The following is a 72,089-nucleotide window of genomic DNA, read 5'->3' on the forward strand; positions in this document are numbered from 1 at the left end:
ATAGTATATGTATATAATGTGTATATATGTGGCATGTGTGGGTATAGATGGTATATGTATATGTAATGTGTGGTATGTGTGTGATATATGTATATGTACTGTGTGTTTGTGGGTGTATAGTGTGTGTGTGTGTGTGTGTGTGATGTGTCTGTGGTGTGATATGATGAAGGGACCAGATTAGGGTTCTTCTTCTATATGTTGTCTTATAGCCTTAAAATAGGCCCCTCACTGACCCCAGCCATATTCCTGTCTCTACTGCACACAATGTTGGGACAACAGGTCTGCACACAGCTTCCCACCCTCAGCCTGGCTTCTTTTGTTTTGTTTGTTTTTTTTGAGACAAGGTTTCTCTCTGTACTTCTGGCTGTCCTAAAGCAGGCTGACCTTGTACTCAGAGATCTGCCTGTCTGTGCCTCCCTCTGGGGTTAAAAGCTACGTGCCCTCACCCCTAGCTATCAGACTGGCTTCTTCATGTGGTTTCTGGAAATTGAACTCATGTGCTATGGAATAACCTCTGTACACTATGAATATGTATTACTCTTATTGGTTAATAAAAAGCTGATAGATTGGAAGCCAGGTAGGAAGTTAGGTGGGAAAGCTCAATGGAGAATGATGGGAAGAAAAAGGGTGGAGTCAAAGAGATGCCAGTCAACCACAGAGGGAGCAGGGCATGCTGGAGAACAGGTAAAGCCATGAGCCATGTGGCAAAATGTAGATTAACAGAAATGGGTTAATTTAAGTTGCAAGAGCTAGTTAGTTGTCGGGATCTGGGACCAGCCAGGACCTAAATTATTTCATGTACCAGAGTGGAGGCATTGGAATGAAAACAGAACTCACATGACTTTATCGGGAGGGAGTTTTCAGGGATCCCTCATAAAGTCCTGAATTCCCATTCTGAAAATCACCACGTTTATTCTCCAAACAGCTTTTATATCAAAATGTAAATGGAGGGGGAAGCTCGTTAGCATTCTGTTTCCTAGGTAGTGGGGAGAATGACTTAGGTCACGCCCACAACTATCTATGCCCATTTTGTCACATCTTCCTATCTATGCCTGCTCTGTCATATTGAGTGAAAAACACCTCTTCCCCACGCGACCTCCTAAAGTACAATAGAAGAAGCAGAATAACATTAGCATATCCTGACCACTTGCTTTGGAAGGCTCAGGTTGTCTCACTATCACTATCAAAGGCTATGTGACCACCTCCTATGTGGAAGGTGCAAGTTGTACCTTGCCAGGTTGCTCAGAATTTTGACTGCCATACAATGTAGGAATATAGCCTGTATAATCTGGCCTCTGCAGTTAGCAATAAGCCTGAGCTATTGACCAAGCATTTATAAGTAATAAATGCCTCATTTTTTACTATTGGTAAATGGTAATTTGGAAGCAGCTGCAGAGACGGGAAAATTCTACCCGCACTCATATCTTCAAACTTGCTCCACAAACACTTTAGAGACTGATCTTTCTCTACAGCCCTCATTTCCCTGGGCTGCCATTACTCCTCAAATAATGGCCTGTAATTCCTGGATTTGTTAGTTCTCTCCAGCCCAATATTTTTGTTGCAGTGTTTTAGTTCCTATTTCTCAACAGGTGGGTTGCTCCAAATTACTATTACTATTGGGGTTTAGAAAATTATATTTGATATAAGCAGTTGATTTCAAGACTCACACAGCAAACACCTACAGTGGTGGCACACACCTTTAATCCCAGCACTTCTCAGGCAGACGCAAATGGATCTCTGAGTTGGGGGCCAGTCTGGTCTACAGAACAAGTTTCAGAAGAGCCAGCAATACACAGTGAAATCCTGTCTTGAAAAATCAATCAATCAATCAATAAGGTAGTAGTAGTAGTACGTGGAAGTGGAAGCTGGGCATGGGGTACACACCTGTAATCCTAGTACTTTGGAGGTGGAGGCAGGAGGATCAAGAGTTCAAGGCCATTCTTGGCTACTAGAGAGTTCAGCTATACAAGAGCATGACAAACATAAAGACAGGAAACGAAAAAAAGTACACTAACTTTTTAAAGTGGCATGCCAGTATTTCAGAATTCTGTATTCCAGTCTTGACATCATATACTTTGAGGAGTAAATGCTTTTATAAAAATATTATTGCTTACTATTTCTGAACCATAAGTTGCTCTAAGAAATTAGACCATAATTATGAAAAAGTCACAGTAATGGTCCTTATTACTAAAAGTGATAAAGTCTACATCTTTTATCAAAAAACCTTATAATCATTTATTCTTGATTATGATGACTTCATGTAGTAATATGTTGATAAACACACCTTAGACATAAATACCTATATTTTTGTTTTTCCTTCTCTTCAGCCTAAATGTGAGGGTACATTTATTATTCCCTTAAAATATTGTGAGAGTGTGAATGACTGCACCTGTACTACTTGCACATCTTGTGCCCTTGGAGATCAGAAGAGGACATGGGCTTTCTTAGAACTGGAGTTACAGATGGTAATGAGCCAGCATGTAGGTGCTGGGAACTGAAACCAGGTCCTCTTCAAGATCAGCGAGTGCTCTTAGCCAGTAAGTCATCTCTCTTCATTTTATTTTATTGTTTCTTCCTTCCTTCCTTCCTTCCTTCCTTCCTTCCTTTTTTCTTTTTCTTTCTTTTTGAGATAGGATCTTTCTGCACAGCCATTGTCTGGCCTGGACCTCACTATGTAAACTAGGCTGGTCTTAAATTCATCGAATAGAGATTTGCCTGCCTCTGGTCCCAAGTACTGGGACTACAGGTATGCCCCACCATGCTTGGTGCCCCTATTAATTTTGAGACATGGTTGAACTCTGTAGTATAGGCTAGCATGGAACTTGTTATGTAGACAAGCTGGCCTGGACCATGGAGCAATCCTCCCAGCTCTGCCCGAGTGCTTGGATTGTAAGTGCTTGCCACCATGCTTGCCTATTCTTAGACAATATATTTTCTAATGTGTTTATTTTCCAGTAAAGCCTATTACTTCTTTGTTTTTGTTTTTTAAGATAGGGTTTCTCTGTGTAGCTTTGGTGCCTGTCCTGGACCTAGCTCTTGTAGACCAGGCTGGCCTCAAACTCACAGAGATCCACCTGCCTCTGCCTCCCAAGTGCTGGGATTAAAGGCATTTGCCACCACTGCCCAGTTATGGGTAAGCTTCTTTAAAGTTGTTGTGTAGCAGTTCCTCCAAGACAAAACATTTCATTTTGGAGGGAAACTCATTAAGATGAAGGATGTTTTAAAGGAAATTGAAACATGCCATCCTGGGAGGGAGGATGAGGATGCAGATGGGGGCGGAGTTAAGGGTGGGGATGGGCCTTGTTAAGGCAGGGAAGAAGACAACCAAAGGCTTCAGGAAGTCCATGAAACTGATCAGATGAACTAGGCTCCTCCCAGTCCAAGCATTTATAAACAGCAAGGACTTCTGGGAGGCATTATCAGACCAAACAAGGGGCTTAGAACTGGCTTAGACCAGATTACTTGCCTGGAAGTAGCAGAGACCCACTGAACTGCCTAGAAAGGGCTATCTCCAACCCATTGAGCTGCCTGCAGGGTGTGCATGCTCCCCCCATTTCCAGCTTTCATGGGTTGTGAGCTGGGGTGGGCTTTTGGTGATGTTGTTCTTTGAGTCACTTCTGTTCCTGCAAGTAGCTTCCCCCATACCCACATTCCTGTAAGTAACCCCGATATAACATGCTGCTTCAACAAGTTGCACTTTGATGGTCTGTATTTGTCCCCTATCTGGGTGATAGATATTTGTTCCTATCTCCCCAGGCATAGGATCACAGAACAGAAGTATTGTAGACGACCCACTGCCATGGTGACTTCTGGACCAGAGCTGCAGTTGGGGGCTGTGTCAGGGTCACTGGTCCTACTGCAGCTGGGGTCTGTGTTGATGTTCAAAGTCCTACCATGGCTGGTGTTTATGCTGAAGTCTTGTATTGCCACCAAAGGTCTCACTGATACCCAGGGTTGGGGCTGACACCTGAGACCTTATTAGTGTCAGGGGCCATGCTGCCACCAAAACCATTCCAATCGGAGTGATCAATGCTTCCAGGATATTGTCCAGGTCCAAGTTGCTGCCGAGGGCCATTTCTGGGTCCAGCTGCAACCGGGGTCTGTGTTAATGTCTGTGGCCCATTCACCTCAGGGGGCCATAGGACCGTATGTAATGAAATCAGAGGGTCATCCTGAGCTGGCCCTGCCCTTCACTGGCCCAGGGAAAGCTGGCCCTGCCTCTTGTTGGACACTGCAGCAAAAGAGCTGACCTTTTAGCACAGGCAAGGGAGAATATGATGGCTGGGCATAAGGGAGCTGCCTCCAACCCTGTACCAGTTGGGCCACCAACCAGTTTCCAAATCAAGACATGGAGACTTATTAGTTATGGATGTTAGCCCTATCTTAGCCCTTATTCTGTTTCTCTTTATTTACGTTTTACTTCAGGGTCTTTTTACCTTTCTGTATGTCTTACTCTGTGTCTGCGCTGGGTCTCCTTGGCTGCTCCAGGTGTCTCCCTCTTTTCCTCCCTCCTTCTTTCTTCTCTTTTTCCTCTCATTCTTCTTTTGCCTGGATTTCTCCTGTTTATCCTGCCTGCCAGCCCTCCCTATCCCTTTTCTGCCTAGCTATTAACAGCTCAGCTTTTTATCAGACCAATTAGGTGCCTTAGGCAGGCAAGGTAAACAGCAACACATCTTTACACAATTAAACATATGGAGCAGAAACAAATGGAACACACTTTTACACAGTTAAAAGTAATACAAATGAACAAATGCAACACACATCTCTACATAGTTAAGTGTTCCACAACACATTCCCTCATCGGAGGTGGGTGGACCCAACGGCCCAGCCTTCCTAGCTCAGCTACCACGCAGGCCCACAGCCAAGCCTTGGGTGGCCCATACTAACATCTACCCTGAGACCTGCTGGAGCTGTCCTGGTCCTATGCAACAATACCCACATGATCTCCATGGCTCAGGGTGGCAGTGGGGATGGTCCAGAGGAGTTCTGGTAAGGATCCAGTGATGATGGTGTACCAGAAACCAGAGGCCTTGCCCCAGTCCAGTGGCTCGGTGCAGTGAACGTTTGCTAGTAAAACTGATTGGATAAAAGGGTGTACTATGTGATAACACCACTCTCAATACCACCAGGACGAATGGAAGAGGTGTTGGAGGGGCAGGAGAGAAGATGTTTTGTTTGCTTTGTTCTTGTTTATGTTTTCTTGCTTTATTTTGGGTTGATTTTTTTAAAATTTTCTTTTCTGGGGGCACTGCAGTGGCATGGGGATGACATGGGGTACTGGGAGGTGAGCAGAATTAGGTACATTTATGAAATTCCCAAAGAACCAATAAAAAATTATGTTTAAAAAATGCACAGAAAAAAAGAGAAGTATTCTGGAGAAAGAATAAAGCTCCACAAAAAATCTTGAAGCCCAGGGCTCTTTATTCATAAAGAGTTAAGTTAAAAGAGTTTCAGGCTGCTTATTCGGGTAAACTCAAGGGGAAAGCTGATCCCTCTGGATCATCATTACCTTTAATCAGAGCTTTTCCTTGGTGGATGTTCAAAGTCCTCTAAATACGCCTCTCCATACCCAAGGCTCCCCGGACTTTGAGCTGAATGTAACAGATTGTAACAGTCTTGAGATTTACAGGCTGGGGCTGTATAAATGTGCCAGCCTCCCAGGGTGGTATCGGTCACTGCCCAGGACCAGCAGAGAGGGTTTCATGGGTGATGACACAGAAGATTCATTACTTGATCTTGGACAAGGTATCTACATTTTGTGGGTTTATTTTATGGTAGACTGGTTGCTGAGGTGATTTTTCTCTGAAATTCTATGATTAAGGAAGTGTTTAGCTATTTGACCTTAAAATAGGCACAGCAATGAAAGAAAAGGAGAACTAAAATTCATCCTACGTATCAAATACCACATTAGTCCATATCTGTCAGGAACAGATAACCACAATGGAGGTACTGAAGCTGTAGCTTTGTTTTGTTTTGTTTTTGAGAGAGTTTCTTTATGGCTGCCCTGGACCTCATTCTGTAGACCAGGCTGGCCTCGAACTCACTGAGATCCACCTGCCCCTGCCTCCCAAGTGCTGGGATCAAAGGTGTGTGCCACCGCCTTCCCTTCCTTCTTCCCTGTTCATTCTTTCTTCTACATCTTCTTGCAGAAACTTCTTTCAGTTTGTTTCTCGTCATTCACTCATCTGTGTGAAATGAGTATCAGTAGTATAATTTTTAAAGAAGTGGATATAGAAATTGAAAGATTTAATTTCCAGGTTCACAATAACAACAGTAAACTGAAGTCATAGTTTTGCTTCTTCTTATGAAGGCATATATTCGATTTTTTTAAAAAACCTTAGTTCTGTGTGTAGATGGCATTAAACATTCTACTCTCCCATGTGCACCTTCCAGATTCGGGGATTACAGTTGGGAGGTACGATACCCAGTTTTCTCTTTGAGGCCCAGGCTGACCTCGAAATCACGGCAATCCTCCTGCCTCATCCTACTCAGTACTAGGATATAAAAGTACACCACCACACGCCGTTTGATAGGCTACTTTTCTAGGCTTCGGTTTCCTTTTCTGTCATTGGAATTCCTTAAAAGTATAGAGTTGGCAGATTCGCCAAAACCCCAAAACTACCAGGAATGATATTCCAAAGGGAATGTCCTTAATAGTAAAAATTATTCTACTTTTGTCTGAAATTCAGATCTAACTGAGCACTCCAGTTTTGTCTAACAGCACTGTACCCGTAAAGGCAATACATATAAAGTTCTCGTTACTATCCAAAGCAATTAGTGAGGACTCTAAATGTTGTTTTGCTTTTTGTTTATTTGCGACAGTCCCATAATAAATGTTACTTTAGTAAAAATTTTGATCTGATTACGAAGTCCACATCTCCACCCCCCCCCCCAAAACAAACAAACAAAAAAACCGCGCTACAAGAGTTTCCACTGAGTTTCAGTCAGAGAGGAGCTTAACGCTATCTCCAATACAGCTTTCTGATCTCTCCAACACTTTGAAAGCCTGACCAAAAGTGACAAGTCTTAGGGGAAATGGAACGAGCCCAGGGCTGTGCCGGCCGTCGCAGCAGCCCGGCACACTCGTCGCAGGAGGACACCCTCGCTCGTCCCGCGCCAGCCCGTCCACTCAGCATCCGCGCCGCGCCTCCGTCGCCCTCCCGTAGGTCCTTCCGGGAACAGGCGAGGGCTTTTCATTTTCCCGCCCGCTCGGCCCCGCTCCGGCCCCCAGCGTCTCCACCCGGCCTTCCGAGCCCTCCCCGCCCTTCCGGACGCCACCTTCCCCCACCCGACTTGAGGGCAGCCCGGAGGGGGCGGCCGCCGCCCAGCTAGCAGGCGGGAGGCGAGCCTGGGCGGGCCGCGGGAGGCGGGACGGAAGGAGGGGCGGGGCTAAGCGCCTTGGCGCCGCGTTGCCATGGCAGCGGGGCGGGGAGGAGGGGAGGAAACAGGGAGGGGGGGTGGGATGTGGTGCTGCGGCGGCCGCCACCGCAGCTGCTGCTGCCTGCTCGCGGCTGGGTGTCCCGGAGGCGGCTGCTGGGAGCCGCGGGAGCAGCTGCGGTGCTCTGCCATATTGTGTCTGGCCCGGCCCGACCCCCGCCTCCCTTTACGCGGCGGCTTGAGCTGACGGTGAGTTCGCGGAGCCGAGTGGCGCGGGCGCGGAGGCAGCGCGTGCGGCCGGCGGCGCAGGGCGTGGGGCGCGGAGGCGGCTGTCCCGTGACGCGCCGGGACATTTTTTTTTTTTGTCCCGTGAAGAATTGGCGCCCGGCGCGGGGGTGTTCCCGGCGCGCGGCTCGGGCGGAGCGTGGGTTCCCGGGGGGTGTGGAACTGAGGCGAGCACGGCCCCGTGAGGAGTTAAGAGTTTCTCCCGAGGTAATGACCGTCCGGAGGGGGCGTCGCGCGGCCCAAGCCACAGTGGGCAAGCCCAGAGGACAGCTGGGGCGCGCCCGGCTGAAGCCTGCTACCGGGGAGTTGCTCCAAGCACCCGGGGAAGCCGCGCCACGTCGCCGATCGGAGCGGGACGCGCGCGGCGTGGAGTCCGGGTCCGGCCCCGGACGGGATGGCTGGGCCCGGCGGAGGAGTGCCCAGGAGGAGCGGGACACGACCCGCGTGAACTTCTGGCGCGGGGGCCCGGATGTGGGGTGGTCGACCCCGGCTCTGCTCCTCGCCGCCCCTCGGGCTGGCGCCCCCGGGGGTAGCTGGCCGGGTGGGTTGGGACTTGGACTGTTGGAGCGTTGCAATATGGACACTTCCTGTTCGCCATCTCCTCTGGGGCCGAGGCTACTTCTGCCCTTGGGTTCTCGGCCCCGACGGGAGAGGTCCGCGGTGCTCGACAGCCTTGAGCTTGGGAGCTGGCCGGTGAGCAGCAGCCAGTGGCCTGGAGCCCCGCACCCGGAGGGAGTAGGGGGGAGGTAGTCCATGTGCGTGGTGCTCGCCCTTCACTCCAAACTCCGCCCCCGGCTATCCTCTTGCATTTTTTTTTTTTTTTAAAAAAGCCTCTTCCCACCGCACCTCAGGCGAATTGGGGTGCTGTTTCGTAGGGAAACCGCACTCTTGCACTTCGTTTCTGCTTGAAAATCTTCCTTTTCATCTTATAGGTGATGCAGGGTGGGGTGGGGGAGTCCTAAGTACAGGTTAATGACAAGACCTTTTTTTTTTTCCTACTCGCAGCAACTCCAATGTGAGCGGTTAATTATTTCCAGGTTAGTTGGTGCTCTTTCTCCTGTCTTCTGCTTGTGACAGCCACGTGGCCGGCTGAGTGCTGTAGTGTGCTCTATCGGCCAGAGGGGCTTCTCCGGTAGCAGGGGCTTTGTAATGGTTTAGTCTTGGGGGGTCTCCGCTTCAGATTTCCCTTGGTGCGCTGATACCAAAGCCAAACCGACCGAGTCTAGGTGTTGCACCTGAATCGTCCAGTGGTTTTACTTTGCGTTTCTGGTAAAGTGTCTATGAGCAGTTCTGCCGTTCTCTGCAGCTTTGATGAGTCATAAATTTCAGCAGTGTTAGTTATCGTCTCAGTGATAGGAGTAGAACGGCATCTTGACTCTCGAGTTTGAATTTCAAAACCATTAACGAGAGATTCTAGTGAATGTAAAATGATCACATTCTGGTGTTGTTTTGAGTTTATAAAAAATAATTTATTTTCTTTTAAAATAGATTAGCAATGAAAATACCTTTTCAGGGATAAATACCAGTCTGATTTGTATGCAGTCAAATTTGGGATGTTAGTTAATATGAAAAGAATTCATCTTAAGTGGAAAATTACTTTTTAGACTATATAAAGGTGAAAGGGAAAATAAAGTTATAAAAATAAACTTTTGGAGAGTAAATTTTTAGAATGTCTGTACATTCCTAGATACCAATACATCATATTTTGATTGCTTTGACAATTTTTTTTTGTTTCTGTAACATGTTTCTATTATACTTAGTTTTACTTGATTGCTGAGCCATAGGAAGGAAACACCTTAGATTTGTTAAGAATTGTGGAGGGAAATCATTCCAACTCTGTATACTAGAATTTTGGTTATTCTGTAATGATTGTGCAGAGTGAAGTTAATGAAGGTATTGAAGAGGTGCTGTAGGGCTTGCTGCTGTAGAGAAGAAAACGGAATTGAAGATGAGTGTGTGCTGACCCCTGAGGGCAGTGCTTGTTGAGAAAGTAGAGTAAATGAACTGAAAAGGTAGATACTTCTGTAAAGCCAAAGACCAAAACCATGTGCTGCAAGTTAGAACTTAGGTCATTTGTGATGAGATCTAATAGTACTCAAACTGGAAGTCCTCCCTCCTCCCTCCCTCTCTCTCAGTGTGTGTGTGTTTTGGAAAGGCTCCCCCCAATGTGGTCCTGACTGATTTTGAAATTGGAGGGACCCTCCTGCCTCACTGTCTTTTGTTGTTTTGAACCAAGGTCTCTATGTAGCTCTGGCTGGCCTGGAACTTGCTGTGTAGATCAGGCTGGCCTGCCTCTGCCAGAGATCCACCTGCCTCTGAATCTTGAATGCTGGGATTAATAGTGTGCACCACCATGGATGGCCACATGTGGATTTGTTGTGACTGTTTGAGCCAGGGTGTGTACATAAGGACAGCTTTAAACACCTGACCTGCCTCCCAGGAGCTGATGTTACCGTGTACACACCAACCACACTTGGCTTATGTGGGTTTTGTTGCTGTGTATTTCAGTAATTCAAAAGAATGAGTATATTGAAAATAATATTTTTATTCTTTAAGAATTTCATACAGTGAAACTCGCTAGAACCAATCCCACCTCTATACCCACGCAAATTCATATACTCTTTTTTTTTTTTTTTTTTTTTTTTTTTTACCCAAGAATGGTTTTGGGGTTTGTTTGGTTTGGTTTTTTTTGGGTCAGGACTTCGAACAGCTTTGAGAGTTCAGGGCTTTACTGATTTAGAGAAGAAAGATACCTAGATCTGATCTTTTTCTTGAGTTGCGAGGAAAGTTCACAGCTGAGACAGTCTGGAGCTAACTGTATGAGGGTAGGAGCTGCGAGAGGCCATGGAGGGAGACTGTCAGCAGCTTGGATGGGGAGGCCTCCTGGAGAAGGAAGGCTATCACCTTCTAAGGGGGAACTGCCTTGCTGCCTCCATAACCCTCCCACAGATAATGTCACCCAAATGGCCACACCCTCTTATTAAAACTCAACCGTGAATATGAGTTTTTTTTCTTAACTTTCACACTTTGGTTCCAGTCTTCTTCCATCTTAATGTTCCACTGTTGTGTAGAAACTTAGTTATTTACACCTCAGTTTGGTACTATAGCTTACTTTATATCTATGTTGACAATACCTGATTATTGGTTGGAAATATACCTGGACATTCAAACTAATTAGGCCTGACTAAAATGCTGATTGCTCTGTGAGCCTTGGAATCATAGACTTCTAGACCCATCTTTACTTTCTTTTTTTTTTCCATCTTTTCTTTCAACTGTAATTTCTTTTCCTTCTGAAAGAGCATATAGCTGTAGCATTCTCTACTGCCTCTTGATTTAACAAAATAAAAAAATAAATATTGAGTAACCATGTGTCAGCCTGTATTATAGGAGGAGTGAATAATATTGACCAAGAGGAATTCCTTCATGTTTTACTATCATTTAGCTTTTGTCACCCTAGATTATAGGCTTGACCACTCATTAGAGCCTTATACTCTCTAGCTAGTCTGAATAAAGAAAAAGTAGGATTTGTGTACGAGGTGTGAAGATAAATAGATCTGTCTTTAAAGGTGTGAAAGGAACCACTTCTGAACTTACATATGGTCTGTCAATAACCATCCTCTTTAACTTCAGTTACTTTTTCCTTTAGTAATGCTCTTCCCAGTTCCTCCCATATGGTCTCATTTCCTCTAGAAAGAGGGTGCGGGTGCAGGCTGAGTCTGTGGCGGCAGTGGTGGTGTGAATTTTCATAAAGGCAGTAGCTGAAGTGCTGAGGACTAAGAAGCTGCTTGGGAAGCTAGAGCCATGGCTTTGCTTTGGTCACATGGGGTCTGTAATGAACACAGTGTCCAGTGCTGACGGCTCTACTACAGCAGAATACTGTCACTTCCTTGTCTCCAAACAGACCAGAAGAACATTTATGCTCATTTAATTTTTATTTAAACACACTGTAAGAATAGTTTTGCATGTACAGGAAACATGCAAAAACCTCACCCAGTTGTTGGTGTCTTTCTTACTCTGGTACAGTGTCACAATTAAGGAAACTAGTTTCCTCTACATTACTATTAAATGTGTTATTCAGAGTTCTCTAATTTTTCTCTAGTGTCCCTTTTTATACCATAACTACAGTTTTTTCAGACTTTGATGACATGACAGCTTTAAGACCTAATCAGAAATTTATAGATGTCCCTCAGTTGAGATTTACCTGATGTCCTTCTCATGATGAGACCTGGCTTACAGGTTTAGGGAGGAAGGTAAAAGGTGAAGTGTCTTAGAGTATATTAAGAGTACCTTAGAACAGATAACCTTCATCACTGATTATGATCTGTTTGTCAGATTTTATTATGTGTGTGTGTACACGATCTTATCCACTTCTCCATACCATAGCAGATCTACTTTGGAAGTAAATATTAAGTATAGTTCATGCTCACAGGCCTTGACCCAGTTTTGATTGATTTTTCAAAAATTTCCTTCAACCTAATTTTCCTTTACATTAAAATAAAATTAAACCTGGACCAGTGCTTTTGAGCCTCTACTGAATTTAGGTGGTAAGACTGGGGTTTCAAGCAAGAAAGACATCGTTTTACCCCAGGAGTATGTCAGATTCAATCATAAAGTAGGATTTACTGTCTTACTCTGTGTTCTTGTTTCATTAAGATTTATAAATACAAAGTTACTGAAACCATGACAGTCTAAATAAAGCTCTTTAAATGGCTGTCTGTAAGCTGTCATACAAGTTCAGTGTGTGCGCCATAAAAACAACTGTCCTTTTGCTGTCAGCAGTCCCATTCTTCTAAATTACACTGAGGAGTTACCAGAATAGTTTGAACTGTTGTTAGCTATCGTTAAAGCTTTGTTCTGGTGTGTGTGTTTGTTTTGAAAAGGCTCTCACTATGTGATCCTAGCTGGCTTTGAAATTGGAGTGACCCTCTTGCCTCGGCACTTTTGAGACAAAGTCTCGTATGTAGCTTTGGTTGGCCTAGAACTTGCTATGTAGATCAGGCTGGCCTGCAACTCCTAGAGATCCTATTGTGTACTGACGCTGGCCTTGAACTCCTGATCCGTCCGCTTCAACTTGCGGCTGAGTGCTGGGTGTATGCTACCATAACAGATTATAGAGTTTTCAGGTGTTAAAGAAGGTAAGAATTTTCTTGCCTTTTTAAATGTTTTTATTTTGTGTGTGTGTGTGTGTGTGCACACATTCCTGAGGCGGCCAGGAGAGGGTGTCAGATCACCTGGACTTGGAATTACAAGTAGTTGTGAGCTGCCCAGTGTGGTTGCTGAGAATTGAACCCTCTTCCTCTGCAAGAGTAGCAGGCGCTTTTAGCCACTGAACCATCTCTCCAGCACATCTTGCCTTCCTGATAGTTTGTTCCTGATCCTGTGCATTTGGTTCTTTTGGCCCCCAGAAGCCTGTTTGGTTTGTTTGAGAAATGATTCTAAATTGATGTGTGAAAATACGTGTCTGGGAAGATGCATGGGAAAGAAAGGGCACATGCACAGAGGCCAGAGGACAGTTTGGGGGAATTGGTTTTCATGAGTCAAACTCAAGTCCTCGGGACGTGGCAGGCCCTCTTGCTGCCATCTTGCTGGCCCTCTTTTTCTTGAGGCAAGATCTAGTTGTAGATCCAGACTGGCCCAAATTCACTGCTTAACCCTGCTCTCTTAACTGTTGAGTCTCCTGCTTCAGTCTTCTGAATGTTCGGACCACGGGTATGGAGCCTAATACCCAGCTTTGAAATTCTTCCTAAATTGTATAAATACTCTTTAATTTGTGGATTCGCTGAATAGAGTGTTAATACTAGGTTTTTGCAGTGGTATGGTGCTGCTAATAGAGGTCTCCCCACACACACACCCTGAGATAGGGTTTCACTGTGTAGCTCCAACTGGCCTGGAACTCATAGAGATCCATCTGCCTCTGTCTCCTAAATAGTGGGATTGAAGGTGTATGTTACCATGGGTGGCTAATATAGTTATTTTGAACTTTGTATATGACCTTAGAAGTAAGGAACTTAGGAAACTAATAAAAACATATCGTTGTGGTTTATCTAAAAAGAAGGAATATAAATAAAAGTGGGAAGACATTTCTTTTAAATTAGGATTTTACTGCACTGTGGCTTTGTTTCATCCTTAAATGTTCACTTGAATGAACTCCCAACCCCAACCTGCACACACCTAAATCAGCATGTGGGATCTGATGTACAGGTGGCTATGAGGCACCTGACATGGGAACTGAGCCCATGTCTCCTGGAAGAGCAATATGAGCTTTTAACTGCTGAGTCGTCTCTCTCCAATCTAAATGCTCCTTTTTTTATGCTTACTGAACATTTATTAATAATTGTAGCAATAATTTCTACCCCTTATTAATTGTCTGCTGTGTCTTGGCAATAATATTTTGGTGCTAGACACATACATGAGTATATAATTTCCAGCAACAGCTCTGCAGAGTTGTATTCTTGCATATATAAGAAATAAATAATGAGAAATTATGTAAATGTAGTGCTGGGTATCTAGATAGAACACAGATCTATCATAGTAAAAGTCCATGTTTTCTTTTTATTATAGTCTGAAGTCTTTTAAGAAAATGGGTTATTTGTCAGAATGAAATGCTCGCATATTGATCTGTTCCAAGCAGGAGCCGTAAAGAATGCTTGATAGAGAGACTTATTTACATGCCTCGGCTGGCAGGAATACTGCTGCTTTCTTGTTCCTATGAGCTAAATAGTGTATGCTGCTCCCTGGGACTGGGGAGGTTCAGCTCTCTGTCAGGCTATATAGGTGAGTTGGTGGCTGGTGGGCTTGCTTGACTCCACATCTCCCTGTTCAGTTACCTAGCATGACATTCTGTTATAATTATTTTTTAAAATATTTGCTCACTAAATGTTACAGTTTTGCTAGAGCATAAAAATGAATACATTGTATCCTGCCAACACTGATTTATAGCCTGTCTTCCTTCTTCCCTTCCCAGTTCTGTATTTTTTGAGGTGTAGTGCCACAAAGCTCAGGCTGGCCTTGAACCTTAACTGCAGGGAAAGGCTGACCTTAAAACTTCTCTTTTTTCAGTGTACACCTTTAATCCCAGCACTTGGTAGGCAGAGACTGGTTGCTCTCTGTGACTTTGAGGCCAGCCTAGTCTGCAGAGGCAGTTACCAGGACAGCCAAGACTGTTACCCTGTCTCAAAACAAAAAAATGTACAACACCAACAAAAAACTCGTTTTTCAGGTGTTGGTATTATAGGTATTCATGGTTTCCCCTATGCTACATGCTAGAATCAATGTAAAGAATTGTATCCAGCTTTTTGCAACAGTGTTGCTTTCAGTGTAACAACTGAGGAAAAGTAGTTGCCTTTATTTTAGACAGTCAGGCCCCATGGTCCTGTATGTCTTACACAGCAGCCCATCTGTACTCATTTATTGCCTATTTGGCCACGGGAGTCTCTTCAGCTACCTTCCTAACGCTGTTCTTTGTGAAGTGTTTTGAAAGTGGGCTTTGGGTCTTTCAAAGATGGTTTCTGTTGGTACTGAGGAGCATGGATTGGAGGAATGTCAGCCAAGCCTGGTCAGAATGCTAGTGCCATAGAGCAGGTGAGCTCTCCTTTCTTCTGAGGCTGTTGTTAGTGTTTTGCCTTTCTCGGGGCACTAATTAAAATGTTCTGTTATGGTGATCTCTGTGTCCCTTCAACTAAATCAAAGTACCTTGTTGTGATACTCACTTGGTAATACTTGTTGAATTTTTATTGGCTTTTGAGTCTCTCCTGATTATGTCTCAAAAATAAATGTTCTTGGCTGTCTTAACCAAAAAGATATGTTTTACATATCTTAAAAGTTTGCACTTTGGTCTACAAATAAAGGCCAGATACTTCTAAAATGTGTTATATTTGAGGAGCAACAGGTAGCTACTGTAGACTTAAGTCCATCACACTGCCAAACATGATTAAATATTATGGGACAGTCAGTCTCTTGGTTTGCCTTCTCATTTTATTAAACTATTTTAGAGATTATTCCAAAAAAAAATGTTATCTGTTTTGTAGAGTGAAAAGTAGATATAGAAACCTTTTGAAGCAAATACATAACTTATGAGTTACTGTGAGTCCAGCTCCACATCCCCTTCTTAGTAGGGACTTGAGTTTGCCAGCAGGAAGCCCCTCAAGACTTTTAATCACAGTGTCCTTACTTTTTCAGGTGGCTGGGGGTAGCTTGCCTTGTATGCACAAGGAGACCCTAGATCCCATCTCTAGCACACTCACTTTGGGGTTTTGCTTGAGACAGAATCTGGCAATGTTACATAGTCTCAAATTAGACTTGGACTCCTCCTGCTTTGGCTTCCCTAGTTGCTGGGATTACATGTCTGTCTTTAAAAGAAAAAAAAATCAGGTTTGTGTTTAGCATTTAACTTGTCTTCCTCATTTCCCACCCCCATCTTGTTCATTAACTCTTTCATATTATGTGTCTCCTAAGGTTGCATGTAACATATTCATTTCTTTTCTTGTAATTTCTTAACATGAGCTTTTATTTTTGGATCGTTTCTCCTCTTCCCTTTTATTTAGTATTCTTGAACTCTTGTCCCTTCATTTTTAAGCTCTTTCATTTCTACTTATGCTATTTTTTTTATGGCTTGTATGGTTTTTTGTTTTTAAACTCATTTTGAAATCTTTGGTTTATTTTATGAGTATTGCCTAAAAAAGCCAGAAGAGGGTATTGGATCCCCTGGGACTAGAGTTACAGATGGTTGTGAACCACTTGTGGGTACTGGAACTTGAACCCTGTCTTCTTCAAGAGCAGCTCTTGCCCATAAACACTGAGCCCCCTCTCCAGGCCTTTGTGTTTTGAGACAGGGTTTCACTCTTGCCCTCCCTGGCCCAGAACTTGAGCCGACCTTCTACCTGCCTTCCTAGTGCTGGACTTAAAGAGGTGCTGTAGCAAGCAAGTCAGCTTTCTGAGTATTTTATTTTCAAATATGCTTTATTATCTAAAAGGTTGTAATTTTACTTGTTTTCAATTATAACTTTATTTAGGATTATATCAGTATTTTAGCCATATGAACTTTCTCTACATTTCCAGGAGATGACTTTGATAGGTTGGACATGAAGTTTTTCCTGCTGTATTTATTTATCTATCACTAAAGTTTATGAGGATAGGCTTCTAAAAGTTCCAAGCACTCTACAAAATTTGTTTGGAGGCAGGGTCTCACTGTATAGCCCTGGCTGTCCTGAAACTCCCTATGTAGACAAGCTGGATTCAAATTCACAGAGATTGCCTGCCTCTGCCTCCCATGTGCTGGAAATCCAGCTTTCTCCTTCTCCCCCCTTTAAAAAATACAGTATCAATTTTCCTGCCTCAGGCTTAGTGCTGATATTGCAGGTGTGCTACCATGTGTCCTTACTCTCTGGACTATTTCTTTGCTTGACCCTCTTCTCTCCAGTTTTATTTCCATTCCATACTATATACTAAGTGTGGGCTCTGTCCTGGAAGAGAGCGCCAAGGCTCCATTTTAAGAGTTTAGACAGATAGAGCAACCCTGGGCATGTGTCACTTGACCTCTTCTTATGGGAGCCTGCTTAGCACTGACAAATTGTTCCCCTGGGACTTCCCAGGGAATGCCTATTGGTTGGTGTGTTTCTGTTTGCAGCTCACTAGGTTGTTTCTCTTGCCCTCTCTTATTTAGACACCTTTAAATAAAGGCTATGGCCATTCTTTCAGTCCTTTGTCTTTCGGGTTTTGTTGTCTTCGGTGAGTTAATGAGTTTGGGGATCTGCGGTCTAGTTGCTTGTTTTGGCGGTGGTGCTTGGGTTGAAACTAGGGCCTTGCACATGGTGGGCAAACATTCTAATCCGCAGCCACACTCCTGGCTTTAGCTGCTGCCTTTGTGTGATGATTGTGAAGAATCAGAAATTGACTGCACTAGAGCTGCTGCCCTGCATAATCCTCTCTGGCATTATTTTAACTTGAAATGAGCACGCCTTTTTGTCCTAAAACCTAGTGACTCCTTTTTCCCTAAAATTAGTACCATTTAATCTTTTTACAGTAATTTATGTATCAAAAAGCTCCACATTAATTTTTTCTGTTTCTTCTTAATTAAGATAGCATTTGAGAATCTAGTAAAGGTTCTTTGGAGAGGTGACTCTAGGATTATTTCTTGTTTCAGGTATTTTCTCGATTGCCCTAGTTGTTTGTTTTTGGTTGGTTGGTTGTTTTTTGTTGTTGTTTGGTTTCTTTATTTTTTTTTTTTTCCGAAACCAGGTTTCTCTATGTAGTCCTGGCCACACTGTAGGTCATGCTGGCTTCAAACTCAAATGATCCAACTACCTCTGCCTCTCGAGTCCTGGATCGAAGCCATCACTGCTTGGCTGCCCTAGTTCTTTTTTTTTTTTTTTTTATTTATTTTTTTGAGACAGGGTTTCTCTGTAGCTTTTGGTTCCTGTCCTGGAACTAGCTCTTGTAGACCAGGCTGGCCTCGAACTCACAGAGATTCGCGTGCCTCTGCCTCCCGAGTGCTGGGATTAAAGGCGTGCACCACCACCGCCCGGCGCTGCCCTAGTTCTTAACACTATTTAGTAGCTAACCCTCATGGTATAGAGCTAGGCACATTGTAAAGGTATAGAAATAATTGGATATAAATAGCTCAATATTGATGGGTTAGTGTTTGGGGGAACTTGTTGGATTTTATGTTTTCAGAGATTATTTGACTCAGATGTGCTTGCACATAGTCCTAGATATTTGAGATGCTGAGGCAGGAAGATCACTTAAGTCCAACAGTTGAAGGCTAGCTAGAGCAGTATATTGAGACCGGATCTTAAAATAGCTAGGGGCTGAGAGATGACTCAATGATTAACAGCACCTACTGCTCTTGCAAAGGACCAATGTTTGATTCCCAACGCCCACCTCAGGTGGCCCACAACTCCTTGTAATTCTAGCATCCAGAGTTCTGATGCTTCTGGCCTCCATGGATACCAGCACATGCACAAAACTCACACACAGACACATAATTTTATTTATTTATTTAGGTTTTTCGAGACAGGGTTTCTCTGTGTTGCTTTGGAGCCTGTCCTGGAACTAGCTCTTGTAGACCAGGCTGGTCTCGAACTCGCAGAGATCCGCCTGCCTCTGCCTCTGCCTCCTGAGTGCTGGGATTAAAGGCGTGCGCCACCTCCACCTGCCCACAGACACAGAATTTAAAATGAGATAAGTCTTTAAGAACTGATAAGAGGTAGTTTGAAAATATGAATTGAGTGATCAGAAAGCAAATGGAGACTCTTTTGTTCATTTATTTCAAGACAGGGTTTCCCTGTGTAGCCCAGGCTGTCCTGGAACTTGCTTTGTAGACCAGGTTGGCTTTGAACTCAGAGACTCATCTGCCTCTGCCTCCCTCATGTTGGGATTAAAGGTTATGAGTTGCCACTGCCTGACATGAGAATTCTAATTTTTAAAAAAATCAATTTGCCAGGCAATGGTGGCCCACATCTTTAATCCCAGATTTCAGAACTCGGGCAGAAGCAGGTGGTGAGAGTTTGAGAACAGCCTGATATACAAAAAGAGTTCCAGGACAGCAAGAGCTGTTACACAGAGAAAACTTGTCTTGAAAAACCAACAACAGCAAAAACTCCTTTTATTTGTATGTTTGTGAGTGTACACATGTTTGTACCTTCAGAGGCCAGAAGAGGGGGGCCAACTCCTGGGGCTGGAGTCATAGAATGTGAGCTACTTGACATGGGTATTGGGAACCACTCCTAAAAGCAATATGTACTCTTAACTTCTGAGTTGTCTTTCTAGCCCAATGGAGAGTTCTTTTTATGTTCAGAAGAACAAAGAGACTAAATTGTATAAAGATTGGCTGACATGTCAGATACTTGCTGTCTGTTAGGAATCAGCTGTATCCAAACAGTTGTAGCACAAAACATCCCCAGTGCCACAATTGAAAAGAAGAGCATAGATTCTTTTAGATATAGGTTCTACTTAGATTCATGGTTGCAGAGGGAATGTGGGGAGTAGGAATTGACTTTTCTTGAGAGGTAAAGGGTACCCCCTGAGCCATCTTGGGAGAGTCCAGTTCTATTTAAAAATTACATTCCAGTGTTCTGTCTGTATCTCTCCCGCTCATCCTCCTTCCCTCCCTTTAGATAGAGTTTTCCAAGTGTTACTTAGTGCTGCAGTACAGTTCTGTGGTGGAGCTCTTGCCTCCCCCAAGAAACCTTGACCAGAATACCTCTTAAAGGAGAAGAGAAATTTGGCAAGTGCCATTACAAAGCAGAATGGGAGACAGTGCCAAGCAGACTGTTCTGTACTTGGATGGCAAATTGCTCAGCCTTGACTCTTGTTTCACATTTTGATGAATATATCTCTTTTGTTTAGCTGAAATAAAACATAAGGTGACAGAGTTTGGGTGTGCTTTTCCCTTTGTGCTTCTCATCTAGTTGGACAGCAGGTTATACCTGACGAATTCTGTTTAGGGATGTTGAGTCTGTTGTCTTCAGTTTCCTTTCTCTGGTTAGCAATTTGTCCGACTTTATTTGAATTAAGTACCTTAAAGGGTATAGAACTTTAGTGTTTATAAAACAATCCAGTGTCTGTTGTTTCTTTTGCATTACTTACACTAATAACCAGTAGAAGAATAGAGTAAGAGAGATGGAGAGTCTCTAATAGAGGCTTAGGTAGGAATTAAAGGAGGAGTTGCCATTGTTAGGTTTTTCTGTGCTGTATGTGCACATGTGTGTGCTGGTCTCTACATCCAGAGGCCACAAGTGGGTGTTGGGTTTCTCATTCTTTCATTTTCTGCTTTATTATTTTAAATCATCTTGGGACTAGGCTGATAGTGAGAGAATCCTATTGATTCTCCTGCCTTGCACAGTCCTAAGGTCTTAACAGGCATGTGTGGCCATACCTGTCTTTTTTTACTTGAAAGCTAGGGATTTGAACTCAGGTCATCATGCTTGCACAGAAATCACTCTTACCCATTGAGCCGTCTCCCCAGCACTGTTCTCACGTTGCTCGAACTGGCCTTGAACCACTAATCCTCCTGCCTCTTAAGTGCTGGATTACAGGTGTCTTTTGAAAGATGATAGTTAAGTAGACAATCCAGGCGTTAAAAGTTGTAGTAGCAAGCTTATAGAGAAGTGGCCAGTAAGCACTTGATCAGGATTAATATAGTTTGGATTTACTTCAGGAGCATTATTCACCCTAAGGATGTAGATACTGAGTTGGCTATATTGATGACAGCCCTTTGCACTGACAGAGTAGTGAAGGCAGGGTGGTACCTAGGGCAGAAGCGAGCATGGGCTCCAGCGGCACCTCCACTGAGCTGCATACACTTAGTCACCTTGTATCTGTTTCCACATATAAAAGAGAACCCAATAATAATCACCGTCTGGTAGGGATGTTGCAAAGCTCGTGAGTTTTAGTCAAGATTTTGAAATGACACCTACTAATGAGCATCAACAAGTGTTCTTTTATTCTTGTGATACACACACACATGTACATTTATCTACAGGAAAGTCAGTTAATATTTAAGTTTGAGTGCGTGTGTTTAAAGACAACATCTTGGTTTGTTGTATAGACCTACCCTAAACTCTGCTTTGGTCCTAAGTGCTGTATGCTCAAAGGTAGCACACACCACCTGAATTTCAGTTTCCATTATTACTTAGAATATTCTGGAAAAATCGGATTGTACCATTTCTCAGATACCAAAGTAACATAATAGTAGAACTGTTGGAAAGATGTGTATTAAACCATTTGGGGTGTGGCGGTTTGTTTATTTGATTGTGGGAGAGAAGAAGGGTCTCTTGGGTGTGAGACCGTTCTTACTGTTTCAGGATGAAATGCGGAGGATACACAGCGGATGCTGTAGTTAGCTGTGCTGCTATGTAAAGCACAGACATGCAAGGCAGCTTACTTTAGGGGCATGGTATCACAGTTCTTGTGTGTTGGGATTTCCATTGAAATATACTACATTTTTAGTAGTCTAGGTAATAAAGCATGTAGAGTAGATTAGTTCCATGATTTAGATAATAGTAAACATTTTCAAATTGTTTTGTTTTTAATTTAAAAAATAGAAGCATCCACTTTCCTTGTTAGTCTGGGGGACACTTTTTATTCAATTGAGGGTTTTTTATGGTATATATTCTAAATTTTTATTTTGTTCAATTTTGAAGTATGTGTATATGGGAGGAAAGGGGGTTTGCACAAACCAGGAAAGGATATAGAAGCTCCCTGAGGCTGCAGTTAATGCAGTTCTAAGCTGCCCAGTATGGGCGCTTGGAATCAAACTCAGTCATCTGGAGGAGCAGTGTAACTGCTGAGCATTCTCTTTGGCCCTGTGATACTGTTGGTTTTTTTAAAACAGGGTCTCACTGTGTAGCCTGACTGGCTCGAAACTCATAGAGATCCGCCACTTGTCCCTCCTGAGCCCTGAGTTTAAAAGTCTATATCACCATATTGGGCCCCTGTGGTATTGGTTTTTGAAATCATTATTTATGGGTAAATCAGGGATTTCTTGTCATAAACATTGTGGGTTTCCCCCTCTAATTTAATAGATCTTAATAATACTTGAGGCTCTTAATGTTTATATTTTAAGAACATTTTTAATTAAAATTTTTGCTTTATGTTTATGTGTATTTTGCCTAAATGTATATCTGTGTACCACATGTGTACCTGGTACCTACTGGAGTCAGAAGAGGGCATCCGATGCCTGTAACTGGAGTTACAGATGGTTGAGCTGCAGTCATGTGGGTCCTTTTAACGGCAGAGCCATCTCTCTAGCCCCTCTACCATGCTGATTCACTGATAGAATTTGCCCTTGACTTTAAAGAGGAAGTCAGCCCATAGACAAATGAATATGTGGTTTGTTTAGAAGTCTAGAATTTTAAACTAGGAGCTGTAGTGTGAAAAGCTGAATTCTTCTACAGAACTTTAAATAATGCATATTTTTACCTTCCTCAAGAAACTCATGGCTTTGGAGATACCCTGAAACTATGTGTAGGAATACCATACTGTGTGCAAATTATTTACATAGATGTGGAATATAAACTCAAGGTTGCAGAATGTACCTGACTGAATTAGGAAGAGAAAAGAGTAGATTTAGAGAGAAGCTGACAAACAGCTTTTTTCTTTTTCTGTTGAAAGGTGTGTTGTTGTTTTCCACTCAGTTTTATTTCTTTTACCCTCATTTCAGAAGCAGTTTCTCATTGAGAACTCTGTCCCCTGTCTCTTTTTTCTTGAAAATGCAGCGGCACACATTATTTTTGTTTAGAGACAATGGATCACATGCTGTATCACTAAATCTGATCTGGAGGCAGTTTTATCCCTCAGTTGTCCTGGATACATGACATTATGTAGCATTATGATCAAATATACATCTTTGTCCTGTACATTTGGGATTTTAAAATCTATTTTATCTATTCTATGTGTGTATATGTATACCTGAGGGTATCTATTATACCACATGCATTCAGGAATCTGAGAGATCTAAGAGCACATTGGATCCCCTGAGCTGGAGTTACAGGTGCTTGTGGGTGGTGATTCAAACCTGGGCTTCTACACTGTCCATTCTAACAATTGAACTGTCTCTCTAGGACTACATTTAGGATTTTAAATCTGTCTTCTAATCTCAGAATTAGGTGTTTTGGAATGGGCACGATTTGTAATGAAGAACCTTAAAGAATGTAATGTAAATCTGTAGGAAAAAATTGGGACATCTTGCGATCCCTGTCTTAGTTGCTGTTCTATTGCTGTGAAGAGACACCTTGACTGATAAGAGAAATCATTTAATTGGGGGCTTGCTTCTAGTTTCAGAGGTTCTTTATAACCGTAGTGGGAGCATGGCTGCATGCATGCGGGTGCTGGAGAAGTATTTGAGAGCTACACAATGATCGCAGAGAGGAAGCAGGAGAGCGAGCTAGTGTGAACTCCTAGAGGTCCTGCCTCTGTCTCCCAAGTGCTGGGATTAAAGGTGTGTACTACCATACCAACCATAAGCGTCTTGATAATAGATGGATTTTTTCACTTGATACATTCTTTTTTTTTTTTGGTTTTTCGAGACAGGGTTTCTCTGTGGCTTTGGAGCCTGTCCTGGAACTAGCTCTGTAGACCAGGCTGGTCTCGAACTCACAGAGATCCGCTTGCCTCTGCCTCCCGAGTGCTGGGATTAAACGCGTGCGCCACCACCGCCCAGCCACTTGATACATTCTGACTTGAATATAAATTCAAGATTCTGACTTGAATATGAATGAATATTATTCTGTACATTTTTATATAGCTGTTTTCATTATACCATATATTGTATTAGTTCCTATCTTCTTTTGTTTCTGAGAATGTTAATAAGTAAAAACTTAAATTTGTTTCTAAATTTCTTAAGGTTGTCGTTTTTTAAAGACTTATTTTATATGTATAAATGTTTGCCTTCATTGTGTGTTTGTGTGTGTGTGCCATGTGTACCTGCAACTGGAACTACAGGTGGCTGTGAACCTCCATGTGGGTTCTAGGAACTGAACCTGACCTTAGGTAAAAGCAGCAAGTGCTCTTAACTTGTCTCTCCAAGATGTTTCTCCGGTCTATTTTCAAAATTCCCTTATGTCTTAAGAATGTTGGCATCGGGCAGAACTGTTGAGATATTAACAATATACTGAAAGTTCTGAGATGTAAATTATTTTACCACTTAAATCCCAGAGGTCAGAAGAAGGGTTCTGTTAAAGTGATGGGGTTGGCAGAGTCCAGTCATAAGTGCAGTAAGTGAAACAAACAGAATCCGGAAGTTAATGTTGCATTATGAGGAAGTCGGGAAACAATGATTGCGGCACCTTCTGAGAAGTCCTATGGTCAGCTGCTGTGCCTGGTGGGTCTCATTGGTATGAAGGAGAGACATATGTAGTAAATCTTTTCAAAGTTTCAAAATTAAAAAAGTCACTCATTAATTGATAAACTAATCTGTGTTATAGAAAGCTTTGTGATAGAATGGGCTAGCAAGAGGTGGCTTTTGATTTGGCCTTGAGTTTTCTGATAAATCCATGAATTGACGTGGTGGGGTAACTACTAAAAATAAATAATCTAGCATACTAGCATAACATTTTCCTCAAAAATTTTGAGCTTAAGTTTAAACTATAAAAATAAATATATTTTAAAAAATTTGGAGGACTAACAAAGTCCTTTTCCAAACCTGTAATATAAACAGCTTTTCAAATAAGCTCCCCTCCAGTTTTTACAAGTCCTTTAGTTTCAGTTACTGTTTCCGATAGTGGACTCCACTGGTGACGGAGGAGTAGACTGAAGAGGTAACTGCAATGTCTCTATTGCAGGACGCAGGTTAGCTCTAGTCTTTAATGATGCTGCAGATATTTGTGGGGGAGGTTGAGGAAGAGGGATGGTTGGGGCTTAGTTGTACATGATACAATTTTATATATTTTTAGACAGAAATAAATGTTGATTTGTTGTTGATGATGATGATGATGATGGAGAGAGGGTCCCTTTGTTTGTCCCAGTCACCCGGCTAACTTACACCCGAAATAATCACACAGAAACTGTATTAATTAAAACACTGCTTGGGCATTAGCTCTAGCCTCCTATTGGGTAACTCTCACAACTTGATTTAACCCATTTCTATTAATTTGTGTTCACCATGAGGTCGTGGCTTACCAGGAAAGATTTAGCAAGCATTTCTGACCTGGCGTCTCCTTAGTGGCTCTCTGTCTCTGCTTTCTTCCTCCTAGAATTCAGTTCTGTCTCCTCCGCCTACCTAAGTTCTACCCTATCAGGTCAAGCAGTTTCTTTATTGATTAACTAATGAAAGCAATACATAATACAAAAACACAAAGGCTGCAAGTCTTGCTATGAAGATGCTCATCTACAGTGTCGTCCCGGCATTTTCAGCTTTGCTTGCTATGTATTTCCTGTAATGCTGAGGCATATTTGCTGCCATTTATACTCCATTCCAAGTAATGGCTGTTAGAGTTCATATCAGCTTGGTAATGTGCCAGCATTGTAGCAGATTTGGAGGACACACATCACCCATATAGTACAAACATAAGACATCACAAAAATTTATGAACCAAAAGATTATAGACCTAATAAAGGAATTTTTATAAAAAACCGTATTTGCCCCCATCTAAATTAGTTTCTGAGAGATTTTGCTTTTAAGTGCCTGTTACGTTAATGCGCTTGTGTTACCTGTAGCAGAGAGGCACAGCCCAGCACTGCTAGCAGCAGCCCAGGGAGTTCTTCTCTGCTTGATGGCCTCTATTCAGGTGAAGACTGACCGTTGTTTGCACTGTGGGAAGGGTTTTCAGGAGAGTTTATTATCAGACACGGGGAGTCACAGCTTGTACCCCCGAGTTTGATAACAAGTTCATTAAATATTAAGACGGGAAGATGTGGGGTGAGGAGGAGGCAGTAAACAATCCCAAAACAGGCTTCTCAAGATAATCACTTTTAGGTGTCGTACAGTGCCTGTTTATGTGGTCCAGTGGCTTAAATGATGTAATTTACAAGGCTTAAACATTAATCAAAGCTTAGGCCTGAAGTTTAAATATTAAGTAGAAATGTATGAGCTGGTTTACTATTTTTCTTTCAGATTTTTTAAAATTTTATTTTATTGATATTTATTGAGCTCTACATTTTTCTCTGTTCTCCTCCCTGCTCTCCCCTCCCACTTTCAACCCTTTCCCAAGGTCCCCATGCTCCCAATTTACTCGGGAGATCTTGTCTTTTTATACTTTCTACTTCCCTCGTAGATTATATCTATGTAAGGCTCTCTTAGTGTCCTCATTGTTGTCTAAGTTTTCTGGGATTGTGGTTTGTAGGCTGGCTTTCTTTGCTTTATGTTTAAAAACCACGTATGAGTGAGTACATGTGATAATTGTCTTTCTGTGTCTGGGTTACCTCACTCAAAATAATGTTTTCTAGCTCCATCCATTTTCCTGTAAAATTCAAGCTGTCATTTTTTTCTGCTGTGTAGTACTCCACTGTGTAAATGTACCACATTTTTCTTATCCTTGTCCATAAAATGGCTCTCAGTTATCTCCACTTTAATTGATGGCTAGCTGACATATAGCATGCAAGGTGTTTAGTATATACTATCTGGCCCTGAAAATATTGGCTGGTGTTAACACTAATTGAGGAATTTAGTTGTGGCTCCCAGAATCCAAATAGGCAAGCTCCGTAGTTCTTGAAATAGCCTGCTGACTGTTCTCTAAGCAATATGAAGCTTTGCAGGTACTTCTCCCTATGTCAGTTAAGTAAGCATGAGCACTTGAATAGGTAATAAGCTTTACAGCTTTAGAAATGAGACATCTTTCTGTACATTGAAAATGAATTAAAGAAACATTAGTTCTTTTACTTCCCTCTGGTCATTTATGCTCTTAGGGGAGTAGATTTTTAAGTATATATAAAAAGCAAAATGGGCTGGAGAAATGCCTCAGCGGTTAAGAGCACTGACTACTCTTCTAATGGACCCCCACATGACAGCTCACAACTGTCTGTAACTCCAGTTCCAGGGGACCTGACACCCTCACACAAACATACAGGCAAAACACTAATGCTCGTAAAATAAAAATAAATAAAATTTTAAAAAGAAGGGGAGGAGGGAGAGAGAAAGAGAAAGAAAAACACCACCGGGTGGTGTTGGCAGTGCTTGGGAAGCAGAGGCAGGCAGATCTCTGAGTTCAAGTCCAGCGTGGTCTACAGAGTGAGTTCCAGGACAGCCAGAGATACACAGAGAAATCCTATCTCAATAAAAGAAAATAAAAAAGAAAAATATCATTTGAGAAACTAGAAATGCAAGAGCAGCTTCATGATCAGTACAGTGCAGTTCAAACTTCCTGTGAGGATGTCAGAGATGAGGCATGCTACAGGTGAGGTGATTGGGGGTGCGCAGTTCAAGTACTGGATTTTTTTTTTTTTTAAAGAAACAGCAAATGCTTACCGAATTTAACTTAGCTGATAGTGAATTTAGGGAATAAGAAATGTTATTTTGTTGAAATTGTAGAAGAAAGTGGTGGCTACCAGATACTGTAGCAGGGAAGGCCCAGGAATATTAGAGGGTACAGAGTTGCAGTTGCACAGGAGTAAATTCTAGTTCTCTGTACTACAGCACTTGACTACTTAGTGACAACGTGTCTCAAAACTGCTGAAACAACATGTTAAATATGTTCTTCCCATGGAGGTGATTTATGTTATTTATGTTGGGGTGTGCGTGTGTGTTCTGCAGCACAGTTTCATTACATTGTCCTGGCTGTCTTAGTCAGGGTTTCATTGCTGTGAAGAGACACAGTGACCACAGCAACTCTTCTAAAGGAAAACATTTCATTGTGGTGACTCGCTTACAGTTCAGAGGTTTAGACCGTTATTGTCATGGTGGGACATGATGGCATGCAGGCAGACATGGTGCTGGAGAGGGAACTGAGAGTTCAACATCTTGTTCAGGCAGCAGGAAATGGTCTGAGATACTGGGTGTGACTTAAGCATATATGAGACCTCAAAGTCTGCCTCCGCAGTGACCCACCTCCTCCAACAGGACCATACCTACTCCAACAAAGTCACACCTCCCAATAGTTCCTCTCTCTAAGACGTTATGGGAACTGATTTAAGCTACCACACTGGCTGACCTAGAATTTGTGATGTAGACCAAGCTGTCATAGAACCTGGAGTCACTGTCCTGCCCCTGCCTCCTAAATGGAGAGATTTTAGGAATGTCCCATCTTGTCAGCTAATTAGCCTGTTTTAATTATTCCACAATGTATACATGTGCAAGTTTATATAATTAATCTGTGTCAATTAAAAATAATTTGAAAAAATTTTCTTTAGTAGGATATATGAAAACAAAACTGGGTTACTTTTTTAAATTTTATTTTATGTGTCGAATGTTTTGCTTGCATATATGTGTGTGTACCATGTACCTAGTACTCTTGGAAGTTAGAAGAAGGCAGTGGATCCTCTAACTGTAGTTATGGATGATTGTGAACTGCTATGTGAGTGCTGGGAATTTAACCCAAGTCCTGTAAGATCTTATACTGGACCATCTCTCTAGTCCTAGAAATGATTTTTTTATGGTAAATTTTTTAAAATTTGGAGATTTACTTGAAATTATTGTTTGAACATTGTTTCAAATTTGAGTATTTTAAAGATTGAGCAGTATGTATGACTAGTACAGTAAAATAATGTAGATACTTAGGATAAATTAGAAGTCATATAGTCTGTTCATTAAGTTTATTCATATATGGGAACAGCTACAGCTTCATAATACTTGCCACTGCATGCCCGTGGAGGTCCAAAGACAACTTTTAATAGGCACTGATTCTCAGAATTGAACTTGGGTTGTCGCACTTGGAGTAAGCACTCTTTGTCCACCGTACCATCTCACCAGCCCCATTTTTTAACAGTAACTACAACAGTTATTGTGGACTGGAAACTTTACTGTTTACGCTGTATTGCGTAATTTGCCTTATTATCACTCATACATGTGATGCTGTCAAGATATGTTTTATTTACTGTTTATTATTCATCGTTTCAAATAATATAAAGCAACTACTTCTTTGCATGCTTTATAACTGTCAAAACTACTTTGTATTTAAATATTATATGGGAAGCTGGGTGTGGTGGTACACACCTTCATTATTTCCAGTACAGAGGAGGGGGATCTCTGAGTTTGAGGAGAGCCTCATCTACATAGTGAGTTCCAGGACAGCCAGAACTACAAATAGAGACCCTGTCTGAAAAATAATAAAGAAAAACCCAGTTATTTATATTTATTTATTGTTTGTGTAGCATACTCAACTGCAAATTTTTTTTTGATTTGGATGTGTATATACAAATGTTTATTTGCTTTTCCCAGAGTTTAAGATTTATATTAATTTATAACTTTTTTTTAATTGCAGAACTATACGAGTAAATGGGTCCAGTAATTGGAATGACTCCAGATAAGAGAGCTGAGACCCCAGGAGCTGAGAAGTTTGCAGGACTAAATCAGATTTATAAAATGGGAAGCTTGCCTGAAGTTGGGGATGCTGCAAGGCCAAAGGCCACTCTAGTGGGCACTGACTCAGCAGATGACGAACTCACAAACTTGAACTGGCTTCATGAAAATAGTAATCTTCTAACAAACTTCAGGCTTGGAAGTGAAGGTTTTCCAATGGTTAGTCCGTTGTATGACATAGAGGGAGATGATGTGCCTGTCTTTGGACCATCCTGCTACCAGAATCCAGAGAAAAAGTCAGCGACTTCAAAGCCCCCGTACTCCTTTAGTCTTCTCATTTATATGGCTATTGAACACTCTCCAAATAAATGTTTGCCAGTCAAAGAAATTTATAGCTGGATTCTGGACCGTTTCCCATACTTTGCCACCGCACCCACAGGCTGGAAGAATTCTGTTCGGCATAATCTATCCCTGAATAAATGTTTTCAGAAAGTGGAAAGGAGCCATGGCAAGGTCAGTATTGGTAAACATCACTCTGTGCGATGGGGGAATTGATACAGGTCCATGAGATATGGGGAAACCAAGGGATGCAAAGCCCAGTTAGGTTAGTTTGAGATTAATTATCTTCATCATTTGCTTTAATTTATGATGCTTTAAAATGTCTTGGTGTTGAGAGAAACTTATTCTTTTGAATGAGCCTTCCTCATCCCATTATTCACCCCTCCCCCCACCAGGAGTTGAAACTATGCTATGTTAGGTAAGCACTCCACCGCACGGTATCCCCAGACTGCCTGAGTTTTTTTGTTTGTTCCTTTCTTTTTTTGAGGGTGTATATGTCTCATTTTAAAAAGATTTTATTTTTAATTGTTTGTGTTTCTGGGTTTGTGCGTGAGTATAGTGTCTTCAGAAGTCACAACAGGATATTGAATTTCCTAGAGCTAGAGTTACAGGCATTTGCGAAAGGCTTAGTGTGGGTGCTAGGAACTGGACTTGAGTTCTTTGGAAGGGGCAACACATGCTTTTAACCACTGATTCATCTCTCGAGTCCCATGGAGTAGATCCCCCTTAATTTCTACAACTATATCAGTATATATATATATATATATATATATATATATATATATATATATATATGTCCTTTTTATTCCGTTTAACAATCTATCTCATAAAGTATAGCTCATTTATATTAAATAATATGACAGATATTATTTTTAATTTGCCTTTTTCTCTGTTGTAATTTTTAATACTTTTTAAATTTGCTTTTAAAAATATGTTTTCTGTAGATATAGAAGGTATATAAAAGCACTGGTATATTCTGTATGAGTGAGAAAGGGAGACAGACAGAGTAGAAAGAAACACTGAACATGAAGGTTAGTGAATGTCATAGTAAGTTACTTGCCCTTCAGTTCTGAGGTCAGAACAAGGCTATGATAAGGTTTTCCTTTATTTCATTTGTGATATGTACATTGTTGTCCTGAACATGTCTCTATTCAAGGAGGGTCACACTTAGTACTGCATTTCGATATAATTTCTTTCTTGGGGGGGGGGCAGGATTTATTTATTATGTATGTATACAGTGTTCTGTCTGCTTGTGTGCCTGCAGGCCAGAAGAGGGCTCCAGGTCTTGTTACTGATGGTTGCGAGCTGCCATGTGCTTGCTGGAAATTGAACTCAGAACCTCTGGAAGAGCAGTCAGTGCTCTTAACCTCTGAGCCATCTCTCCAGCCATAAAGTTTCAATAAAGATGCAGTTTTGAGCAGTCTTAACACTTGCCTCAACACTTGTCTGAGTCTGCTGATTTGGTTTGACATTGTGTTGTAAGGTAAAACTAGCTTTAGGAATTCATTTTCCTTGATTTATAGAATTCATACTTGCTTAGATTGGTTTGCTTTACCCTTAACTTTTTAAACATTTTTTAAAATTCTTTTCACTGTCTTTTTAGTTTAGTTGTTTTATGGGTAATTTCATCATTCCCAGGGCTTCACTTAGTATATGGATGCTAATGACTCTTAAGTTTGTCTCCTGCCGGGCGGTGGTGGCGCACGCCTTTAATCCCAGCACTCGGGAGGCAGAGGCAGGCGGATCTCTGTGAGTTCAAGACCAGCCTGGTCTACAGAGCTAGTTCCAGGACAGGCTCCAAAACCACAGAGAAACCCTGTCTCGAAAAACCAAAAAAAAAAAAAAAAAAAAAAGTTTGTCTCCTAAAGGCCAGACCTAATTTGCAACTAATTGTTTAATTTAGAGTTATGTCTGATGGAATTTATATAAGTTGGGCTTTATGTCTTCCTTCTCTAGGATTCAAGATTCTAAACTTGATGTTTGTTCTTTATGGTGCTTAGTTACTTGGATATAAAACTTGAAAGGAGTTTATATATTATCCTGAGGAACTCTCTTGTTTCATAACCAGCACATTGAGACCAGCTAGGTGTTCATTTGACCATGACCTGCAAAAACCAAGGTTAGAATATAGGAAATAAAATACCTATAAATTTTCAAGGGTCCTAGTTTATTTCTCATCAGTTAAAATGTACATATGTGTGTATATGCATATGTATATTTATACTTTACATATATTTATATGTGTGTATTTCTATAGATGGTAAAAATAGCTTTAGAAATATATTTTTGTTGATTTGCATAGTATATAATCCCATGTTCATAGTTGCCTGAATTCTTTTTCTTTACCATTCAAAAACTGTTTTGTTTTTTATTTTTGAGAGGAGGGGGGTGGTATTTCAAGACAGGGTTTCTGTGTGGAGCTGGTTGTCCTAGAACTTACCTGTAGACCAGGCTGTTCTTGAACTCAAAGATCCACCTGCCTCTGCTATTCAAGTGCTAGTTTGTTGTTGTTTTGGTTTTTGTTTTACTTTTTCATTGTTGTCATATTATTAGTTTTGTGTTTTAGGGTAATCTTATTTATCTATATATGTATTTATACATATATATAATTCGCAGAGGGAAAAGGGGGGGAGTCAGCATGAATAATTTGAATCAGATGTTCAAGAGCCAGGTATGTGACTTCATGAAGTTAGCTTCATGTCACCATGAATCGTACACTATGGGACATTAATAACATAACTCACAGGGATGGAGAGATTACTGGGCCCTTAAGAACATTTGTCCTTTTCTAGAAGACCAGAGTGCAGCTCACAACCACCACTAACTCAAGCTCTAGAAGATCTGACGCCCTCTTCTAGCCTATGTAAGCACACACCTTGCATGGCCACACATACACAAATACATAAATAGTAAATCTTCAAACAAAAAAAAATTCTTGAAATAGTTTTCAGAGTTAGCTCAATTTGATCTCTTTTTGATGCTTTTTAAAAAGATTACTCCATGAACTGCACACACACATATTTTACACTAGCTATTCCAATATAGTGTGATCTTTATCTTATGCCATCTACATGTATTTTCCTGTTCTCTGTGGAGAAACCACTTCCTCACAGCCCAGCTCAGGAGCTCTCCCTTAGGCACTTGCCGCTTTGGTATATCTGTTCTGGGCTCCTATCCTTTTGTTTTTTTTTCTGTAGTACATATTGAAGGGACTGGTATTCGGCCCAAAGGAGATTTCTTTGCCTCAGAGTGACAAAGGGCAGGGGATAAAAGACAAAGACAGGAAATAGAGCGTGAGGGAGAAAGGGAAGGAACAAGGGATAGGGGGAAGGGATATTTGTCCTGGAGGGACAAAGGACTGCGTTTGGATAGAGAGGGGAAAGATGGGACACATAAGCAAATGATTGGCAGTTTATAAAGGTAAAAGGGGAAATCCCATGTTAGGATGAGGTGTTTAATTTTGATTGGACAGGTCAATTAGGGTAGCCAAAGGCTTTTGATTGTTGGGCCTCAATACTTTGATAGGTGGATTTAGTAGCCAGCCTCAGGAGGAGGAAGTGGACAAGTAAAGGGAGTAAACCTTGGTGGCTACCTTTAGGAATGCAATCTAGAGGTTTTAGCAGGCCAGAGGGAATCAGAGAAGGACAAGGCCTGCCAGAGCCATGTTTGTCATACTTGGGCTGTCCAGAGTCCCTTCACATATTATATCATAGCTGTGCACATGTTTTTGTATCCTACCAGAGTGGATATAAACTCCCTATGATCAAGAAATTTAGTGCACTAATCACTTACAGATTTATCTACCTACTTATCCCCTGTCTAACACAGGGGTTGGTAACAGGGGCCCTGAGTCAACCAATTTTCAACCATATTAAAATCCAGTCTCTTAGCAGTCAAAAAATTTAAAGACAACACAACAACATACAGATCCAGACTTTCTGTATTTTCAACCTTTACATGGCGTTTTGAAATTACTCGCTTTTTAAGAACTTTATTTAATTTTAAAACTTTTTTAATCTAATGCAGTACATATTCTTTCTCTTCTCTCTCCCAAGCCTTTGTACATTTAAAAATACACTGTAACCCATTTAGGGTTTTTTTTCTATCTGAATCTGTCTATTCTGTGTATCTGTGTTCTGTCTGCATGAGCAAAGCTCCAAACCTGTTGTGCAGTGTGTTGGCAGAGTTTGCACTGGCTGCTTAAGCTTGCAGACAACGACTGGGAGATGTGTAGGGGCCAGTGTGAGACTGCAGGAACTGGCCGCACTGCTTAGCTCATGGCGGTTGGCGGCCGCCTCCATCTCACAGGCAGCTGTTTGAAGATGGCGTAGGCAGATGCATCTCTGCACTGCAGCTGGCCTGAGACTGCGAGACTGGGAAGCTGCATTTGTCTCTTTCTGTGCATTTAGAACCTTTTTCAAAACTTTCTCAGGCTCTATGTGGACGTTCATCTCTTGTCCCTCTGGCTGGCTGCAGTTTCCAGACTCCACCCTTCTTCCCAGCATCCTCCTCATCCGGCTCTCCTGCCTAACCTTATTCTGTTCAGCTTTTAGCCAATCAGCTTCTTTATTAAACCAATCACAGTGACATTTATTCATACAGTGTAAAGGAACATTCCATAGCACTTAAGGTAAACATTTTTTGCTTTCTTGTTTGATTTTTATATAATGAGCTTGCATATCCCCTCTCCCTCTTTTCCTCCCTTCTTCCCTCTCTCCAGATAGGGTTTCTTGTAGCCCAGTGGGGCTCAACAAACTCACTGTGTAGCTGAGGATGGCTGTCCTAGTTACTTTTAAATTGCTGTGATAAGATACCATGACCAAGAGAACTTATGTGAGAAATGTTTACCCATCATGGTAGGGAATGACCGCAAACAGGCAGGTGTGGTGCTGAAGTAGTCTCTAAAGGACACAAATGTAGCAAGAATAATAAAAACCCAGACACAGAGTTGGAGTTCAGGTTGAAGATCAGAAAAGCAAAGCAGCCAACCATGAGAGAGACTTTTTACCTCTACCAAATCTTCAGACTGAAAGGGCAAGATCCTGTCTCCACGAATGCTCAGACTCAACACTCCAGTGAGTCCTGTCTCTTCCCCTTTATATTCCTGTCTCTGCCCAGCCATATTGCTCCTGTCTCCACCTCCCTAGTGCTAGGATTAAAGATGTGAGCCGCCACCACCTGGATCTCTTTCTGGATTGATCTTTTGTAGCCCAAGGTAACCTTGAACTCACAGATACTGGCTCTCGAGCCCTGGGATTAAAGGTCTGTACCACCAGTCCCTGGCCTCTAGTGGTTTAGCTTTGCATTCTGATCTTCAGGCAAGCTTTATTTTTTAAAATACAAATAAAATATCACTATACACAAATATGAGGCAGAAAACTGAGAATGGCATGAACTTTTGAAACCTAAAAACCCATCCCCAGTGACACATTTCCTTCAACAAGGCTATATCTCCTGATCCTTCCCAAATAGTTTCACTACTGGGGACCATGTATTTAAAAATAGGAGCTTGGGGAGACTTTTCTCATTCAATCACCACAATGGCATGGAAGTCATTAAAGATTTCCTTTTATTTTTTTAGATTTTAAAACTGAATTTTTAAATTTAAATCATGGCTGACCTCGAACTTACTCCTTAAGGTCCAAGAAAACGCTGAAAGAAGACCCAGGACTCAAGTAGTGTGCAAGAACAGAGTGTTTATTTACCAGCATATGTGGGGTTGGTCACCTGTACAAAATGGAGACAACCCCGAGAGGATTGTGCAGGCTCCTTTTAAGCATAGCTAGGGGAATTTTAGGAACAGTTAGGTCATCTCAAGCATAATTGGTTAAGCAGGCAGCAGTTATATTAGTATATTAGTATATTTTTAATTGACTGAGGTTTTATCCATGGATCTACTTGGGTACATTTGAAGGGGATTGCAGGAATTGTCCTTGACATTGTGGGACTGACTCAGGCCTTGTTTGTGCTCTTTCCCTGGTCCCCTGAATGTAAAGGTGTTTGTTTAATAGTCCTTTGTTGCGGGTTTTTTGTTTTTTTTTTTTTTGTTTGTTTGTTTTTTGTTTTTTCGAGATAGTCCTTTGTTTTTAAAAACAGATACTGAAATGTAGACCCAGCTTGTAAAATGGAGGAAGTTTAGATCTCTCAACTATAGAGATCAGGATAGTCTGGAACTCAACAGAAATCTGTCTACTTTTGCCTCCTGGGTGTGCCACCACCACCCAGACTGTTTTATTTTATGTGTATGTCAGTAAATGCCTATGTGTAGTGTGAAGGTCACTTGTTTGTTCCCGGCTGCTCAGCCCCGAAATAATCACACAGAAATCATATTGTTTGCAGTACTGTTTGGCCAATAGCTTACACGTGTTTCTGGCTAACTCATATATAAAATTAACCCATCTCCATTAGTTTGTGTATCACCACAAAGCTGTCGCTTACCAGGTAAAGAATAAAGTTCTGGTGTCTGTCTCCAGCAGGGCTATATGGCTTCTCACTTGACTCTGCCTTCTTTCTGCCAGCATTCAGTTTATTTTTCCCCACCTAGCTCCATTCTACCCTGCTCTGCTATAGGCTCAAAGCAGTTTCTTTATTAATCAATAGTATTCACAGCATGCAGAGGGAAATCCTACATCATGTATGTGTACACTATATGCATGTAGGAGCCTACTTAGACCAGAAGGCATTAAATGCCTGGAACTGGAGTTAAAGTGGTTATAAGCCACCATGCAGATGCTGGAGAGTGAACCTAGGTCCTCTGCTCTTAACTTCTCTTCCAACTCTCAGTCCTAGGCTTGAACTCCTGATCTTGATCTGACTGCCTGTTTCCTCAAGTATTACAGGCCTGTGCTGCCACACCTGCTAATCTGAGCAATTGCAAAGGTTCAGAGAAAGAAGTAAGGAGTTGAGAGCTAGAGAATGGGAAAGGATATTATCTTCCGTTTAGGTAGAATTTGAGAAAGAGAATTATCTGTCCGGGGAAAAACAAGACAAAAATTGTAACACTAGAGCACAATTGGCATGTTATCTATCACAAGTAAGAGAGAGAAAAAGCAGTGAGTACAGATACCACCAAAGTCCAACTTGGTGACCACTGATTTTTATGTGAGTGTGTGAGAGGGAGCAGAGATGAGTCAAAGACATCTGCATCACCAAAGGCCAATCCAGCACAGGTGACAGCTTACAAAACTGGGAACCTGGAACACACTGCCCCACCTGCAGACTGCTCAACAGCTTGAGGAATGTCCTTTCTAGGTGGCTCAGTTGGTCTACACCTCTTCAAGGAAGAAGCTCAGTTGGTCTCTGCTGCTTTCATTTGGTTCTTAACTTTCAAGGTCTCTGTTTCTTCTAGCTGTGGGGCTTGTCTCAAGGTCTTTGTTACTCACCTAAGAAGAATGACTCTTGGAATTCTTTGTTTACTCTGGGAGAGAAGGACCTAGTAACTTTGTTTCGAGTTTTTTAACTTCTGCTTGAACTTCCTTGCGGGTAGAATGTTTCAACCCCAGAGGAAATTGCTTGATGTGGATGAATTCTAGTAGGACACTGCTTAATAGTTGGAGATTTAGGAGTGTTATTATTCAGGGACAGAGGAAAAGCACCAGTGGACTTATTTATTGACCCAGGCAGATCTTAATGTAGCTCAGGCTGGCCTATACTGGAACCTGATATGCAACTAAGCATTTGAACTCATGATGTTCCTGCCCCCCACCTCTCAAGTAAAGTTTTTCATCACCACACCTCAGTGGTGTAGTGGGAGGCTGCTTGTTGGTTGTCGGCTTTTTTAAACCCGAAATAATCACACAGAAACTGTATTAATTAAAACATTGCTTGGTCCATTAGCTCTAGCTTCTATTTGACTAACTCTTACATATCAATTTAACCCATTTCTATTAATCTGTGTATTGCCACGTGGCAATACACACTTGTAAAGTTTTTGCATGTTGGACTCTGGCCATGTCTCCATGGTGTCTTTCTGACTCTGCCCTTCTTTACCCCGGCATTCAGCTTAGCTTTCCCTGCCTACCTAAGTTCTGCCTTGCTATAGGTCCAAAGCAGTGTCTTTATTCATTGCTAATCACAGCACATAAAGGGGACTCCCACATCACAGTGGTATTTGTTTTGATGAACCCCCCCCCCCTTTTTTTTTTTGGATTTTTGAGACAGGGTTTCTCTGAAGCTTTTTGGTTCCTGTCCTGGAACTAGCTTTTGTAGACCAGGCTGGCCTCGAACTCACTTTTGAGTCAGCACATCAGAACGTATTTTCCCGTGCATCTGTGGAAGACAAGTCCGCTGTACTTTCATAAAGTTGAAGTTGGTTTTGGTCCCTGAGTGAATGTTATCTAGAGATGACAGTTCTCCCCACAGAACACAAGGTCTGCTTTCTGTTCCTTTGTATTATATTCTCCATACAACTTCAGAAAAATCAGATCTAAAGAAAGGGTTAAATCTATTCTCCTTTTCTGGGGATCAAACTCACAGCCCTTGCATATGCTTGGCAATTGTTTGCTACTGAGCTACTTTCCTAGTCAGCATCCAAATCTTACATTTTTCTGAATTTTTATTAAATGTAAGCGAACATTATGACTGAAATTTTAGTTTGTAAACAGAATTAAATTTTTCCTAGTTCAGTTACAGTTTTAATGTTTTGTAATTTGGTGATTATACAGCTATATGAAAAGACCTGACAAGACGGACCTTTTAATATATAAGGCAAGAACATAACATTTCAGAAATAGTAATATTATCTTCTCAGAATTTATTATTTAAAACTTTTATTAAGATGAATCTTTGCAATTTAGCCCTTAATATATTCTTTTCTACAAAACCTTTAATGGTTTTTCAATCAATCTTAAAGTTTAAAAATTAATGATGGTAAATGAGAGAATGCATATTTTCTGTTTTCAGCATCCAGGCACTTTGTTTCTTACAGACAAATATCATTTTAGATCAATATTTCTAAAACTTTTATCATTTGTGCCTCATCATTTAAGTAAATTTTAAGTGAGATTTAGTCCGAAATTCTTTTTGCAGACTCTAAAATATAGATGAGCAAATTCATAGTTCGTCTCTTGTTACCGAGGGCTCGTGAACAGACCAGTGGAAGGAAGTGCTGCCATGGCAACATAAGCAGACTGTTATTTGAAACTACTGAAACTGCAAATTCTCAGTTTTACAATTTGGTGCTTCAAGGAAATAGCTTTTTCTGCTGTGATCAAAAACAGTTTTCAGACTTTCTACTATAGAATTTGAAAACAAGACTCTAAACAGTTTGCAGGAGATATCCCTGGAATATCAAGGTAGAACATGGGTAGTAATTGATGGAATTGTCTTGGTCAATGTAAGAGAAATTATTTGTGTATATGAAACCTAATTGGAACAAAGGATGTGTGTTGACGGTTTTATTTCCCAATTGTCAAAACATATCCATCATTTGTCTAAATGACTGAACAAAACTCTAAGTGGGTTTTTATCACTTAGTCTAAAAATACATTTGCATACAAATCTTAACATTTCTTGGGAAAACTTGTCAGTTGCTTGGGTTCTTTGTTATTTTTGTTTGTTAGTTTTTGAGACACCGTGCGTGTGTAAATATAGTGGTGTCTGGGACAGAACTCATATAGACCAGGCTGGCCTCGAACTTAAGACAGTCCTCCTGCCTTTGCCTCTCGGGTACTTGAATCACTCCACCTGGCCTCAATTCTTCCTCTTTTTTGTGGTGCCTTGACACTGAGTGCCACAGAGATGACTCTCCTGATCATTCCTCCCTGTGTGACTGTTGTAAGAGACACATCAGTTTTCCTTCTACATGTCTCTGTTGTCAGTTGTCAGGGTGTTTTAAACTGCCCTGTTATGAGTGCATGGACTTCTCTGTAAATAAGAAGCTTTTCCCCTTAAGTTAGTTTTGGCCCCTACTACTTACTACCTAAACCTTTTTGAAATTTACTTTTGTTCTTATTAGGGTTTGGTTGTTGCTGGTGCTGCTGTTGTTGTTTGAGACAGTGTCTTTCAATATAGCATTGGCTGTTCTGGAACTCAACTCTGTAGACCAGTCTGGCCTCGAACTCATAGAGATCCACCTGCCTCTGCCTCCCAAGTGCTAGGATTAAAGGTGTGTGCCACCACTGCCCAGCTCTGTTGTTTGGTATTGTTAATCCTCTTCCCCTAGCATTCAGCAAATACCCTATGGCAATTTCAGAATATCCAATTAATGTTCATTTATTTTGGACTGTGTTACTTGGCTATAAGTTATTTTATTGAATCCCATTATAACTCACTTGGATCTTTGATTTTCTTTGTGGGTAAAATGTGAAATGTCTGACTCTCACATTGTTTTATCTTGTTTCACATAATCATAATAAGTAGCAATAAATATCTTGGGCTTTTAAGATTTTTTTTTTAATTTCATACTGTATGTGTGATTATGTATGTGTGTGTGCGAGTACCAGCAGAGGTCATACTGTATGTGTGAATATGTGTGTGTGTGCGAGTACCAGCAGAGGTCATACTGTATGTGTGAATATGTGTGTGTGTGCGAGTACCAGCAGAGGTCATACTGTATGTGTGAATATGTATGTGTGTGTGCGAGTACCAGCAGAGGTCATACTGTATGTGTGAATATGTGTGTGTGTGTGTGCGAGTACCAGCAGAGGTCATACTGTATGTGTGAATATGTGTGTGTGTGTGTGTGTGTGCGAGTACCAGCAGAGGTCATACTGTATGTGTGAATATGTGTGTGTGTGTGTGCGAGTACCAGCAGAGGTCATACTGTATGTGTGAATATGTATGTGTGTGTGTGTGTATGTGCGAGTACCAGCAGAGGTCATACTGTATGTGTGAATATGTGTGTGTGTGTGCGAGTACCAGCAGAGGTCATACTGTATGTGTGAATATGTGTGTGTGTGTGCGAGTACCAGCAGAGGTCATACTGTATGTGTGAATATGTGTGTGTGTGCGAGTACCAGCAGAGGTCATACTGTATGTGTGAATATGTGTGTGTTGTGTGCGAGTACCAGCAGAGGTCATACTGTATGTGTGAATATGTGTGTGTGTGTGCGAGTACCAGCAGAGGTCATACTGTATGTGTGAATATGTGTGTGTGTGTGTGTGTGTGTGCGCGAGTACCAGCAGAGGTCATACTGTATGTGTGAATATGTGTGTGTGTGCGAGTACCAGCAGAGGTCATACTGTATGTGTGAATAAGTGTGTGTGTGCGAGTACCAGCAGAGGTCATACTGTATGTGTGAATATGTGTGTGTTGTGTGCGAGTACCAGCAGAGGTCATACTGTATGTGTGAATATGTGTGTGTGTGCGAGTACCAGCAGAGGTCATACTGTATGTGTGAATATGTATGTGTGTGCGAGTACCAACAGAGGTCATACTGTATGTGTGAATATGTGTGTGTGTGTGCGAGTACCAGCAGAGGTCAACAAGTGCACAGACCCCAGAACTGCAGTCGTGTAGTTGTGAGCCCTCTAGTGTGGGTGCTGAGAACCAAACAACAAGTGCACAGACCCCCAGAACTGCAGTAGTGTAGTTGTGAGCCCTCTAGTGTGGGTGCTGAGAACCAAACAACAAGTGCACAGATCCCCAGAACTGCAGTAACGTGTAGTTGTGAGCCCTCTAGTGTGGGTGCTGAGAACCAAACAACAAGTGCACAGATCCCCCAGAACTGCAGTAGTGTAGTTGTGAGCCCTCTAGTGTGGGTGCTGAGAACCAAACTTGGAATTATTGCACGTACAGTGCAGTATATTATGAACTGCTGAGCCATCTCCAGCCACAAGCCTTATATTTTAAACTGTGGAACAATATTTTTTGATCATGCCACTTTATAAAAATGACACAGTACTCAAAGATAAAAAGATCTCATTAGTAGACTAATTGCTGCGAGAAAGAGTTTAGGGAATGGAAGCAATGTGGAGATAATCACATTAAACCTTACATCATATAAGTTTTTTTAATATTTATTTATTTATTATGTATACAATATTCTGTCTGTGTGTATACCTGCAGACCAGAAGAGAGCACCAGACCCCATTACAGATGGTTGTGAGCCACCATGTGGTTGCTGGGAATTGAACTCAGGACCTTTGGAAGAGCAGGCAATGCTCTTAACCACTGAGCCATCTCTCCAGCCCCATCATAAAAGATTTTATACAAGGAAGGGTTAGGGGAAAAGAAATGAGTAAGTTTGTTTTCCAAAGAGTTATTAATGTAGTTAGTTGTAAAGTACAACTTAAATTTTAAGATTTTTTGCAATATGAAAAGCATAGGCTCAGTGACATGGCTTAGAAGGTAAAGGCACTACTTACTGCTGAGCCTGAGGGTCCTGGATTTTGATTCACTCAGGAAAAGGAAAGGACTGATTCCTTCAAGTTTTCCTGTCTGCACTCATGACTTGTCTTTCTCCCCATAAATGAATAAGTTTAAGCTTTATAGAAGCTTGGGTGTAAATAAGTTTTAACCTCTCTCATCTTGTGGTTAAAGTAAACTATGTATTTCATGGTGAGTGCAATGAGTCATGTATAACAGACTCATGTCCACTTGAGGGGTATGGGGAAGTAGGTGTGAGTATTGCAGCAAGTGGATCAGCATCTAGCAGCAGGCACAGTGGTAACTGCTGCATCTCCAGCCTTCACTTCAGCCTTGGCATGAAGTGGGAGGTTCCCCCATATTCTTACTCAGAGGAGTCTGATAAACTGATACATAAAAGTTCGGGATTTAATTCTTCCACACTTTTTTCTAGGTTAATGGAAAAGGTTCCTTATGGTGTGTTGATCCAGAATATAAGCCCAATCTTATGCAGGCCTTGAAGAAGCAACCTTTTTCCTCTCCACAGAGGTAAGCACTTTCTGTGTGATTTAGATTTATTGTGTGAAATGGAGAAAACAAGTCGTACAGACTTGTTTTATTTGTGCATTTATTAATTGTATAGAGAAGTATTTACAGGTAACATTAACCTAAGGTATTTTCCTCTTGGTTAATTTCTTTTTTTCTAGGAAATGAAATGTTGTGAGTTATTTGATTGCACTGTGTAAAGAGGCCACTGTGGTTGGTTAAATTTATTTTAAAAAAAAAAACAGCCAATAGCTAGGAAGGAGGTATAGGCAAGATTTTCAGACAGAGTGCTCTGGGAAGAAAGAGGGGTCACCAGCTGGATGTCATGGAGGAGGAGAGATAAAAGCCATGAGCCATGTGGCAGTGTGCGGATAATGGAAGTGGGTTAAGTTATACAAACTGGTTAGAAACAAGCCTAGGCTATTGGCTGAACTTTCATAATTAATAAGTTATTGTTAATTATGAAATAAGTGTTGTTATTTGGGAGCTGGCTGGTGAGACAGAAAGACACCCAGTATATTCCAGTATAATAAAAACTCAGGATTCACAATTTAGTTAAAGACCTGATAAATCTAAAGGCAGATCAGAGTCAGTTGATTGACCCTCTTTCCTTCGGAAATTCCTTGAAAACCCTCTCTTCTCTTTTCCTGTCCTCTCTAGCAGACCCTTCAGTCCTCCAAGAAATCTATGGCTAATCCCAGGCAGTCAATTGCTGACTCTGTTCTTTGATTCAAGATGACCTTATTGGCATGGTGGAATGCCTGTATGCACAATTCTCCCACAACAATAAAATGCTAGATGGTTGGGGCTGGAGAGATGGCTCAGAGGTTAAGAGCACTGATTGATTGTTCTTCCAGAGGTCCTGAGTTTAACTCCCAGCAACCACATAGTGGCTCACAACCATCTGTAATGAAATCTGGTGCCCTCTTCTGGCTTGCAGGCACACATGCAGACAGAACACTGAACAAAATAAATAAATAAATCTTTAAAAAAAATGCTAGATGGTTGAATATAAGTTCTCAGAAATAAAGTCAGTGCAATATAAGTAAGCTAAATAAATTATATGACTTCAGTTACAAACAAAGACTCATTTTAATTGTTTGCATGCTGATAATGACTTAATAAATTAAATGCATATTTAAATTTTTAAAATAAGATGATTCAAAGTTTATAATCATAGCATTTTTGATACACCATTTAAAGTTTCTTTTTCCTATTTATTTTGTTTTGCTTTGTTTCATCTTGGTGAAATGTGTCTCATGTTGTTTTAGTGATCCATTGCTGTGAAGAGACACCATGACCAAGGCAACTCTTATAAAAGAAAACATTTAATTGGGGGCTTCTAGTTTCTGAGGATTAGTCCATTATCATGGCAGGAAGCGTGGCACTGGAGCAGTAGCTGAGATCCTTACATCCTTATCCACAGGCAGCAGGCAGAGAGAGAAAGACTGGGCTTGGAATGGACTTTTGAAATTTAAACAAGTACACATCTACTCCAAGAAGGACAGACCTCCTAATCCTTCCCAGATATTTCCAGTTAGTTCTGCACTGGGAACAAAATGTGCAAGTGTCTGAGCTCATCGGAGTGCTGTGGGACCATGCTTGCCCTCCTGTCTACTTGAAGTTGATGATTCTCCTCCAAAATACTTCATATTTAAAAACTGAAGTTTAAAATTTTAAATGTTTGTCAAGTAAAATAGTGCTTTGCAGGTTTTTATGTTGTTGTTTTCTGGAAAACGTTGTTATAATGTATTTCCTTACAGCTTCCCCTGGCTTTAGTTTTTCTCATTTTGTTAAATCTGGACATTATATTATCTCTCCAAATCTGATTTTAAATCTTCTTTCTAAGGAAACCTTAAAGAATCTTATAATTCTACGATCTATATTTATTTGTGTTGCAGTTTGCCTTATTAAGATAAATCTTAGGAGGTAGTCTTTGATGCTTAATTTATTTTCAAAAGTCTGAAAGGTTATTAATTTTCTAATACATACCTAGGGAGAAAATTAAAATCTTACTGCAACAAATTCAGAATTTCCCATTGTAATTCATTTAAATTCTTAGGTAATACTGGTGCTTATGATATATTCTATTTAAATAGTAATTTAGAGCTAAAGGAACTGTCTGTAATGCTGGCGAATGTGACCCACTTCACTGTGCTCTTGACCAAGGGCAGCGTGGAGACACAAGTCACCTCTCATGTATCAATGTTAGATCTTTGCTTATCGTAGCTTTAGGTGTGAAAAGTAATTTTGCAAGGTTTTTTTTAAAGAGTAAATAAGAGCATGAGAGTTATCAATTGTTGACTTTAAAACTTTAATGAAATGAAAACATTTTGTTCCATTTTGCTGATTTCCTTCCGACACATTTTTGTGTGACCCTTCTACAATTTGTAAGTCTTGGAAAAAGAATAAGGTATATGTTAAAAATATTTTAAGTGAAATTAAAAGTTTATTTTTAATTTCACTTAAAATATTTTTCTCTACTATCACAAATAGAGCCCGCCCCCCCCCCCAAAGTTTTACTTTTCTCACTAAAAAACACCCTGGAAACTTAACTTTGTGTCATTATTATATAGAATTTTTCTTAAGTACTTATTTTGATAAATTCTTAGTGTTAAACTATTAGTATTATATCAAATTTTAAAATATGTTAGTACTGAATTCTTATATTTATTGTTCAGGGCATTTAAAATACATTATTATGTAACCGGTACAAAAATATTATATGAGAAATGTAATTGTTTCTGTTTTTGAAGAAATTAAGAGATAATTGTTTAACAGTAACAGAATAACTGTTTTTAGTTTTGACCCTGTGCACTTCAGCAGCTCTTTCTGAACTGAGTGCTATAAGCAAAGAGAACAAGGAGAACTTGAATGTTGTGGTTTTGTGGTGCATTCTAGTTGTGCCTGTGACTTGGTTCTGTAGAAGCAAGTAAGCACATCTATCTTCCTCCCTGTTTTTTAGTGGTTCTTTATCACCTCACTACTTGAGCTCTGTTCTCAAGCAAACTCAAGTGCAAACTCTTAAAGGTATGTATGAAAATCATCCAAAGTCACCATTTACCAACATTTGGTGTAATGTATATGTACTTGTTTTTTAGTAACTCATGATGTATAGGCATTTTATCTTCCTCTTCATTTATGTTACTTCTTTATATTTTTTCTTGAAAGTAGAATTTAATTTCTTAGTAATATCATTGGAGTTACTTCTGTATATTATTATGTGTCCCATTATAACTTTACATTTATGAAATAGTTGAAAAGAAACTATCAATAATATTTTGAGACAGAATGTCATGTAGTAGTAGAGTTAGCTGCGCAGAGACCTGCATGTTACTCCTTTGGTTTTTGCCTCCTGGTTTGTAAATTTTAAAATACTTGTTACAGTTGTTAAAGAATTTCACCATCCCTTAGATTAGGATGCAGTTCCAAATATTTTTATAGGTTATATCTGAAAAACTTCAACTTAGACTAATAAGTTGACTTCTTTTAAAGGAAGTTACACACACACACACACACACACACACACACACACACACACTTAATTTTTATGGTATTTTTTTATACTTTAGTTGTTTGGGGTTAATCTTCCCTTACCAACATTCTATCCGCCTTGGTCCCCATTCCCACCTAAGCTCTTCCATCCTCAGTGTTCCCCCTTCTCTCTTTCCCTTTCTCCTTCCCTCCCTTATTCCCTTCTTCCTTCCTTCTTTCCTTCCTCACTTTGGCTCTCTCTGACTGTCCTGGAACTCTATATAGACCAGGCTAGCCTCAAACTCATTAAGACCCAACAGCTTCTGCCTCCCAAGTTTTGGAATTTTTGCCACCACGCCCTGTAGTAATAAGGGCAGCGGGGCTGCGTCCCCAGCACCCCGGCTGCCTGGCTAGCTTATGCCCGAAATAACAACACACAAACTGTACTCATTTAATCACTGCTTGGCTCATTTCTATCTAGCCTCTTCTAGGCTAATTCTCACATGTTAATTTAGCCCATTTCTAATCATCTGTGTAGTGCCCCTAGGTACGCTTACCGGGAAGATGTCCATCCTGGGTCGGAGCTTCATTGCATGCGTCTGCCTGGGAGCTGGGAGCATGGCATCTCCCTGAGGCGTCTGTTCCCGAGAGGAGAGCTGTGGAGTCTGAGCTCACTTCCACTTCCTCCCAGCGTTCTGTTCTGTTTACTCCTCCCACCTATCTTCTAACCAATGAGGGCCAAGCAGTTTCTTTTTATTTAACCAATGACCTTCCTCCATCAACGCCCTGCTCATCCACTTTTTATGTCAGGATCACTTGTGTTTATTACCCCCTTTCCATGGATCCCGTACCAGTGTCCAGCGTCTGCACTCACAGAGACACATATGTGAAAATACGAAGCTAAGCTCTGTATATGGGAGTAAACATGCTCTGTCATCTTTCTCAGCCTGGGTTCCTGCAGTATTTCCACTTCCATCCATTTCCTCAAGTTGTGTAATTGTATTTTCCTTCTCTGCTGAGTTGTATATGTACCACATTTTCATTAGCCATTCATGCTGGTAGACATCTAGCTGATCGTATCTCTTTGCTTTTGCGAATACAGCAGGCGTGAACATAGATGTACACGTTTCTCAGTAATAAGGCATGGAGGCTTGTGGGTATATACCCAGGAGTGTAATAGCTAGGTCATAGCAGTTTCTGTCTTTAGTCTTTTGGAAATTTCCACACTGATTTCCAGAGTAGCTGCAGGAGTTGATACTCTTAACCAACAGTAAATAATGGTTATGCTTTCTCCGTGCCCACCAGCATTTGTTGTCACTTGTTTTCACAGCCACTCTGACGTTAGCAAGATGGAATCTCCCAGTTTGTTTGTTTGTGTTAAATAGGGTTTCATATAGCTCAGCTGGCCTTTTAATTTGCTATGTAGTTAAGGATGACTTTGAACTTCTGATCTTTCTCCTTCCACCTCCAAAGTACTGGAGTGAGAGGCATGCACCATACCAAGTTTATATTGCGCTGAGGATCAAATCAGGGCTTCATTTGTGCTAGGCAACTACTGTAGCTGTGAACTGGATTCCCAGCCGTCTGTGGCTCAGTTTTTGATTTGGTTGTTCGTTACTTTTTTGTTTTGTTTTGTTTTAGTTTAGTTTTTTGGATATACTAGGAATGAATTCTCTGTCTTATGTGACTGGGAAAACAACTCTTTCACCCTGTAGGCTGTCTTCTTCACTCAGAGTCAATTGCCTTATCTGCTATGCAGAGAGATGCTGTTAAATTTCGAGAGCTCTCATTTGTCGATTGTTGGTCTTCCTTCCTTTGTGACTGGAGTCTCTTCAGAAAGACCTTACCTATGCTTGTATCTCCAAGTGTTTGCCTTAATCTTTCCTCTAGCAGCTTCAGAATTAAGGGAATTCTTTTCTATGTTTATTGTTCTTGTCTGCAAGTGCTGAGGGTTAGAGCCTCAGCTGGCAAGCTCCACACTCGGGAATGTCTTTCAGTGGTGGAATTCTTTCCTGCTCATAATTAGTAGATAGATTAGCATACTTGAGTTTTTGTAGTGTTGTTATTTCAAGTCTTAAAATTCTTCCATGTCCTTCAGAAATGAAAAGTCTCACAGTAGAGCCTTTCGGCTGTCAGATGTTTGGCTCTTTGAAGCTTGTAAAGATGAGCTTTGGAGCATTGTGCATCCTGTAAAAATAAGGGAGGGAGAAGCTTCAGAGAAACCTTGCCAAGAAATTTAGTGGATGGGAATCTATTTCTGATGAGCCTCTGCTCCCTGTTACCTGCATGGGTAGGTAGAAGGGGTCTCATCACCTGCAGGCATTGCTGAGACACTTCTATCTTTATATCTGAGTGACTTCTGGGTCTTACCCTCAAAATCACTTCATCCAGGTTCTGAGACATACTGGGTTTTGTGAATTCTGGGCTTTCTTAGAATCTCTTCTTGCTCTTGTTTCACTCCTTCCAAATTTGGTTTCTTCCTATGGAAATATTTCACCTTGTTCTATCCTGTGTTTCTGTCCTTTCCTATGACATCTCACCTCTATGACTTTCTTTTAGCCCTTGCTTAGGGTTATGAGACCTATTCCCCCAGCCATGAGCTAGGTGGGAAGGGTTGATAGTCTAGATTAAAACAGTTCTAGGCCTGTTCTGGACTTGAACACAAAGTTCTGAATTTTAAGAGGCAAAACATAATGTTTAAAAGTTTACAAAAGTTCATATTTCAATTCAGCTGGTTAGGGCATATTTATAAATGAGAAAATTTCCCCCTCCTTCCCTTAAATTGTTTCTGGAGATGTTTGAAAAATAACCAAGTAGATCAAACATTCGTCACAAGTAATTGAGTTCCTACACTGTGCCCTAAGAGCCTTGAGATTTGCAGAGGTAACACTCTAGCCAACCTGCTTCCAGAAACATTTTTCCAGAGGCATTGCTTAGTAGTAGCATATTTGCTTCATACGGAAAGAGCCCTGGGTCTGATCCCCAGCAACACACTTCTGAAAAAGAGGAAGAGAAAAGAAAGAAGTTGTAGGTTGACTTTCAAGCAGAAAGGCTTTTCTAAGGAAGGAAGGAAGAAAGCCTGGCGATGGTGGTTCATGCTTTTATAAAATCCCAGGATGGGCTGGAGAGATGGCTCAGAGGTTAAGAGTACTGACTGCTCTTCCAGAGGTCCTGAGTTCAATTCCCGGCAACCACATGGTGGCTCACAGCCATCTATGGTGAGATCTGGTGCCCTCTTCTGGCATGCAAGCATACATGAAATGAATGTTGTATACATAATAAATAAATAAATCTTTAAAAAAAAATAAAAGAAAATCCCAGGACTTGGGAGGCAGAAGCTGATGGATCTCTTGAGTTAAAGACCAACCTGGCTTACACAGCTAGTTCCAGGATGGCCAGGACTGCACAGAGAAACCCTGTCTCGAAAAACAAACAAAACAACAAAGACTAAGAAAGCATAAGTCAAAAGGTAGAAGGTAACCGTGTGGCCAGGCAAAGTGGCTCATACTTGTAATCTCCTTAATTGGAAGGCTGAGGCAGGATAGCTGAAAAATTGAAGTTAGCTTGGGCTAAGACTTTTTTAAAAGGGGGGGCGGTGTAGAGGAAGGGAGTGAACTGTTCTGATGGATCTCTCTGACCCAGTTACAACCTCAGCGGTGTGTCTTGACTGTAAGTGATTTGAATGTCAAATTGTGGTTTACAAATGAGCTAGACATGCTACTGTATGATGTAACTAAAGGTGTTGCAGCTTTTCAAAAATAGTGTAAGCACTCTGAAGGAAAAAATGGCACTATTATAAAGGATTTTTGATTGTGATCATTAGCAAATATAGGCATCCATTCTGTTTAATTTTAACACCAAAGCTGATTAGTTATACCACAAATAAAAATTGTAGTTGCTACCAAGAGGATTTTTAACACCAAAGCTGATTAGTTATACCACAAATAAAAATTGTAGTTGCTACCAAGAGGATTTTTGTTGGTTAAAAGAAGTTCAAGATTCTACTTTGGGCAAATCCCTGTTAATTATATTCTTGAATCCTATAATGGTTTGGATTTTTAATGTTGAAATTAAATTGGTTCAGAGTTAATTGCCAAGTATGGCAGGAAGCCTTTTTTTTTAAAGAGTGCTTGCTGCTTTTGCAAGGACCTGTTTCTATCACCCAAGTCAAATGGCTGGCTCATAGTCAACTGAAACTACAGCTCTAAGGATCCAACAACCTCTTTTGGCCTCAGCAGGCACCATTGCACACATGTGCATACATAAATAAAAATCTTTTTTACAAAGAATACAAATACACACTAACTTTAAATGAGAAGCGTTTTAGGCGTCTGAATTGTGGATGATAAAATCCCTGTGATTTTCCTTGTTAGAGTCTCTCACTCCCCCTACCCTCCTTTTTAACAAAATTGGGAACAAGTGAAAAACTATTTATGGACTAGTAACTCTGCTACGTTGTGACTTGTGCCAGGACACGTGGCTGGGCACAAGGGGTTTGAAATCCAGCCCACCCTCCACTCATTTAGCTATTCTCCACGAGTCGGGAACACTTACTTGGAAAACTGCTTGCCTTTTTCCCAGTTCACAGTACGATAATTTGTTGTAGCTGCATTTTTTTTTTCAAAAGCATGAACTCTATCAAATTGTCTCATGTGGATGGACGCTTAAAAGAAATCTCACACTAGCTCAGAATTAGGGGTAGACTTACAAATCAGAATCCTCTGTTTGAATGGAGATCAGAAAATGAACCTCACAACCTGAACAGAGGCCAGATGCATGCTCTACATCCGCATATATAGTATAAGAGGCCACGCCCCAGTGGTCGGGTAACCACCAGCTGTAAGACTTCTACAGCAGTCTCAAGTCTCAAGAGGCAAGAATTGGAGAGCTCTGTTTGCCCAGCTTCTCTGTTGTGACGAGTGGCCTATCCAGTTCACGTTCTGTGTATTCCCTTAGGACGTTCCTCAACCTCCCTGAACTCTTCCTCAACCATTACCTGCTTCATTTTTTCTCCCTCATACTTACCACTGCCATCATGTTCTCATTGTCTCTATAAGTTTTGAGAGGTGACAGTTTATTTCTTTTTTCTGCTATATTTTCAGTGTGGAATAATGTTAGGCTCACAGTAGGGCATTCAACTTATTGAAAGAATAGCAGAATGGAGACTACACTGTATTCTGATTATTTTCTGCAGTTTCCACAGTAATCCTGGGTGCTTTCTAAATATTAAGGATGCACACACTTGCGTTCCAGAGGCCCATGGCTGGAGTACAAACTCCACCTGACTTTTAGGGAACCCCTCTCTCTGTTTATTTTTTTGAGATAAGGTCTTTTGTGTGGCCAGGCTGACCTAGAACTCACCTTTTCTACCTTTGGATTGCTAAAATTACAGGCAGGTACTCTAGTACCTGACATGGGAGATATATGTGAACTTATTATTAAAACCCGAGGTGGTAATATAGGCCAGGTCTGATGGTTCATGCCTTTATCCCCAGTACCTAGAAAGTTGAGGCTGGAGGAACACTAGTTTAGAGCCAGCCTGTTTGTCAAAGCACTTCACACCAAAATTGCAGTAGCAAACCCTAAGAGCTTGCAGTCATGATGGGGAGTAAACAAGTCAGTATCTAAGTTAAAGTAAGGAAATTAGAAGTCTCTAATGTAAACATATAATGTGAGATATAATTGATGAAAACTTCATCTCTAGATCTTGTGTTAAGTTTGTCTTTTAAGCTAAAGTTTATAATCACTGCTTGCACCATTTTATTTGTTTTTCAAGTAACTATTTGGACGAGTATCACCAAGAGGAAGAAAGCCTCACATCTACAGATGTGCTCACCTGGTACTTATCTTACTGAAGTAGAACCTTCTGGTTACCACATTTATTTGTTTGTGGTGTATTCGTGGGAATGGTCAGAGGACAGCTTGCAGGAGTTGCTTCTCGCCTTACCACGTTGGGCTCCTGTGATGCGACTCAGATAGTTAGACTTAGCCACAAGCACCTTTACCTTCTGAGCTGTCCCGAGGCCCTACCTATGTAGTTTTGAGACAGGATTTCACATTGTATCCCAGGCTAGTCTGGAATTCATGATTCTTGTGTCCCTGTTAGAATACCCAGCTTGAGGTCATTCTGTAAACCCTGTGTAGAGGCATAGACCTTAAAATCCAGAGGCAGAGGACAGGATTCTTAGGCGAGTCTATGTGATATAGTGAGGTCCTGTTTCCAAACACAGAGGCAAAATGTGTAGTGCTGGAAGAGAAGAGAGAACGCAGTCCAAAGCCCCAGAACCCATGTGAAAAAGCCAGGTGTTTGTAGTTCAGGTTCTAGGGAGGCGGGATTACTGGGGCTACCTTACCAATTAGGCTAACCTAATTGGAAAATTCCAGACCAATGATATACTCTGTCTCAAAAAATACCCCCCCACACACACACAAGATAAAAAAAACAGGAGATCTGATGGCCTTGAACAGCCTCTGCGGGCATCAGGCAAACCATGTTGCACAGATATACATGTAGGCAAAACACTAATACACATAAAATACTCTTTCAGAAATTATCAATAAGAATTGTTTTGGTTTCAGCTGTGAGCCTAGCCTTTAACAGCTGAGCCATTTCCCCAGCCCCAGGTTAGTTTTGAACTCAAAACAATCTTCTTCTGCTTCCTAAATGTTGGGTTTGAAGGTGTATGTCATGACTCCAGGCCACCTAAGTCCTAATGCTGACATTTTTGACATTAATGCGACCACTCTTTTCTATTTTCAGAATCTGATATTGATGCTGCCACTGCAATGATACTTTTAAATACTTCAATAGAACAAGAGATTTTAGAATGTAAGCAATCACTCTTTTCTTTTATTAAAATAAATTTTATAAATGCCTTTTCAAACTAATGGTTTAAAATTCAAGATGGCTAATGTCATAGCAGAATTTACTTTTTTTCCACTAAATTGTGTATTCATCTGAATGACTCAGTTTCTGTTGTATTGTATTTCTATTTATATAATCATTTGAAAAAATTAAGTTAATGCTGTGGGAGATTTTTGTGTTGATGAATAAATGGAGGAGGCAGAAATGCTTTCCAGAAGGTAAGCTTGAGGGGCTAAGGATAAAGACGAAAGCTGTGAGCACACTGTGGTTGGGGGTGTTTATCATTTGGGTTGGTGGGGGGCTCTGTGGGTAAGCGTGCCTGCCATCCACCCTTATCCTTTGTTCAGTCCTGGGACCTGTGTGGTAGAAGGGAGAGTTGATTCTCGGGCTATCTATCCTCTGGCATCCGTGCACAGTCCCGGGTGCATGTACATATACACAAAATAATTGCTTTTATTAGATTCAGCTGAGCTATACATTTTTCTCTATTCCCCTCTCCCCTTCGACACTCTCCCATGACCTCCACGCTCCACAAAATAATTTTTAAAAGGATATTTAGAGCTTGGAGTAGGAAAAGTGTTAAGGTACAATTGCAAAGACCATGAGAAAATGATGAAAAATTTAATTAAAGTTCTTTGATTGGTGCCGTACTTCTGTAATCTCAGCACCTGGGATGTGAGGCAAGAAGACCAGGAACCAGGAATTCAGGATCCCCCTTGGCTAGATAGCAAGTTCCAGACCAGCCTGGGATGTGTAAGACCTGTGTCCAAACTGAGAAATGAGAGACTAGCTGGGAGGCTGGGGACTTGAGTGTGTTTAGAAGGCTTGCCGAACAAGTGCAAGGCCTGGGCAAGTTGACCCTAAGCACCACAAAAGGTAAGAGAAGCAATGCAGAATACTGGGAGAATTTTTAAACTATGTGTAATAGATATAAGATTAATATCATGTCTGTAAAGGGTCTAACAAGTAAGAAATAAGCAGACAGGTCCCACAGCTGCCACACTAGTCAGGGACTCAGTCTCGGGATCTGTGGGAAGAGGAAGCAGAGAGGTTGAGCCAGAGGTATTGGAAAGGCAGTGTCTTTAGGACACTGTACTGATACGGACATGAACTTAAAGAGACTGGGCAGAGACTGGCAAATGTGACTGCACAAAGTGCCAGCACTAAGGGGGAGTGGGCACAGGGCCCCCAAGCGAGAAGCTGTTTACAGTTGACACCTGCTGGAAGGGGAAGCTGTTTATCCCAGTTGTAGGTCTCATGTCCACGAGCAGTATTTTGCTTTTATTTTTTTAATTTTATTTTATTTGTTTCTTACTGGATTTGTTTGGTTTAGTAAGAACAGGAGAGCAGAAAAGTCAGCAAAATATGTGAAAGTGGCTCTCAAAAGAAGAAATATGGGGAGATGTAAAGTAAGTTTAAGATACTGCCTTTAATTTAGGAAATAAAAAATGTAAATGATTGCTAATGGAGTATGTAAGTAGGTGTTTTTCATACACTGTTTATTGTTACGGCCACCCAGGAGTAATTTGAGCATACTTGAATTTAAAATACCTTTTCACTCAGCACTTAACAATTCTTACGCCTCAGAGAGAGAAAGGAGAGGGGGGGGGGGGTAGAGAGAGAGATATCCAGTACATATCCTTGCTGCAGCATTACTTGTACTAGTACAAACTTGGAACAGTGTAAATACCCACAGGGAAATTGTCAAGCAGTGGTACGGAGACATTCTTTGCAAATAGTACAAAGTAACTTTTATGTTCCACCAAAAGGACAGGCCATCTTTCAAATGGTTTTTAAATGTTTCAGATCTAGAAATTGAATTATGGGGAAAAATGCCACAAAACTACAGATTCCAAGCTCTTATTACTCAAAAGTGAGAGTTTGGGGGTCTGCTTTTGCAATCAGATACCTCTGACTTGTTGATAAAGTCCTGTTTCCCACAGGTGAGAAGCCATCACTGCAGAAGAAGAGGGGTTACAGCGGTGCATTCAGTGCCCCCGGCGCTGCGCGGCTGCAGGAGAGCCATCCTCCAGCCACCAGCATCGACCCGAAAGCAGACCACAATTACAGTGCCAGTAGCATGTCGGCTCAGCGCTGCGCATCCAGGGCGAGCGTGTCTTCCCTGTCTTCTGTGGATGAGGTGTATGAATTCATCCCGAAGAGTAGCCATGTGGGAAGTGATGGCAGCGAGGGCTTCCACAGTGATGAGGACACGGATGCTGATGATGAGGACGATCGTCTGGGAGACAGCGGCTATGCACCACAAGCTCATGAAGACAGTGCTCCCGAAGGACAGCCAGGCAAAAAGAAGAGGAAACAGTCATGTCAAGAAATTGACGAGGAACTCAAAGAAGCAGCGGGGTCGCTGCTCCACCTTGCTGGAATCCGAACCTGCCTTGGTTCCCTCATAAGTACTGCGAAGGCACAGAGTCAGAAACACCGGAAGAAGTAGGAATACTTACTAAAGTGTGGCAATACTCTTCTACTTAACTCTTCACAAGGGATATCAGAGCCATAGCGGACTTCTTAGCTTGAGGGTAGGGAGGAGTGCCACTTGTTTCTTTCTAAATATTTTTTTGGTTGCTTTTAATTTTTTGTTTTGTTCAATTAAACAGTTGCTCTTAGGATCATGACTAATTGTAAATCTGATATAAGAGTCCCCAAACAATTTCTGTGAATAACTGTCTCCCAGATTTGGAAAATTTTGTATAAGAAAATTCTCAGCCTCTGTCTTAAACTTGTAAGGGGAAAAAAAATCAATCTCTTTTGTTAATTGGTCAAATACAAGAATTGATAGCTCAGTATTTTCACTTTTGTTCCCATTGTGTAGTCAACTGTAGTTACTCATGTAGCTAAGCACAGGCTGGCATCTTTCTCACATGCTCCTCTCCTGACATAATCCAGAGGTGAAATGCACACCTTTTGTCTTACTGTTTTAAGTTATTCTTTGTTGCAGCATGAGCATGGCCAAACATAAATGGAAACGATCCTAGATGCCTAGAAGGTTCTCTGGTTTGTAGGGGTGTGGCTCATCTCCAGATGGGAATTCCTACTGCAATATCTTTGAAATGTTCTTACCTCACAGTTAATGCACAGCATCCCTGGGGCCTTTACCCTTTCCCAGAGTACTTTGCAAGTGTTGTTTGAGTTTTAGCTACTAGCTGTCTTTGTTAAGTAAAAATTGTCCAGTGAGAGGATACAGTCAGAGTGTATCATGGGATAACATACACCTTTACACACTTTAAAAGAGAATCTTGCGTTTGTTTTCTAAACATAGTGTGATGAAATATTGGGAAGACATGTTGTAACATCTTAAGTAAAAGTAGGTCATTGAGGACAAAACTTTCTAAGCTTTGTATAAATTAAAGTTATATGTGTAATGAATAGACTTAAAACATTTGATAGGAAACTGTAGATATAAACATCTTCAGGGATTTCAAAATAGGTATAAAAATTAGATCTTATACAGAACTTTTTAAGAGGCAATGTAATACCTCTATGTGCCATTAATCCATGATAAAATATTTTATATTACTATTCCAAACGGCATTGGCCAAGATATTTTACGTATTTCAACAAAACTGCCTATATGAGACAGTTTTCATATCACAGTTTGACTATAGTATTCAGAACAGGGATACTAATACTGTAGCTCACAAATATATTTTTTTACAGTGGTGGGAGAAACTTTGAGAAAGTTTAGTCTTATTTCATGATGCACCCTGCATCCCAGGCAGTGACCTTCTTTGCATTTTTCTAATTTATAGGCATAGATACACTTGCTGTATGCACACACATACAGGCTCAGGTTAGTTTCCTGCTTTGAAATGTTTTTATGACTATAAAGCATTTCTTGGATTTTTTTTAAAGACAAATATTTCATTTTTACTTATTAATTTTATTTGGGCAAAACTGTCAAATGAGAAGAAAAACTAAAGCATGTTTCTTAACTGACCATATTTTCAGCTTTAACAGCATTAATACACTCTTGTTTCCATGTTAGTTATAATTAAATATGGATAGCTGTATTAATGGAATGGGTGCTACTAAAATATTGACATTTTTCTTTTATTGATAATGCAGGATGAGGAATTTTAAATCTTCCTAACTCATTAATGTTATTTCGCCAAAAACCAGCTATGTGAAGATAGTCTTTTACTGCAAACAGTGAATACAGTACCAACTGAAAGTATGCTTTGCCATGGTGTCAGTCATAAAGCAGCTACAAAGCTCAGTTGAGTAAGCACAGTATTTTGAAGTGAATCACCATGGCCTTCTGGACAGGGCTCACACAGTGTCCAGGATCTGTTCTGAAATTCTCTACAAGTGTTCTCCAAGTTCCTGTTTGTTAGCTCTTCTGTAAGTAGAGGAAATGACCTGAAGTAGGAGGAGAGAATTGCTCTTTGCTCGAAGAGACCTCGTCAAAATGCCTGTTAGGCAGTAGCTGAAAATCTTTTCTTTGCCTCTTCAGTGGATTCTTATTTAAAGCTGTAGCCATTAGCAAAGATGATAACTGCCTGCGCGCCAGCAGCAGCGTTCCCTAACAGTTTGCACTTAGTTCTCGTGTGGAATTCAGTGTTTCATTCTCCATGTGCTGCTGTGTCCGGGCATCCATCTCAAGGGGAGAGCCTTCTTCATTCTGGCCCCTTGTGATGTTCTTGGGGATGGCGCTCCTGCTTGGAGACATAGTGGGAAGCTTCCATTTAAGGAAGTCATTCCAAACCTCATGGACTGGAAATTCCCACAGTTAAACACACTTCATGTAATAAACATAACCTAGAAACCAGGGACAACATCCACGTTGTTAAACTTGTTTTTGCTAAGGTATACTTTGTCTTATATCAGAATAAGAATTTTGTTGCAACCGTTTCAGTTTTAATGGATCCCTAGTAAAAGCTGTGTCTTGGCACTGTTATCTTTATTTTCCACATTGCCAAGAGAATCTGTGTTTCTTGAATACATCTTTGAAATTTGTTTGTGCAATATATTACTAAATTAGTTGATCTTTTGCTTTTTAATTCAAAATGAAAACGTTGCCTAGATCAGTAGAAAAGCAAGGGGTGCGGCACCCCTTTCCACCTGGGACCCTTGCCTGTTCTTGGAGCCAGCATGACTTATTAGATTCCTTTGTATATTGTAAAGTTGAGCATCTCTATTTTTTCCACTGTTTGAGGCATTTGTAAAGGGTTCCTACTAAATGGTCAGTTAATACACACATGTTAGCCAGTTCAAAGCCAGAGCAAGTGTTAAGGCAATGTCTGTATGTTTGTAGACTGGGAGGCCTTTTATAGCAACTCAGGCTGCAGGTGGGAGTGCTCCCCAAAGCCTCCAAACTGTTACCCCAAATAGAAGACTACTTAACACCCTTCAAAAACCATAGCATTTTCTAAAGCAACTTCTGAGGCTTTCTAGTTTACGTATGTGTCATAGGGTTTTTTCTTTCTTACTTTGAAATGTGTAAGTTTTGATTAAAGTTTACTCCAATGTGTTAATGATGTAGTCAAATATTTATTGAAAGACACAATAGAGTATTTTAATGTTATACCTGCCATTTTTCAAGAATATTCTTTGCATCTAACTGCCAGTGCCATTGTCAAACTTGTTTTCAAAATTGTACTTTTTTTTATTAAACAAAGTGCTTAATTTTAAAGTATTATGTTGCCATCATATAGTGTATAAAATGTATAATTGCCAATTCATTGTAACTTATTTATTTTTAAACAAAATATAAGAATACTTTTTGAGTAAAGAAATTTGTTATTAAATTGTTTCCTTGTTTCTGATGTAGCATAAAATCTTGTGAATTTAACTGCCAATAGATGACCAGCCACAAGTGAACCTCTTCTCAGTTGCCACTCTTTGCTCACAGTAAAACAACTTACAATTGTTTAGTTTTTGTATCTAATCTCTGACTCTTAAAATGTTTATAAAGTTTATTTTTACCAAAGAGATGCAATTCATTATGATAAAGTTGCAGAGTAAAAGCCGTTTTGTAACATTTTTGTGCTTTGTTCTTTTATTTGTGGGGTGGAGTAGTCGAAGCTTTCCATTTCAAGTGTTTTTAAAATATTTTAATTTTTACATGAGTGTGTGTAAGTGCACATGCATATGCCTGTGTGCATATATAGAAGACAGGACAACTTTGGAGAGTTGGTTTTCTCATTCCACTTTGGTTTTGGGGGCTTGAACTCAGGTTCAGTTTTTTGCTATGTCACCAACACTTGAGTTATTTGTTTGTTTTGGCAGGGTCTCATGTAGCCCTGCAGCGGCTGTGTTACTGTGAGATTATAGGGTTGTTGTCACTACTGCCTGAAGAGAGTGTGTGTGTTACTGTATATATGAGAGAGAGAACTGACGCTTGTATGAGGATGTGGGAAAACTTGAGAAATTCAAAATGGTTTATAGCCACTTTGAAATGCAATATTAATAATGGACATTATTCAGGAAATTTAAAATAAGGTTATTGTATGATCAGGTTTGTACTTCTAGGTAAAAACCAGAAGAATTGGAAGGAATATCTCAAGATACATGTACAGCCATGATGGACATGAAAGGTGCCCATCATTAGCCTGACCAATTCCATTTTGCTCTTCTCTGGTTCTTTATTTACTGCCCCCTCCCCGTTGCTCTTAGTTCTGCTTGACAAACATCTTCATGGCCAGGTACTCGCACCAAGCCTGACAAGCCAGATCACCCCCAAATGGGAGACATAGCCCTAATGCTGCCCTCAGAGCAGGAGGAATCATGGGAATTGCTCCCCTTGGTGATACCAGCCTTGTCAGATCCCTTTGCAAGACCAGACCCCTGTCCTGAGCAAGGCCATTGTTTCACCAGGGGTGCCTGCTCCATCCCCCTTTCTCACCATTTCCTATAAAATCTTTCAGTTTCTCTTAGCCTCTTGAAGACAGACTGGATATCACCAGACCCCTTTCCCTGTTTTTCCTAACCTTCACTGTTACTCTTCCTTGCTGGGCACTGGGACAGGTGGCTAGGATTCACCTATTGAGATTCAAAGAGCCAGGACTTCTGCCCTAAAATACTGGTAACATCGCCAGCAACATTATTTTCCAGAGCCAAAGCTGGATAGTAACACATTGTCCTTCCACAGAGGAAAAGACAGGTCATGTGGGACGTCCTGCTCTATGTGTTGTTTTTATTGGTTGATGAATAAAGCTGTTTTGGCTAATAGATTAGGCCTATTCCTAGCTAGCTCTTATGTCTTAAATTAACCCAGGAGAAGCCATGTAACTGCCCAGGAAGCAAGAGGTAACAAACCACGAGCCTCATGGTAAAATATAAAATAATAGAATAAATTAACTGATAGAGCAGTAAGTGCTCTTAACCACTGAAGCATCTCTCCAGCTCCCAATCTGAATTCTTAAAACTGTATGGTTTTTTTTTTCCTGAAAGTGCTTGGTAATTCAAAGTATAGGTGTATTCCTGTGGCTTGGTTCTGTGTAAATACTTCCCTTTTTAAATGAATGCCCCCAAGAAATACATGGCCAGCTTTAATTCACTCTGAGGATAAGCAAGTAATAATGATGTTGAGCTCCTTGCAGCCAGCTTTGGGGAGAGGCAGAATGTCCTCCCAGGTTTCAGCTGATACATGCGGTACATGCGCATCGTTATCATCGTAATCATCTAGATAATCTCTTTCTCCTTGCTTTCCAGCAGGATCACAGAAAAGAATTCACTCTCTTAGCTTCCCATGGGGGTCTGCCTTTGTTGCAGATCAACTAAGCTTCCTATGGAGTTGTAGCTTTTGAAATAGAGCATTAGTTGGAAGCAATTATCCAGTTATACCAGCAGTGACTATGCTGTATACTAAATATTTACCAAGGAAAAGAGAGCATTTAACTGAGGATTTAATTCAGCAGCCAAGTACAGTAGGGCTGCAAGCAACCCTGCAATCGCTCAGGGAGTGCCTTCAGTGGCCGACACAGTCAAGAGTGTCCACGGTGTAAGATACAGAATAAAACAAGCACAGCAAGGCTTGATTCTCAGAGCGGGGCCAGTGTGTGTGATGCCAATTGCAAATGTATTCAAAGAGCTGTGTTCATTGTCTAACTGTGGGATTTCTCCAACTGCTTGATTTTAAAAGTAAATAGGCTGTTAGCTTCACTCACTACCTTTCCTCTCCTTTCCTCCTCTGGTTCCTTGTGTTGTATTCTGAAGCCATCCTTGAGAAGGATGCTTCGGAAGCACTTCAGGCACTTCTCAGATGAGCACCAGGGAGAGCTGCCTTGGGCAGAATGCAGTGCTGCAGCCTGGGTGTGATAATGAGCCGCCGGCAGTCATTTGCTGCCTGTGATCTGCAGCTTCCAGAGCGCTGGCCAAGTCCTTGGCAGGGAAGGTTTGGCTGGGCTACTAGCATTGATTAAATGGTGTGAAGAGAATCCACACGGTGTCAAGGAATATTTATATGGGCAAAAATCCATCCGCAACACCTGCAATGCTGGCGCTCCAAGAAACAGGAGACTGTCCATTGAATTTATTAGCTCTGTGAAAGGCACTAAAACAAAGAAAACTGAACACGCTGCCACCAACTCTTGGGTCATCTTATTGGTGGCTGTCTTGACAAAGCAATGTAATTCCTTCTGCTATGATGTCACCTTTGTCCAATCATAACCTTCCTTAGCAAAGCAGAGGATAACTCTGGAGACAAGGTGAGTGACAGCAGGAAGCCACGCAGCAGTCACTAGGCAACAAGAGCCAGCCTTCAGCGGATGAGAATTTTAAAGAGTTAACCCTTGCACAGGCTGGTTGTTTGCTGAGCTGGTGGGAACCTCCGGACAAAAGCCCAATAGGAATACTACGGTTTGTTTCTACAGCTGTGCTCCTCCATGCAGTGTGGGAACATGGCTTTCTCAGTCGGAAATGGTTGGGGAAAGTAGAAATTTCTCCACCCCACACCCCCGCGCGCCTTATTTATTTATTTACAAGAGTAGGGCTGTAAACCAGCTAGAACCTCTTTGGTGTTTTATGATAGCTCTTCAGTTGTTCTGAATAAATAGGCCACACCAGGGCGTGTCGCAAAAGGAAGTATCACTAAAATCGGCCTGCACTCTCTCCCCAAGGTGCACCATGGTTGGGGCAGTGTGGACAAGGGTGTGTGTCCAAAGCACTGCCTTCCTGGGCACCCTGAGTAGTTTGTCTGCCCAGAGCAGGTATTTTCTCAACACTTGCTCAAAATTGCTGCATGAGCATGGGGTGAAGGTACCATAAGAAAGTTTATCTTTCTGTCTTTTTAAAAATTCCAGCTAAACAAGAGTTCTGCCTTCCTCCTCTGCTGTTGAATTTAGCTGAGGGTTAGACACACCCAGAATATATAATCTTGCTTCTAAACTGGGGTTCCAGAATCACCTTATTCAGATGATTTTGGTTTACGTTAGAAATTCCAGGGGAAGCTGGGTGGTGGTGGTGCATGCCTTTTATCCCAGCACTCTGAAGGCAGAGGCAGGAGGACCTCTGTGAGTTCGAGGTCAGTCTGGTCTACAAGAGCAAGTTCCAGGACAGAAATTCTGTCTCAAAAAAATCAAAAGACAGAGGGGGGGAGGAGAGGAAGGGAGGGAGAGAGGAGAAAGAGAGAGAGAGAGAGAGAGAGAGAGAGAGAGAGAGAGAGAGAGAGAGAGAGAGAGAGATTGATTCCAGGGGTGGGGTCCCTTGAAACTAATTTCTTTTGTTGTCACTAATTTGAGAGCCCTGGTTGTTTTGCTGTGTTTCCTTCCCATTAGCAGTTAGGATGCATCATGACTTCCTGAAGAGAACTCTTCTTTGGTTTGTGTCCAGCTGATACTGGCCAGTGGGTGAGACAATGAGGGCTGGGCTGCTCCTGTCTTCTCTAGCAGTTCCTGGTAGGGAGTGAATGTGCAGGCCTGTGTTCATGAATGGATCAGTCAGTTGACTAACTCAATGGTGTTCCATCTAGGGAGATACAATGAGACAGGTAGGTAACACCTTAAAATTGTCAGCAGCCTAGTTAGGAGTGTGGTTAGTGCCTCTGAGTCCAGAGCTTGGCAGGAGTCAAGAGCGCTGTCATGAGTCTGAAGCCAACCTGGGCTGCAGTGCGCGATACCATCTCAAAAATCACCGAACACCTTGTCAGAAACCTTACAAGCTTGTCTAGTACACCACCCGCTTTTCAGTTAGGAAACTGAGATCCAAGTAGTCCCCAATTCCTTATGAAGTGCAGGCAGGTTTCTCTGTAATTAGTCGGTTGTGGAGGTTGACAATCCTGTGGCGTTCAAAGACCATTTCCTTTAACCTTGCTCCCGGGCTCATATAGGGTCATTAAATCTGTCCTAACATTTTGAAAACTGAAATTCAAACCAGGTCAGAAATAGGCAGGCTCTATGTTAGACTCAGCAGAGCCTCTTAGAATTTGGAAAATAGAAACCTCAAAAAGAGACATGTAGGTGGGTAGATAGGTAAGTAGGTACATAGGTAGGTAAGTAGCTAGGTGCATATGTAGATAGGTAGCTAGGTAGGTATATAGGTATATAGGTAGGTAGGTAGGTAGGTAGGTAGGTATATAGGTAGGTAGGTAGGTATATAGGTAGGTAGGTATATAGGTAGGTAAGTAGGTATATAGGTAGGTAGGTAGGTAGGTATATATAGGTAGGTAGGTAGCTAGGTGCATACATAGATAGGTAGCTAGGTAAGTATAGAGGTAGGTAGGCAGGTAGGTATATAGGTAGGTAGGTAGGTAGGTATATAGGTAGGTAGGTATATAGGTAGGTAGGTATATAGATAGGTAGGTAGGTGCATAGGTAGGTAGGTACGTAGGTAGGCAAATGGATGGGTAGCCATAGAACTAAATGAATGTACACCTAGAGAGGTCACTAAAGCTGCACGAGTTTCCTTGTTGCTTAGCTTTTTTATGTATTCCTGCTACTGTCATTAAGCCAAAGGTACTAACTTTCTCTCCTCACTCCAGTTCTTAGAGATGTAGAAAGAAGAAAGAGCTCATTTGATGTTCCATTTCTGAGTCACGGCCCTGAGAGTTCCCTATGGATTTCTTTATTCCCCAGTGACTTTTGTCTAATTAAAATAGATTCTATTTCTTATGACAAAACCTTGGGAAATCCAGGGAGTTATTAATATCCACAACAAAAATAACAAATGGTTACAAACTTGACTTATTTGCAGATGTTTTAAAGATAATATTATGTCAGTCAGTAACTGAAAGACCATTGATGGTGATTTTGGTTTTTCAAGATAAGGTTTCTCTGTGTAGCAGTTCTGGGTGTCCTGGAACTTGCTTTATAGACCAGGCTGGCCTTGAACTCACAAAGATCTACTTTCTGAGTGCTGAGATTAAGGGCATGTACCATCATGTTTGGCTCTTATTTGAAATTTTCTAAAACTAAAAATTATGTTTAAAAATTGTAAAGATCTGTTTGTCTGCTCACGTTACCAGTGATGAGATATCTATACGTGCATTTGACTGATGAAAATACTAACTCAAATTTATATCTACGCACTTTCTGTTGAGGGGATTCCTCATTTCTTAGAGACAGTCAAAAGAACTGGACTAGTGATTCAGAGCCGTGTTGAGAATGTCAGGAAACAGCTGTGCAAAGCAAAGTAATGGCCCTCCAGGTGGCTGTATTCTAGTCTTGGAACTTATGAATATATTAGCATCAATGGCGAAGGAAGTGAAGGTACCATATGGAATTAAGTTTTCTAGTTAGCCTACCTTAGAGAGACTGTAGACTATCTGGGTGTACAGCATGTAATCACTGTGTTCTTAAGTGTGGGCAAGGGAAGCAGGAAAGAGAACACTGGAGTAACAATATAAAATGCTCAGTCTGCCAATGCTGGTTTAAAGTTGCAAGGATCATGAGCCTCTTAAGAGAGACAGGAAATGGATTCTCCCCTAAAGCCTCCAGAAGAAACACAACAGCCTTGGTTTAAGTCTGGCCCGACCTTGTGTAGGTTTCGGTAACTGAAGGCTATGACTCCCTTGCAGACTGTCCCGAGGAGCCTGTACTTTAGAAACAGCTTCTGCAGTTATTATGGCTTCACCCTCCAGGTCACAAATGGGAGGGCTGAAGACTATAGAGCTTAGAGAGTCTGGTTGGTGGCCAGGGTCTCATCTTCCTGCAGAGAGAACAGGTGGGCAAGAAACGCCCTCATCCCAGTCAGGTCAGTCAGGGAGAATTCCCAAGATGACCCCCAGTGGCCATCAGTGCCAATGATCAGGAATAAGAGAAAAAAAAAGTCCACTACCACCACTTAAAGCCCAAATCAAAGCAAGCTTTAATTTAAATACTGGCAGGTGAATGGGCTCTGGCCAGGTCCATACCCAGGTTCTGAGAAAATGGCCCAGAATCAAGTATGACAAGGGTTTAAGAAGGAAAGCCCATAATTCATTGCATCTCCCACCAGGTCCAATGGGGGCAAGCATACATCCCGATGGATCCAGCCTGTGAACCTCCCGCCCACACGTGATCAAGTACAAACTGTTTAGGGAGTGAAAACACGGGGCTTGTTATCTCCCATAAACAGCAGCCTCCAGTATCTCAGCAGCTGCCTGTCCTTGGGCAAGGGACTTGCAGATCAGACACATTTTTGTTTCATGATCAGTAAGGCACAGTAATTAAAACTCGAATGTAACTTTGGTTCTCACAATAGCACCCAGAGCCCTAGAGTTTGGGAGTGGACTCTGCTTTTTACTAAAAGAAGCCTACGGGTAAAGACTGGACCAGCAAGAAGAGAAAGAAGGAGGGCCAGGTGGACTCAGGGAGGCAGCCAGCTTGGATCGTCTTGTAGAGTACACAGGAGGACCTCTGAGTGGAGTGCAGAAGGCCTCAAACGACAGGGAAGGGACTGGAGGGCAAGAGAGGAGAGAGGGGACTGCTGGAAACACTGGGCTCGTGGCTAACCGGGAGCTTCTGTGATAGTCTTGGTGGGGTTTAGAATGACCAGGGAGCAAATCTCTGGGTGTTAGTGAAGGTCAAAGAGGCTTACCTGATGAGAGATAGATCCAGCCTGAACGTGGATGACGCCATTTCATGGTCTGGGGTCCAGACCGAATACAGTGGAAAAAGTGAACTGAGCATCAGCCCGCATCTTTCTCTGCTTCCCGACTGCGGATGCCACGTGACCTCACATTCTTTGTCCTCCATTCATGCCTTCCCAGGGATGGTGGACAGTGCCGTTAATCTGTGAGTCCTTAAATTCCCCTGCGGGGTCTTTTGTTACAGTGCCGAGCAGCAACTGAAGTAACTCCTACACATCCGGAACAAAGGATCTGAGGAGCAGCTCATAAACACCTACCAGAGTCCCGAGACCCCTGGTTTCTCCAGCAGCCAGTGGTGTCTCAGGACTGTAACTGCAGAAGGGACGTCCTTCTAGGTCCCTATTCTCAGGCACCCAACCTTGAGAAGTCAGGGATTGATACAAGAAGAGGTGGAGCTGAGGAGGGAGAGGCCCCACATCAAGTTCGCACACTTAAACAGGCTGGCTGGAGCAACCCTCTCAGCTGGAAGAAGCTAGGCTTGTTCCACTGTGGAAGTAAGACATTTTAAACACAGGGATTCTTTCTTTATCTGACTGAAGCCATTGATAGGCGAATGTCAGCTGTTACGATTGTCCCTGCCACTGGCTAGTAGTCCGGCTTGCTTTATTTCACTCACCGAATTTTCTTTAAGCTATTTTTTCTTTTGTATTTTTTATTGTTATTGTTCTGTTTTGTTGTTGTTTTGAGTCAGGGTCTCATAGGTGGCCCTGGCTAGCCTGGAACTCCTCCTGCCTTTGCCTCCTCAATGTGGTGTATTTTCATGTCAATTACTAAAGCCATGGTGTAAGCGTGGAATGTGAGGGCTAATGGTTTTATTTGCTAATATAAGCTTTTGTTTACTGCCTGGCTGCCAGCAGGCAGCTGGTAGACCGCAGAAGTAATGTGTTGTTCTGTAGAATGTATCGCACGTTCATTGATTAGAACACGCCGAGAACATCACATCTAGGCGACTTCTGACCCACCCTACTATCATAAACCAGTTCTAACACAAGTTCATACCTTTACAGTTTTTGTTTGTTTGTTTGTTTGTTTGGTGTGTGTGTTTTGTTTTTATTGAGCTACACATTTTTCTCCATTCCCGTTCCTTCCTCCCCACTTCTGCTCTCACCCATGACCCCCAAGCTCCCAATGTACTCAGGAGATCTTGAGTTTGTTTGTTTTTCAAGACAGGCCTTCTCGGTGTAGTCCTGACTATCCTGGAACTCCGTAGACCAGGCTGCCCTGGAATGCAGAGACCCACCTGCTGGGATGAACGACATACGCCACCACCATGTTGGGCTGTTTTTTACATTTTTTATACTGTGTGTCTTTAATTACTTTCTTAGTATAAATTCATAGAAGAGAAATGGCTATTTTGAAGGTTCTGAATATTTTATTACAACTTTGGTGGTTCACATGAGTGATCCTAGCTCAGGAGGCTGAGGCAGGAGGATAGCAGCAAGCTCCCGGCTACCCTCGGCTACATAGCGAGACTGTCTCAAACAACCAAGAAAACACACACCTTTGGAAACTACTGTCCAACTGTGCTCTGGGAAGATTCCAAGACTAAGGAGAAGTCAATCATTTTTTAAAAATAGAGACTATATTTATTATCTTTTCATATTTCCAAATATTTCTAAGCTCTAAGAATTTGCTGTGGTTTCAGTCCAAGTAGGATTGTAGCAAGATTAAAAATAAGCATGCATTTCACATTTTGGGAACTCTTTCTCGGGTGAAGGTGACTGGATGAAATGGAATCCAGATCACTGGGCAATATAGAAGCCGCTAAGGAGCTAACTCCCTAGCTTAGGAAACTCTGCTGAAGAGAACATGCACTTCTCAGTGTCCCTGGGCAGAACCCAGGACAGAATGCAACTGTGTGTTGAGAATCTGCTCCACAAGATCTTGCACTGAGTATCATGGGTGTCCCCTCACTGCCCAGGATGTGGGTCACTGCAGTGGTCCAGACTCTCGGCTCTCCTGGGAATGGAGGGTGTTTGGTTCACGTTACACGCTGGCACACGCTTAAAAAACACAGCAGGTAAAACACATTTTGAAGCTGAGCCTTGCTCCCCACAGAGCTGATATGAATCCATGGTCACTCCTTTGAATGACCAGTGTCAGCACGAGGCACTAGACCACTGCCATCTTGATTCTTCTCACTTGCTGAGACAGTCATGTTTCTTCTCATGGTGATGGGAGGGTTGGGGTAGGGGTTGAGCCACTTACCTTCAGCTGGCTTTGCCACCCCCAGATTTGCTTAGAATCAGGTTCTGGTCACAACAGATCATTGTGGTGAGCAGCCAAAAAAACAGAAGCTCACATACCCTGAAGCTAAGGCATCTAGAAAATAACTCACCTCCCTCTTTCAAATAAAATTTATCATTTTGTTTTATCCATGTGAATATTTTACCTATGTATCTAATTGTGTACATGTGTGTGCCTGGTGCCACTAGAAGCCGGAAGAGGCTATTGGACCCCTGGAACTGGAGTAACATAGCTGTGATCTGTCATGTAGGTGCCGGGAATCAAACCCAGATCCTCTAGAAGAGCAGTCAGTGCTCTTAACTGCTGAGCCGTCTCTCCAGCCCCTGCCTTAGACCTGTGTGTTGGATCAGCATTTTTGGCCCTTGCTGTTCTCAGGCATTATCAGTGGGTGAAGCGGTGTCATAGGGGACCAGATGCCAATCCAGTATCCCTCAATCTTACTAACTACAGAACCCAATGCTATTAAAGATAGTAATACCTCAACTGGAATACAAATGGCATGTAAAGACTTGTCCAGGGAGGGTTCCCAGGTTCCTCCTAACGCAGGCTTGTTCACCCGCGGGATGGATTCACTTTTCCTGCTGTTCTCTTTCCTTTCTCCTCCCCACCTACTCCTCCCCTCCCCTTTCCCCCTCCTCCCCCTTCTCCTCCTCCTTTTCTTCTTCCTTCTCCCCCTTCCTTCAATCTATATTACAAACACAGTGGCTGCTGGAGGTAACAACCATTACGTGGCTGAGAACTCAAAGGTGGAAGTTGATTCTGGGAAGGTCGGAACAGAAGTGGTGAGAAGCTTAGAAAAGCCAAGACTCCCCTCGTTTATGTTTATTTTACTTGTGAGAAAAGCAAGCCCTTGCCTTATTTAAGCAATTGTCCCCTGAAGGACAATGTTAAGGGCATTTTGGAAATTTGGGGGAGGGGGAAGATTACATATTTTTTGTCAAAAGACTGAAAATGCTATCTTATATTCAGTAAATATAGGATGTCCTATCTTGTATGTTTATGTAGATTTAAATATAATAGTGATAGCAAAATGCTTATAGTTAACTGTGCCTTGAATCTAGCACACACATATACATACATGTGTATAACTATATATGTATATTTATAGTTATTAAGATATCATAAACATTTTATATATGTAAAAGTACAATAATTTATACATGGTAACAGACATATGTAATTTTCTTTGATTTTTGACTTTTATATAAAACAAAGGCATCTGGATTTTGTTTTTTGAAACTTAGTTAGGATTTGTTTGCCACCCACAAAGTGACACCTCCGTTGGCATTAACTAGTTCCCATATAACACACTTATATTCATCTCTCTTTGGAGTTGCCTGTTCAGGGTAAATGGTCAAATCTTCCACCATATCTCCTAGGGTAGTGTACATGTGAGACATTTTGCTGAATTGCCACTCCTTTTATTTGTCCTATGGTCTTTCCAGCGAGGCATTTTCCAATTCTGGGCGGGAACATGTGTGTAGGCTGTATTGCGTGCTTTTCATCCCAGGGTCATACCTGTCTTGTGAATTAGGTAGGGGGCAGAGCTTTGGTCTTGATGATTACTGTGGTCCTGGCTGCTATAGAGAAGGTGCCCACAGCCCTTGTCTGCCTCGTGGTACTAGGAGACAGAAAAGACTGACAATTGAGGGCTGTACCAAAGAACCAAAGACAGACCTAATTTTTACATTGATCTGTGGCAAGCGTAGTTTGGGGTATTGACACAGAAGATACCTCATAGGCAAGGGTGTGTGAGAGCTGATTCTCTCGGCCTTCCTCTAACATCTCCTGCACCTCAGTGGATCCATGGACACAGACAGAGAAGGACAGAACTTTATCAATGTGGGAAGGCGGAGAGAGGGGACCAGAGACTCTGAACAGGAAGGGGTGGGGGAAAGTCCTTTTGGTCATCTGGGGCAGGAAAGGAGGACCAGGGAAACAGCATGCGCAGCACCACTGGGAGACCTGCATGCCAGAATGATCAACCTTGCCTTCCGCCTTGGTCAACCCACTGGAGCGGATGAATGAGTGGCATCCTTGCTCTCCTTAATTGGAGCAGATAATTGGCGAGCTGGCTCTGTGCACAGGAAATGTGTTCAGATGGATTTGGCAAAGGAGAGCAGGAAGAATGAGGACCACCTGATTTCATCTTGTGCCAAGGAGGGCAGCACAAAGAGGCAGTGTCTCCCGTGCAGCTTGGCTCCGGCACAGCACGGGGCTAGAAAGAGCTCTAAGCTCCTGGTCCTGTTCCCGTTAGGAACCTCAGCATGCAGAAAGGGGTGATAGCTAGGCAGACGATGACCAGAAGTCACAGGGTCAGACTCTGGACTGAAGGGACTGAAATTGCTTCCATTCTTTAAGGGCACCGGTAACCTCTTGGTGTCTGCTTCTTCATCTAAAGTAAGAGAGGGAACACACTCCCCAGGCATGTTAAAACTGTGCCACGTTCTTCCGTCCACCCATGCTGCTTGGATGGCACATGGTGGCACCCATGCCAGGGTCTGTGCCTGCTGACTATTTCTGAACCCAGAAGAGGAGGGCCAAATGAGCAAACAGGATCCATGCTTGCAGGGCTTGGCAAACCTCCCCGTTCTTCAGTTACCACTGCTTTCTGCTCAGGTTAGAACACATGGACTGAGATGGCTGTCACTCAGGCAACAGAAACCCAACACCAGGAGAGATGTCCCTTTCTGAGGATGAGTGACATGTGCCTGATGACCAACCCGTAACTGACAGAGGCACAGTTCTAGATTCTTCTTGAAACTTTCATTCTTGGAAAAATCCGCTGTTGTGAACTATGTTCAAATGCAGAAAGGAAGTGAGGGGCAACAATGGCCACTCCCCAGCATGTGTCTGCACACAAATGCATGTGCAATGCAGGTGTGCATGCATACTCTGGAATCATAGTTCCTCTTTTCTTTTTTTTCCGGAGTTGGGAACAAACCCAGGGCCTTCTGCTTGCTAGGCAAGGACTCCACCACCAAGGCTAACCCCTAACCCAGCATCTTATTTCTAGCTTAGACTTGTTTGTTCTTCTATTTTTTTTTGTTTTTTGGTTGTTGTTGTTGTTTGGTTTTTTTGGGGGGGGGGCAGGGTTTCTCTGTATTACCCTGAGAAAGGTAGTTTCTATGTTGGGGCCTATGGTCCTTGACACCCATTGGAAAGAATCTTGTGTTCTCAACACTCCTGGTTTCTCTGGACATCAGTGGGCACACAGACTTTTTGTGCTATGCTCCCAACAGAGGACAACTTATGGGAGTTGATTCTCTCCTTCTACCATGGGTCCTGGAGATTGGACCAAGGTGGTCAGGCTCGACAGCCAGCACTTTTGCCTCCTAAGTCATCTCACAGCTCCCTTTCTATTGTATGAGTCAAGGTCTTCATGTATAGCTCTGGCTGGTCTGGAACACCCGAACATTTTGCCTCAGTCCCTCAAGGGATGACAGAAATGCACCATCCATGCTCAGATGGAGCTGTTCGTGGAAGATTTTGCTGTGGAACAATCTTTTTGGGCACTGTAAATATGTATTATTCTCATTGGTTAATAAAGAGCTGACTGGTCAATAACTAGGTAGCAAAAGGTTAGGCAAGACTTTCGGAAAAAAGATAATGTGGGGAAGAAGAAGGGCAGAGTCATGGGGGTCTGCAGAGAGAAGCAAGATGAATATGCCATGTTGAAAAAAGGTATTGCCACATGGTTGAGCATAGATGTTCTCATGGGTTAATTTAAGTTGTAAGAGCTAGTTAGTAATAAGCC

At 41.7% G+C, this 72,089-nt stretch overlaps 1 protein-coding gene across 6 annotated transcripts; it reads left to right on the forward strand.

Moving 5' to 3' along the window:
- The first annotated feature begins 7,442 nt into the window (after positions 1 to 7,442).
- Foxn2 (forkhead box N2) lies at positions 7,443 to 59,061 on the forward strand. 6 transcript variants are annotated; one of them, XM_075954980.1, is made up of 7 exons: positions 7,443 to 7,626; positions 8,668 to 8,699; positions 29,514 to 30,064; positions 42,631 to 42,725; positions 45,688 to 45,752; positions 52,957 to 53,025; positions 55,005 to 59,061. In XM_075954980.1, exons 3-7 carry the CDS (start codon positions 29,528 to 29,530, stop codon positions 55,511 to 55,513), a joined length of 1,275 nt encoding a protein of 424 aa, XP_075811095.1. In that variant the 5' UTR covers positions 7,443 to 7,626; positions 8,668 to 8,699; positions 29,514 to 29,527; the 3' UTR covers positions 55,514 to 59,061. The 6 variants fall into 6 exon arrangements, with proteins under 6 accessions (XP_075811095.1, XP_075811094.1, XP_075811096.1 ...); XM_075954981.1 differs by lacking the exon at positions 7,443 to 7,626 and adding an exon at positions 7,679 to 7,869; XM_075954984.1 differs by lacking the exons at positions 7,443 to 7,626; positions 8,668 to 8,699 and adding exons at positions 7,750 to 7,869; positions 23,437 to 23,599.
- Positions 59,062 to 72,089: the final 13,028 nt, after the last annotated feature.

This window comes from Microtus pennsylvanicus, chromosome 21, assembly GCF_037038515.1.
Source record: "Microtus pennsylvanicus isolate mMicPen1 chromosome 21, mMicPen1.hap1, whole genome shotgun sequence".
Lineage (NCBI taxonomy): Eukaryota > Metazoa > Chordata > Mammalia > Rodentia > Cricetidae > Microtus > Microtus pennsylvanicus.

Coding starts and splice junctions, on each gene's coding strand:
- Foxn2 (XM_075954980.1), top strand. CDS start 29,528: ATGGGTCCAGTAATTGGAATGACTCCAGATAAGAGAGCTGAGACCCCA. Junction 30,065..42,630: donor TGGAAAGGAGCCATGGCAAG/GTCAGTATTGGT, acceptor ACTTTTTTCTAG/GTTAATGGAAAAGGTTCCTT. Junction 42,726..45,687: donor CCTTTTTCCTCTCCACAGAG/GTAAGCACTTTC, acceptor CCTGTTTTTTAG/TGGTTCTTTATCACCTCACT.